We start from the raw sequence: 72,089 nt of genomic DNA, 5'->3' as shown, positions 1-72,089 counted from the left end.
AGGCATGTATTTAGGAAGATCTTACAGACTGATTTATTGCAGCCTGTATTTAGTCATTCTTAGGGAATTGCACTTTTTTTATTTTTACTGAGGGTCCCTCTACTGCTGCTGCCCTTTTATTTATTTTGAAGCTTTTAATTGAATGTTGTGTATTGTTTTTAATGGTTTGATGACCCATTCTGTATATTTAAAGTATGCTGTAATCTGCTCTGTGAAAAATGATCAGAAAAAATCTATTAAACAAACAAAGAAGCAAACAAACTTGGGTACAGAGGGCTCATGATGGGAGACAAGGCTGACATCTTGTTCTCTCTGGCAAAGGATGAGCTAGGAAACTGCCTTATACTGAGTCAGCCCAAGGGTCCATTACCTGCACTCTTCAGGGCACTCCAGGGCACATTCCCAGTCCTTCCTGGAAATGCCTAGGATTGAACCTGCGACTTTCTGCATGCAAAGCAGATGCTCTACCACTGAGCCTTCTCCAAGATGGCATCCTCTCCCCTTTCCACATAAAGAAGTCAGTGAGGTTGGAAACTGAATCATATGTCGGTAGTGGCAATGAAATGGCACCCTACATCACACCTGAACAATGAAGCTCCTTAAGGGGGCATCAAGAGCTATCTCCTCCAAGAGGAATGGCAGGGGGCGAGGGGGGGGAGCTGAAAAAGAACAGATACATATCTGCCTCCTCCCTCTTCCAAATGGTAGGGCCTGCCCTGCTGAAAGACCACATTTGCTTGATACCTTTGCTCCTCCAGCACCACCCTCACCCATCCAAAGGCTTCTTCAAGAAACACCACCTTGTATTGTCCTCCTTACAGTCACGTGTTTTCTTGCTGGGCAGGCAGTGGCATGTGTTGCTGCTGCTTCTCACCACCACTCCTGGGCCAGAGAGAGAAACGTGGGAGAACAAGGAAGCAGGTTGCAGTGGTAAAGAGAAACAGGTCCACCATGCTTATGTCAGTGGGTCCTTTGTTAAGGTGTGAGGCCCCACCTGCACTGTGTAATTTAAAGCACTAGGTTATGGGGAAGGGGCTTCCACTCATGTAGCTAACTCTCTGGATCCAACTTGAGGTTCCCTCTGAAAGTTATGGGCCCATGTCTAGTTTCTCCTCTTCTCCCCCATAAACATGTCACAATGAAGTGTGGGATATCAACTGCACTATTGTCACTGTGTGGAAACAGTAAGATGGAGAAGGAATGAAGAAATATATGCCATGATACATTTCATCTATACGTCTTATGAGAGAAAGAGAGAAAAGGAGGAGGAGGAGGAACCAGGAAGGTCTATCTTCTTAGGGTTCTTTACATTTATGTTGGACTGGAAAGTGTTTCAAACAGGACTTACCTGAATATAGAGGAATACCCTCTGTAAAGTAGGACACATGGCCACCAAAGGCAAGGATCCCTCCTCCTCCTCTTTAAGCTGCTTCCAGATGGAACAGAATCACCTTCATTGGAGGTTTTAAAATCCATTAGGGATTATTTAGCTGTGATTCCAGCACTTCAGGGGGTTGGACTAGATGACCCTTGGGGGATACCTTCCAACCCAGCCATTCTGTGATGCCCCTTCCTTCAGAAGCAAGATCCTGTCAGCCGAAAAACCACCACCCTTTTCTGGCTTTGAGCCATTAAAGATTAGAAGTGTTCCCCGCATCTTCCCGAAGCTAGAATGCAGAGCCCTTGGACCAAATGCTAACTTTACATTGACAAACATATTCAAAAGCTATACTGAGCTATATTTCTCTGAGCGACTTTTGTTTGATTTGTTTGGAAACCATAAGATTCAGGAGCTGTCTGGTTATTCAGCTATAAATTAACAAAGAGTACATGGCAGGAATGTTAAGGTTCCATTCTTCAATGATTTTAAGTAGAACTGGGGGTCTATCAACGCTACAGCAATACAAATTAATCACTTTTTTTTTAAGGCAAGCAATTAAACCAAAGTAGGGAGACTGATAAATGTACAGGTGGAGAAAACTTCAAGCAATGCATATTCAGTAGCAAGGGCCTGATTAAGTAGATATAATGGAAGGAAGATTGTCAATGCATTTATTCCAGCAATTCTGTAGAGCGACTGCTTTTTCTGTTCTTTTTTTTTAATAAAAAGAAAGAAAGTACCCAAAGAGTAAATATTTTTGATGCTTTGAAGGGCAGTCTTTAACTGTCTAAGATTTCACAAATGTAATTTCTATGTTATGCATTGTCCTCATGAAAAAAATTCTTGCTCAGGGAAAAACTAATTTAGCTGAAATCTATCAAGCTGGGGAGATGAAATGAAGGATAGTTTAAATAGCAATGGATGGAATGTTTCACTTGGACACTTGATAGCCCATATGGTGAGGCAGTTAGAATGTTGGGCTTGGAGTGCAGAGATCTGGGTTCGGATCCCCAGTAAACCATCAATTGGAATGGGAGAAAAATCCGATTCATGTTGCATTCAAAAGTCAGTTTGCCTGATCTGTACTTTCCAAAGCAATCTGAGCAGGCCTCCTCCTCCTCTTCTTCTTCTTCTTCTTCCTTTTCTTCCTCTTCTTCCTCTTTCTCCTCTTCCTTCAAGTGTATTTAAATTGTTCTCTCAAAATACCTATTTCAATATGCATTTTGATATGTTTTCATTGTTCAGGACTGCATCACAACAGTTGGAGAAGTGCAAAATCTCACTCTGTATCTGTATATCATTTTCGGGCAGAGATTCACAAAATTTTGAATTCCTGAAGCAACCCTACGTAGAAGCCCCTTCTCCCCTCTTTTTTTTCCAGATGAGGAGGATGGAAATGCACTTCATAAGAGGGAACACCGACCACCAACAACACACTTGGCTATCACACACAGTATATCTTTAATGCCACTTTGCTTGCCGGGTTGGTAAACAAAGAATATTCATTAGTCAAGTGGCCTCTTTGACAAGGCCTTTGTTTTTACACTGATTGCTAAATTATGTATTCTGCTGATTTATTTATAGCTCTTGAGTCAGATGCTTAAACTGCAGCATACAGGAGAGGTCTCCAAAGATGCCAGCGAGAAAGCCAGCAGGCTGAGAAGGTCTTAAAGTCAACACTGTTTTTCCTGCCCCATTTCCCCCTCTCTTTTTGCTTCATCCTGCATTTATCACACAGAAAAGGCATCAGAGAATAGGTGCAGATGATATCTCACATTTCTGAAGACTGTTCCTAATGAGTTGTGAACGCGATGCAAAGTTTTGAAAGTTTGTTTTCGAAAGGATCAAGTTCTCATTCAAGTTCAACGGGCCTCAAAAGGAACGAATCCAATTTCACATTTGTCCCTTTGCAAAATGGACTGGTTCTGTTCACTGGTCAGCTCACAGTTGAGTTAAAATTCATCCAACTGATCCTCGACAATCCTGCCCCACTCCAGTGTTCAGAATGTTACAATCTACTCTGCTGAAGTATAACATATAGTTAAGAAGACTAAGAAAACATCAAGACACTCACATGGTGGAATGTGCATGGTTCAGTTTATTTCCCCCAACAATTGTGATATTTAAGCTTAAAGGCCCAAAGATTCTAAAGTATGGTTACCAGATTTTTTTCAATGAATCTGGGGACACTTAAAAATTTTTTTTTTTGTTTTGAAGCTGAGTAGCAACAGGGAGTCAGTAGTGGTGATGGTGAGGCAAAAGACCCTGGGCCGAAGCATACATGCATATTATATAAAGGTGCAAAGCCCTTCTTTCGCACCCTGTGAAACATAAATGCACAGAGTTTTTAAAAAACTGGGCAATGGCCGCCTGCCCGCAACTCCTGAGCCTCCCCCGATCAGTCAAAACAAAGGGAAAAGGGAGAAGGGGGCAACAAATCGCACAAGACACATCATATGGGGACTTCTGGCGAGGAAATATGGCAAGTGCCATGGCAGCAAGCAGCTCCTAAAGCCAGCCAGAGCCAACTGCACTACCAGGCTGGCTCTGGGCTGCTGAGGCTGCTATTGCCACATTTCCCGAGAACAGATTTGCAAATCTGAGGACATTCTGGGGACGGAATTTGTCCGGGAACAGATTTGCGAATCCGGGGACATCTGGTAACCCTATTCTAAAGTGTAAAAAGCACATAGAATCATAGAACTGTAGGGGTGGAAGAAACCTCAAGGATCATCTAGTCCAACCCTCTGCAGTGCAGCAATCACAGCTAAATAATCCCTGACCAATGGCCATCTAACCTCTGTTTAAAAACCTCCAACACCACCACCTTCCAAGACAGTCCATTCCACTGCTGAACAGCTCATACCATCTGAAAGTTATTCCTAATGTTTAGTCAGAATCTCCTTCCTTGCCATTTGAATCCATTGGTTCAGGTCCTATCCTCGTCTAGGGCAGAGGGACAGAGACCAGTGTTGCCTGTGGCACTGCGGAGCATCATTCAAGGCACCCCAGGGTGCCACGGCACACTGACTGAAAACCACTGCTCTAGAGCATCATAAAACAAGCTTGGTCCATTTCCCATGTGACAGCCCTTCAGGGATTTTGAAGATGGCTACCACATGCAAGAGAATGAACTTGAACTAAGAATCATTCCAAGTTGTTCTCCAAAATGTTTTTAATTCTTGTTAGCTCTGGATTCCTAGCCTTGGATTTGACAGGTACTTCACTAACGACTTGCTGTTCATCAATATGCACAAGACAGAGCTTTGCAAATTTAAGGAACCTCGGTTTATTTATTTAGTTAGTTTGGTTTTCAGATCTTGTAACTGGAATTGCTTCAGAGAAGCCTTCTCAATCTGGGGAGTTCTCCAGATATTGAGAGGCTGTGTGGTGCAGTAGTTCAGAGTCGGACTAGGACCTGAATAGACCAGGGTTCAAATCCCCACTAAGCCATCAAGCTTGCTGGGTGTCCATAATAATAATAATAATAATAATAATAATAATAATAATAATAATTTATTATTTGTACCCCGCCCATCTGGCTGGGTTTCCCCAGCCACTCTGGGCGGCTTCCATAAAAACCAGAAATACATTAAAATATCACAGATTAAAAACTTCCCTGAACAGGGCTGCCTTAAGATGTCTTCTGAATGTCAGGTAGTTATTTATCGCTTTGACATCTGATGGGAGGGCGTTCCACAAGGCGGGTGCCACTACCGAGAAGGCCCTCTGCCTGGTTCCCTGTAGCTTTGCTTCTCGTAATGAGGGAACCGCCAGAAGGCCCTCGGCGCTGGACCTCAGCGTCCGGGCAGAACGATGGGGGTGGAGACGCTCCTTCAGGTATACTGGGCCGAGGCCGTTTAGGGCTTTAAAGGTCAACACCAGCACTTTGAATTGTGCTCGGAAACGTACACCACCCATGGGGGTGGTGGTCAATGCTCTCAGCCTAACCCACCTCACAGGGTTGTTGTGGTGATTAAACAAGGAGGGGGGAAACCATATACACTCCTTGGAGAAGAAAGTGAGGCTATAAATGCAGTAATAATAAATAAATAATATTAATTAACCACAGCTTCTGTCACCCCTGACCATTGTCCATGCTGGTTGGAGCAGATTGGAATTGGAGTTCCATGAATGCCCTTTAGTAATTCTCAGAGACTTAGACACAGTCTTAGCCCATTCCTGCCCATCAGCAGCAGGAGGCTTTTAAGTTAAATGTAATTAACTCAAGGCAGCCCAAATAAATCATTTTTAAAGTACCATTGATTTCAGGAGCATACAAAGTCGTCTTATACCAAGACAGACCACTGGTCCATCTACCTCAGCATTGCCTGCACTGACAGGCAGCAGCTCTCCAGGGTTTCAGGCAAGGGGTTTTTCCCCCAGCTCCGTCTGGGGATTGAACCCTGGGCCTTGGGCATGCAGAGCATATGCTCTACTACTGAGCTACAGCCCCTTCCCTGAGAGGTTGAGATTGAGATAAATGTCTGTCTCCTGCAGGACCAGACCTGCTAGCCTTTGATTGGATGGCACCCCTTAGATGAGGAATGCCATGTTATGCAAAATGCACATGGCGAGTTAAGTCTATGCCTTCCCTTCCCCCTAGCCACTTTGTCGACTCCAGAGTATGCTGATAAAACCAGAGTGTGTACTCTTCCTCATCTCTCTTGAAGGAGTGAAATGCTTATTAAGTGGTGGTGTATATGATGATCCCCTCCCCACCCCAAATCTTCCCTTTTGCATGCCTATTTTAAGCAATTGATTATTGCCTGGCTAATAATAGGTGCTCCTTTTGTCAAAGAGCTGAATGAAGAAGAGAGCAGATATTGTGGTATATAATTGTTCCGTTGACTGCCATTGAATATTTCCCAGCTCCTACTGTATGAGAAAAATCTTCCGCCCATGTTACTAGCTAATTTATCATGCAACGGTAATTAGGACTCTGGGCGTCCGGAAGACCCACCTGGGGTGCAGCTCTCCTGGCACCCTTGTCTTTTCCCCGCAGATCACATTCTCTGTCCCCGCTGCAAGAAATTAAAGAGGGTGTCAAGGAATGGAAGACAGAAGGCAACAAAAAATAAAATTTGAAATAAAAAGAATGGCATCATTTTCAAGCCAAACAAATATCATTCCGGAGATTATTTTTGAGGCAGGTCAGAATCTTGTTTTATTTTTTAATAGAAAGTCATTCACCTCCTCCCTTTGCACATACCTGCCCAATATGTACTTGTTTATATAGGATTGTAGCCAGTTGTTGTCTTACCCAGAGTAGACCCATTGAACATTAATGGAAATGATTAACCTAGGTTTATTAATTTAAGCGGGTTTACTCTGAATATAAGTGCCTAGGGTGCACTTTCTAAACCATCATCCTGCAAGGAAACATCAAGGGGGTATAAAGTGTACATCTGTATACTTTAAACATCAACATGTGCAATCCAAAGAAGAAAATATAAAATTAAAAAATAAATAAAAGTGAATCCGTTTAAAACAGGGGTGTCGCTCCAGATGTTAGTCTACAACGCCCATCAGTCCCAAACATCATAGCAAGTGGACAGGGATGATGGCAGCTGTAATCCAGGTATGATTCCACACTCCTGATTTAAACCAGTCCAGACAATTGGAGAAACCACAGCAATAATCCTAAATCACAAGAAGCCTTTATTGGGGTCCAAGGATTACACACACATGAAAGTGGTGGATGGTTGGTGGAAGAACCCTGTGTGAGAGGCAGGGAAGGGAAGATCTCCCAGGGTAAGAGACTGAGAGAAGAAGAAAAAAACCATCCCAGGTAAAAACTAGGAGAGTCCACCACTTTCTCTGGGTTCCAAGGTTTCCAAGAGCCAGTGTGGTGTAGTGGTTAAGAGCGGTGGACTCGTAATCTGGGGGACCAGGTTCGTGTCTCCGCTCCTCCACATGCAGCTGCTGGGTGACCTTGGGCTAGTCACACTTGTCTGAAGTCTCTTAGCCACACTCACCTCACAGAGTGTTTGTTGTGGGGGAGGAAGGGAAAGGAGATTGTTAGCTGCTTTGAGACTCCTTAGGGTAGTGATAAAGCGGGATATCAAATCCAAACTCTTCTTCTTCTTTGAGAGAGGAATCTGCATCTTCTTTTATCTTTCTTTCTCTGCTTTTGTTTTTCTTTAGTTTCTTTTATCTTATTGTTTATTATAAAAAAGCTTTAATAAAATCTTATGAAAAACAATATAGGAGAAACAAATATGGCAGTCCATCCGATACCCTGGCTCCAATCTGAACCTGCCATTTTATAATCATTAGTGCAATTCAAGAATAGAAAAATCATAATTAAGTAAAATCACTAAATCTGTTGATAATAAATGTGGGTGAAATTGTGGCTGAGTGGGAACTGAGTTCCATGTATGATGGTCATGTCCTAAAGTTCATTCTTTTTGGATAAAGCTTTTCATAGAAATTGGTCAAATAACAATCAAGAGGTTACCCTTGATCCTAAATTCATGATTCAACCTGGACACTAATACACAGGAATTTCATTTCATGTTTACTAGCAGGCACAAAATTGAGTCTTGCAAAAAGTTGTCGATCCTTGGAACTGAACTTGATGAAAGGCTGATATGAACTCATGTGGCACTTGCTGTTATGGAGAAATTGATTAAGAGACAGAAATTCTCAACACACACTTGCTTTATTTCCATGCATTATGGAACTACTCTTAAACAGAAATTTCACCTTCCTTTGAGCCACATTCATCTCTGAAATGACTCTTTGGTAGCTCAGAACGTATACCCAGAAGAACCCAAATCTCACTGCCCTCAACTGCTGTTTTATATTGTTGTTTTATTGCTTTTGTTAAATAATAATAATAATAATAATAATAATAATAATAATAATAATAATTTTTTATTTATACCCCGCCCTCCCCAGCCAAGGCCGGGCTCAGAAATTAAAATTAAAATTAAAAATTAAAAAAAAAAATTAAGAAATTAAAAATAAATTATTTTCTAAAAACAGGAATGAAAGTTCATGCCCCTCAAAAACCCTTTAGCATTCTGTATTCAGAATGAAATATCTTTGTATCTTCCTTCTCCAGGATATTCGGGGTGGGGGGATCTTTGTGAAAGTTGGTCAAACCTTTGTCACCATTTGGACCTGTGTTGAACTGTTCATACAATCAGTTTGATAACTTCATTAACGTCCACCGAAGAAGGCAACTTTCTTTGACCTCTCCCAACCCAGAGAAAAACACACTTGAAATGGTTGTGTGAATTCTGCCTAAAAGCATGGGAGACCAATAGGTCTCTTGATTTCTCCCCCCCCCCGACCCTTTTTAAGGGGGCATTCAACTTGAACCACTTCCACAGGCTCCATGCTGTTTGCACAACTGTTTCAACAAATGCCCTGATTTATTTTTTAAAAACACAGATTCCTGCAGTGCTTCTTTCAATTATCAGTGTCTTCTGCTGTCTTCTTTGTCTTTTTATTCTTTTCTCAGTCAATTGTTCACCAAGTTATCCAAGCCGGGAGCTGCAGAGTTGCTTGGGTGGTGGTGATGGATGAATGGAGAAGAGTCTCCCAATGCTTTCACAACAGAATCTCCCCTAAATGAGACTGAAAGGCAAAGCTTTTCATTCTTAAATAATAATGCTAAAAAGAAGAAGACAGACAAACACCCTCCACAGTAGAGATGGGGGGAAAATATTGTAAGCGGAATCCTGGGAAGGATTTGGGTGAAAGGAAATTCTTTCGCAGGACAGCCCAGTCCAAACAGAAAAGAAAAGAAAATATTGTCCATGAGTTGGTGCATCCAAAGATCATGTTTGTGGGGTTTTTGTTTGTTTGTTTAAAAAAATTACCTTTCTTTTCAGAAGTTACAGTGTCATGAGGTTTAGGAAATGGATGCCTACTTTTTTGGCGAGGATGGATCTTGGATAAATAGATAAATAGATAGCTGAGCTCTGTTCACGCTTTGCATGGGGAAGATCCCAGGTACAATCCCTGTCATCTTCAGGTAGGGGTGGGAATGGAACGCTTGTCTGAAACCTCAGAGAACCACTGTTGGTCAGGGGTAGACAATGTGGCGCCACCCAGATGTTGTGGGCTACAGTTCCCATCAGCCCTAGCTAGCATAGCCAATGGTCAGGGGTCTTTGGAGTTGTAGTCCTCAAGATCAAGAGAGCATCACACTGGCTTCTCTGGTGTCAATAATACTGAACTGCACGAAGTGATAATCTGACTCATCGTGTTCCTATAGAGGGTTCTGTATTCTGTGGACTGATGCAGCATCCTCCTCCTCATGTTGAGCTCTTAGCTTCTCAGCCTTCCACTTGGAACACTCAGTAGTACCATTAGCAGTTTGAGTGCAGGCAAACCATGCCAACCTCTAATGCCATATAAAACGACATTTTGAACCATCTTTATTGAAAGTGCCATGAATGTTTGGATAGCTGCTGTCCACCTCCTTCAATCGGGCTCTGCTCTGCCCCATCAATCACCTTTACTTTTCCAAGGGGAGACTTCATAAAGCTTTTGATAACATCACGTGCTCAGTCGGGAGAGCATATATTTCAAAACATGAGGAAGGTCTTTAAGTCTCTGAAACATTAAAATTTTGCTCTTTTACATGGAGTCCTGAAACAACACTGCCCCTGCCTTCCACATCTCTTAATTCTGCCAAAACCGATATCCCTTGTTTGGAAATAGTAAACCATTTTTGACAGTTTTAAAGCCCAGAGATGAACTTTGCAAAAATGAGAAGTGGAGTAGAGTGTGGGGAGGAGGTAAGGAAGGGGAAAGGAAAACCCCAGACTATTTACTTTCAAGTAAAAACACAATCTCAAGAAACATTTATTTTATTTTATGTTTTTACATCTTAAATTTTTAAGAGATTTATAGCTTGCTGTTTGACATGTTTTAAAAAAGAGAGCCTTGAGATGACTTACAAATAGGGTCAAACATGAATTATATTGCACTGTTTAGAACATATTTTGTGTATTATTATTATTATTATTATTATTATTATTATTATTATTATACATAAAGGTAAAGGTAAAGGGACCTCTGACCATTAGGTCTAGTTGTGACCGACTCTGGGGTTGTGCACTCATCTCACTCTATAGGCCAAGGGAGCTGGCGTTTGTCCGCAGACAGCTTCCTGGTCATGTGGCCAGCATGACTAAGCAGCTTCTGGCAAACCAGAGCAGCACACGGAAACGGCGTTTACCTTCCCACCAGAGCAGTACCTATTTATCTACTTGCACATGACGTGCTTTCAAACTGCTAGGTTGGCAGGAGCAGGGACTGAGCAATGGGAGCTCACCCCGTCATGGGGATTCGAACCACTGACCTTCTGATCTGCAAGTCCTAGGCTCTGTAGTTTAACCCACAGCGCCACCCGCGTCCCACATTATTATACATAATGGCATGCAATATATATGGTTAATGATCAGGGATGATGGGAGCTGGAGTCCAACATCTTCTGGAGGACCTCAGGTCCTCCATCCCTAGTGTCTGGGCACATGTGGAGAGTGCTCGTCCTGAGAAGATGGTCAGCTTTTGATCAGAAGATCATCTTAAACATAGAGTCAAGGCAAATCCTTTTATGCCATTGCTAGAACTATGGGAATGTCATTCATTTGGCTTGGAGCAGTCTGAGAATCTGGTGGGCCAGGGCAAAGGGGAGATAGGAAGCTTCCTTATACTGAGCCAGACCATAGGTCCAGGTAGCTCAGTATCACCTAACAGAGGGACAATAAGCAGAGGTTGGATGGCCACCTGTCAGGGATTCTTTAGTTGTGATTCCTGCATTGCAAGGGGCTTGAATAGAGGACTCTCTGGGCCTCTTCCAACTGTTCACTTCTATGATTATGTCCACAGACTACCAGCAGCTCAAGATTTCAAACAGGACTCTTTCTCAGCTCTACTTGGAGATGCCAGAGATTGAACTTTGGACCATCTGCATTCAAAGCTGATGCTCTTCCACTGAGCTACTGCAATTTCTACACTCTCCTGAAAAGGTTTTGCTTCTCACTTCCTTCCTCCCTCCCTCTCTCCCCTCTCACACACAGAGAGTGCCATGTTGAAGACGCAACATGTAGAAAAGCCAGACTATTTCTCTCCCCTCCCTGCCCCCCAGAAATGTCTAGTTCAACCCTATGATTTGCTGTGGCAGCACATTAAGTGCTCAGGACAAGGAGTGCCGAAAGTCATGCCAGCACGATGCCACAAAATCACCACGGCTCCATTCCGTCCCAGGCCACATGGATTGTGGAAGTTGACAGGTTGGAAATGGTTTCAGCTGAGGGCCAGGAGGAGCATGACATACCCTTCAACATTTCTCCGATGAAAATAGGAACATCCCATTCCATAATTATAATTTTACTGTTTATACCCCACACATCATACTGGGTTGCTCCAGCCACTCTGGGCAGCTTCCAAAATATATAAAAATATAATGAAACATGAAACATTAAAAAGCCCTTCCTTATACAGGATTGCCTTCAGGTGGCTCAGGGGTTGGATAACTCCATACCCTCCAACATTTATCCAGTGAATATAGGGACATCCTAAGGAAAAGTGGGACACTCTGGGAGCAAATCAGAAACTGGGATGGCTTCTCTAAATCAGGGATGTCCTTGGAAAATAGGGACACTTGGATGGTCTGGCGTGACACCGGGGTCTAAAAAAATGCAGTTATTGAGGAAATGCTGGCAAATCTGGGGATGTTGAGCTTAGAGGGATGGCATAAAAATGAACTAAGGAATAGGTACCTACCAAATTTGCACTTTCTGAAATATGACCCATCTAGTCTCACCACAGAGTTGTCAACCACAGTGTTTGCTCTAGGTTTTGAAGGGTCTTTGGGTGAGACACTCTCCTCACCTCACCTCACATACTGCCTTAACTCTGCCTTGCCACAGTTTGTGTGGTGAACTTGTCTGACCTTGCCTTGCTGCACTGCAGAGTATAATGCCAGTGTTTTAACCACTACACCACATTGCCATTGCTTTCTCTTTGAGGTGGCAGCAAACATAATTGCTGTGCACTTAACGGACGTAAGCTAGAGGGGAAGGAAAACCACCTTCCAAATCTCCCAATATGTCCTTGTCTAGAAACCTGGGCAGCAACACTTTAGCGCAACCATAAATAACATGCCCACCACTAATTTGGCCTCCAATAACAGCTGACCAGCCTTGATTTATCCACTGACAAAAACAGGCCTCTCTAATTTGCTAACCAATCGCTACCATCCTCTCCTTCCCACCCAATAATTCTGCCATCTCTAATTTTCCAATAAATAATTCTGTGCTCTCAAATTTACCAACCGATAATGTGACCGATCTGCTGACCAGTGATCGTGTCAACTGGCGAGAGAGCCCCTAGGCAAGCAGTAACTTGCTAAGCAGCATTTGGACTTTTAGCAATAAAGAGCTGCATTGGTCTTCGATTCTGTATCAGTTGTGTGATTGCTGAGATGCCACTCGAGGCTTCGCTTATTCTGGGAATCTGAAGGGTCCCCATGCATGCCTTGTAAAAAATAAAGAGCACACGATACGTCTCTCTTTTGGAATATCAGCGGGGAGCTAACACTTCCTCTCTTCATTGCTGCTCCTCCACTGTGTTCCTGCCACCAACCTGGGGTTTGGCAGGGCCTTTGCTTGAGTCTGGACTGTCTGTGTCAGTGACAGAATGATATGTTTTGCCACATCTCTTACCCCACTGACCCCGCCACCCAGGCTGCTCCTGCTGCGGCGAGAGGTTTGGCTCCTGCAGAAAGCAAAAAAAAAAAAAGGGGGGGGGGATTCATTTTGGCAAGTCTCATTTCATTTGCGCTTGGAACTGGAGAGAATCAGACCATGACATGTTTTCCTAAAAGAAAAGAACCCCCCTAAGAGGCACTCATCAGGTAATCAGAGCGATGAATCAATAAATTCATTCATAGCCAATTAAAAATGTGGTGATTCATGATTAGTCAGAGGTTGTGGAAAACAAGTTCTACAAGGCCAGGGGGTGTTTGCAGAGGAGCAGGGAGGAAGTCCCATGAACAGTTGAAGGAAGTGGGCATCATTATCTCACAGAAAAGAATAGAATTATTCATCATCATACATTTAATTTAATTTAATAATAAAAAAATTATACTACTTGACTGGAAAAAAACCCCTCAGAGTGGTTTACAAAGAGATTAAAGCAATAAAATTATTAGTAGAAACAACTCTTTAAAACATTCAAAAGATAAAATCAGCAATGTCCACAAACAGATCAAAACATACAACAGCGTTCTACATGTCTGAGTTGGCTTGTATTAACAAAAATGTTTTTAGCAGGTGACAAAAAGAACACAATGGAGGTGCCTGCCTGTCTCAACAGCTAATAACAAGGAATGTAGGACTGATAATGCCAAGGTTGCAGGTTTGATCCCAGTAAGGGACAGCTGCATGTTCCTGCATTGCAGAGGGGTTAGACTAAAATATCCTGGGGTCCCTTTCCAACTCTATGATTCTATGGTCTGTGCTGGTCAGGGGTACTTCCACCTAATGCTGCAAAAAAAAAAAAAAAGCCATCCAGATATAGGAAATGGGTCATAGGCAATGGTCTTCTCTTCTCTTCTCTTCTCTTCTCTTCTCTTCTCTTCTCTTCTCTTCTCTTCTCTTCTCTTCTCTTCTCTTCTCTTCTTACTGGAGTTCTGCCATTAAGCCAAACTGGACTCCCTTTGGGGAGGAAAGACTGGAAAGTTAACATGAATTAAATGGGACTTACTTCTCATGCCCTCCAACATTTTTCTGATGAAATTCTATTTAATAATAATAATAATAATAATAATAATAATAATAATAATAATACCCCGCCCATCTGACTTGGGTTGCCCCAGCCACTCTAAGTGGTTTCCAACATACATAAAAACATAATAAAACATTAAACATTTCTAAAAACCTATTTCCTTGGCTTGGGTGTCGCATAACTCAGTTCCTTCCAATAGTTCTACAATAAAAATAGGGGAATCCTAAAGAAACCGGGTTGACCTCTGTAAAATTGGGACTGTCTCTGGAAGACAGGGACACTTGGAGGGTCTGACTTCTTGGTAGGTCTGGATAGGATTGCAGCCTTTGTGGCTTCTGTAGCCTGGTCTGTTGCTGAAACCGTATATATGTAAATCAGAAGATGACAAGCAAAATAGCAGTTTATTGAAGGCTCCTTAAGGAAGCCAGACCATGTGCAAAAGTTGTGTAGAACTCCACATGGCTCAGGCAACAGGGACTGTGAAAAAAATAAAAATAATGGATGCATGGACAGTGAGACAGGGAAAGCTGACACACATGTAACCTCCCCCCCTTTTCTTTGCTGTGGCATCAGAGTACTATTGATTTTCCTAAACAAATAGGATACTGCCCACATCCCACTGTGCAGCCCTTGCACAGGTTAATTCTTTTATCCATTCCAAACACAGCCAGTCGATAGCAGTGATCAGGTAAGGTTGTGAAATTGCCAGGAAAACACATCCACAAAGTAAACCCAATACCGCGCCTTGTCTGTGTGACTTAAAGCTTAGCGCAGCATTGAAAATCACTAATGGAACATACAGAGTGCCGCGTCCATGCTGGGAGCAGTCGAGGATCATGCATAATGGAGGAACACATCTGCTAACAGCCGCTCACACAAGCTAATTTAATCTTACTTTAAAAGGAGACGCAAGGAATTAATCTTTGGAGATGTCCCTCTTTGGCCCTCGCCGGCGTCGAGGCAGCCATCCATTTGCACCCACCCTTTCGCCGGGGAGGGCATTATCCCGAGGAGAAGCTCTCACTTAAACAGTCATCTGCTTATGTGGCTCTGGCCATGTTTAAGCTGAAAAATGAATGGGGTCGTACATCATCGAGGGGTCAGAAAAGGCTCCCGCTGCTGAGTCCAATGAAGGAGACGTGTGCTTCACCCGACCATGCAGAAGCATGGAATTGAAAAGGGGGGTTGTCTTGGATGGTCATTCTGCGCACAGATCCATGACGTAGGCTTAGCTACGGTGGTGTAGCAATTATCGTGGTTATGTATTTAGGTAAAGGTAAAGGGAACCCTGACCATTAGGTCCAGTTGTGGCCGACTCTGGGGTTGTGGCACTCATTTCGCTTTACTGGCTGAGGGAGCTGGCGTACAGCTTCCGGGTCATGTGGCCAGCATGACTAAGCCACTTCTGGTGAACCAGAGCAGCGCACGGAAATGCCGTTTACCTTCCCGCCGGAGCGGTACCTATTTATCTACTTGCACTTGACGTGCTTTCAAACTGCTAGGTTGGCAGGAGCAGGGACCGAGCAATGGGAGCTCACCCTGTTGTAGGGATTCGAACCTCCAACCTTCTGATCGGCAAGTCCTAGGCTCTGTGGTTTAACCCACAGCACCACCCGCTCCCCGGTTATGTATTTAGGTTGGTGCTTAAGATGCTTTCCTGGCCCACAGAGCTCCAAAGGGGCACCTTAAGTTAAAAACAAGTAAATATGCAGCCATGAAACAAGGAAATAGAAGAACAAGGCAAAAGGAAACCAGGGGTTGCTCCTTGCTGACCCAACCCAAGGAGATGCCAAGATGGAGCGACTCTGGATCCTCTTGTGTGTCGGAGAATGAAAGGATGGCAAAGGGAGGGGGAACGTGAGCTCTCAAGGTCAAGGGCCTGACCGTGGCCACTGTGTGGTGGGGTGTGCGTGATTGACCCTTTCCCACCAGAAAGGTGGTGGAGTTGTTTAATTTTCACATCATTGGGTCTGAATTCCCTGAAAATGACCATCTTATTGGTAGTCAAGAAAGAAAATGTAGGGTGTTCAGAAGAGGGAAGGGGGGGGGACAGCTCTGCATAAAATTCACATCTGTTAATTTATGTGCATAGCTGCCAATTTAGAAATCATGGCTGGTGTCCAACTAAGTTCTGCTTCAAGCCCATCAAAATTAATGGTCCTGTCTATCAAAATTAAGTTAGTCCTGTGTATCAGTTTCAGCAGCTCTACTCTAGGACTGACACTGGATGCAACCCAATGGCTATAATTTAAGCAGACATTTGCTGCATCTCACCCTCTGGTTGAAGACTTTGGTCAGGTGACCTGGGTGTGCCTGCTCAGTCTGTAGTCCAGGAGCTCACTGCTGATGGGCAGCTTCAATGTCCCTCCTTCTTTATCTTCCAGTTGGACTTGGACCTGAAAGAGCTGCCCTGTGTACAGCAGGACCGTCATGGCCACCCTAGAGGGATGCCTTTTTGCTGCTGAGGGACCCCAAGGGAAGAGGAACTGCAGAATGAGTTGCATGTGTGCAGGAGAAACAGAAGGGCCAAAGGAATAAAGGGTTTTTTGTTCCTCCCTACTTCTCCATTGGAGGCTGGTACTGGTGGGACTTGTAGGGCAGAAGGCAGGGAACCTAAATGAAGGCAGAGCTGGAGCCAGTGATAACCAGAGCTAACCAATTCTGGTTTTGCCCCCATCCTTCTCTCTGCTGAACTCTACAAAGTCAGCACTGAGACTCCCTTAATGCTAGAGCACCAGTGGCTGCTGCAGGCAGTTGGAGGCTTCTATTCACATTGCAGGTGGTGGTGGGGACCGAGTCACCAGGTCCTTTTGAACAAGTCATATCTGCAACAGAATGTTGTGGTTCAGCATGCTGCTCAGCGTTCCATGCACTCCAATCTTTCCCGTCTACTACTAATAATGATAACAGGCACAAGAAATCACCTTTTTGTGGCTTCTGAGCATGCTCAACCCTCTTTGGGACACCCTGCCCTTGTCAGTCCTTTCTCAGTCCTTTTTGTATCTCAAACCTTGTGACTCCCCCAAACCCGCTGACACCTCCTTCTTTGTTTGTCTCTCTGTGTGGTGCTGTTTTGACTACATTAGCAATAGCATAACTACTTCCCCACTGCATCCCACAGTTTAACTTGGAGTATAACAAAGTGTAATCCTCAGGATGTCACTGAACCTTGCTCTTCTCAGACACCCAGGAATCCTTGGCCTTCCCCAAGGTCTACGACATCCCTCCTGCGCAGGCCTGCCCTGTTACATCTCACACAGAAGAGGAGAGAGGCTTTCTGTAAGCAAGGCACAGCAAATAAATGAATGAATGAATAGAAAAGGGAGGAACGGGAAAGAAAGAAAAATTTCCCCATGCCAAGTGAAGTCAAAATGCATTATTAAGGGTGTCCAGGAAATTATCGTCCATGTCCATTAGCCCTTTCAGGGTTAATATTGATGCAGATATTATATCCATCCATGGTGCCATTTATTTGAAATATTATGACGGGGAGTAGCTGCAGCAGTGAATCACATCAATTGATAGAGCAGTTAGCCCCGCAGACAAGCCTGCCTTTACGCCACGCAATGGGCATGAAATATTATGGAGATTGTTCTTTAAAGGGATCACTTTATCATCATTTGTATGCTGGCCTGGTTATTCCTCGCCGGCTGGCTTCCCTGTTGGGTTAGGGCTGTCATAACTCAATCAGCCGTATAATGCTGCTCATAGCACCTCCTTACCAGGTACTGCAGCCCGTCAAGGGCCGCGGAGGGAATTGCCCTTATCCCTTTTGACAGCTCGCAACGCCACTCCGATATTGATGTCAGTTTATATATGTATGATATGTATTTCTTAAATGTAATTAGAAGCCTGTTTGGGCACGTGATATATCTGGATGGCCCAGAGCTGCTCATGCTGAAGGCATCGATTGCTAACCTTGTGCCTTCCCCAGGAAGGGAATATGACAAGCTTCATCACTCGAGGGCAGCGGGGGGAAAGAAACCCTTCTGTCTGGATGCATCATATGAAATTGTCACTTTTGCTTATCCGTCTGGGCAAGTTGACTGAAAAGCAACTCCCGGCATTGGCTAACCAGCTGCAGGAGGGACCGAACATGAGTTCAGGTGCTGTGGAGCACCAAAACTTTGCAAACAGTGAAGCAGGAACCTCAGGGAGTGCAACTTGTGTACTTTCTTCACAGCAGGAGCAAGGACATCATCTTCTGGAGCGGTATTTACCAGTGCTTGGAGGGACAGTTAGGAGGACAGGTCTGGTCTGGTGCATGATCCCTTAGTTTAGCTCAGACAGTGGCAGAAGAGAAGCGCCGTGGCTTAGTGGAAGAGTACCTGCTGTGCATGCCATAGGTCCCAAGTTCACTCCCCAGCATCTCCAGATTGGGATGGGAGAGACTTCTTGTCTGAAACCCTGGAAAGATGCTGCCAGTCAATGTAGACAATACTGAGCTAGATGGACCGAGTATAAGGCAACTTCTTGTGTTGCAGCCTGGCCCAAAGTCTTCCTAAGGATGGGAAGCCTGGTCTCCCCATAACTCCCCAACATGCTAACCACTACTGTATCAGGAGTGGGGGGTGGGGAAATATGGTCCATCAAACCTTCCTGTGTGGCCCTTGGCCACCCTCTCCTCACCCACACCAGCTATCTCTGGGCCACCCTTTCTTTACACCATTCCTTTAATGTTTTAGTCTGGCGGGAATGTGTCCTTGATAATACCTGGTTGACCACTATAAAAACAGGAAGCAGGTCTAGATGGGCCATTGGCCTGATCAAGCAGGCTCTTCTTGCATGTCTGGATGGTGATGAGAGGATGATCAGAGCGTGTTTCTGTAGAAACAATTTGCATTCATTGTTCTCAACCGCTGCTCTTTCAGGCATAAGGGGGTCAACACATCTGGGGGTCAAGAGATCATCATGATAGCCTCCAACACATCTTTCATTGAGATGTGTGACTATGGAGTCTCTTTGAGAGTGTGGCTTTGGAGGCCATCATGATGATCTCTTAGATTTCAAAACTTACCACTACACCAGCAGTGGCAGCAGAGACTCTCAAGCTAAGTGGACCCACTGTCTGACATATGATGAATATGGGGCCCCCTAGATGTTGATGAATTCCAACTCCCATTAGCCTCAGATAGCATGGCCAGTAGTCAAGGAGTCCAACCACAGAATCTGGAGGCCACAATACTGAGTAGAAGCCCCATACATGTATGTCAGATTCTGCCCAAAGGTCACCTTGTCTCATGGGAAATGGTGGATAAACCAGTGGCAACCATGGGCAGAGCAACACAGATGTGACTCTTGGGCTGTATATGAGACTACATCTCACCCAGACAAAAATCTACACCCCACAAACATCTCCGTATTGTTCAGGTAAGCAAGAGGCCTGATAAGGGCATAGCACAGCAAGAGACAAGCATTGGAGGAGGAGGAGGAGGAGGCAAAACAATGCCTTCAAGAGAAACATAGAATTGTAGAGTTGGAAGGGACCCTGAGGATCATCTTGTCCAACCCCCTGCAATGCAGGAATATGCAGCTCTCCCATACAGGGATTGAACTTGCCACCTTGCCATTCTCAGCACCATGCTCTAACCAACTGAGGTGTCCAGGCTGTGGGATGAGGGCTGGACAGAAGGGCCTAAGGAGCCACATTTGACTCTAGGCCTCCATTGCTTTTTAGTTTGCTATTACTGCTAATATTAACTTTTTAGTTAATATTAAGAAGTGAAAAGGATAGTGCACATTCTGCTGAAGTTTTTCTCTCTCCTTTTTTCTTTTTTTAACAGTCTTGTCATCATATGAATTCTGATAACAACTTCTGTCCCCAGTGGATGCCAAGCCTCAAGGGCCTGTTTTTCTGCTGCTTATATTAAACAGAGACTCACTGTTGGTATGACTGTCTTGGCACTTTACATTAAAATCAAAATGTACGAAGAAATTCAGCAGCAGCGGGAGACAGCTGTCAAAACGAGAGAGCTGGTGTGTTCCAGAGCAAAGCCTTACCTGCAGCATCAAACCTTGGCTAACAAAGCAAAAGAAGAAGAAAGGGATTTGCTGTGGTCTCTCCAGTTCAGGATATATTGGACAATTACATGCCATACCTTTGCTACTCATTTCCCATGGTTCTTCATGATGCAGGGAGCCTATGTTTGTAGGAGCAGGCTTTCTGCTGCAGTCAGTCACCCTCCAGCTTAGGGAGGATGGCCCAGAGGCCAGATTTCCCTTCTTCAAAGGAATGAGGTTGGGAATCCAGAGTAGGAGAGGGAATTGCCCCAGAAACATCAAGGAAATTGGAAGTCCTTCTGCTAAAAGAGCATATAGTAGCAGTGTCCCTCTGGCCCAATGGCATCATGCTGCCCTCCTCTGACTTGAAGGGCTCCATTCTGGAGCCCTAGTACAGGAGTGGGGAACCTTTTGGGTTCCGTGGATGCTATCCTTCTCAGGATCAGCTTTATGGATCAAATTGGACACTTGGGCAGCCCACCTGTCAATCAGCTTACATCACAGAGCCACCAGGTGCAAGGTGCTGTCAAGTCCCAAAGTCAAGACCTCAAAGCACTTTGCAAAGTGCTGCTAGAGCAACGATTCCCCCCTTTCATTTAGCAGGTGATTCCAGTGCAGGCCTCATCCTGAATCAGAGTCTTCATTTTACCAGTGGTTTCCATTCAAAGCCCTTTCAGAATCTTACTGAGCTGAGTGGGATTTAACCCCTGCTCGTCAGCTGATGAGCAGGGTTGGGAGTGGGCTTAAATTCCACTGCTTTGGCAGTTGCCTAGTGGGCATGCATAGCCGATGCAGGATGTAACCAGACTCTCTGGTCGGTCCATCGGATGATGTCACAACTGTCATCAGATGATGAGAAGATGGGCATGGTTTGGGAAAGGCGGCCCTGTGACCCAACTTGGACACCCGGGCAGGTCAAGATTATCTCATGAGCCAAGGGTTCCCCACCCCTGTCTTAGGGCAGCCGAAGTCTTCCCTGCTCTATTAGAGTTCATGGTTGCTAATGCATGCTGGGTCCCTTTAAATGATGAGGCTCCTCCCAACAAAGGCGGAGCTAGCTACTAAGCCAGAGCTAAAGTTTCTACTTAAGGCTCAGTCTGAGAATGATAGTGGTTCCCATGAAGTCTTTAGTCTGAACCTCATCCACTCACAGTAGACCAGAGATGGCAACAAGGGTGGAGTTGGTGTGCACATCAGTGCTCTTTGCTCTTGTGTGCAAAGAAAATGAGTTATTCAACTCAGAATATGAATAACTGAAAATGGCTGTAGGGAAGCTTAATGGCAGGGCTAGTTCCAAATGTGAGGGGGACCTTGACCATTGTTTAACTTTCCACCATTTTGATTTCTCCTGAAGCATTCTTGGAAATTAAAATGCTGGCTCTCAATACACCACTGGAGCCAACCATTAAAATTTCCCATAATTCTCTGGAGCAATGCTATTTTAATTTATAGAGGTGTCTCCCTAACTAAGCATGCAACTGAGCCTTGGTTAAAGGGGTTTCCCCATCAGCTGTGGGCCCTGCCAGTGTTAGGTCACTGATGGCTGCTGAAGGGTGTTGTGTGTCTGGTGATGTTGGAACTGACTGATAGGATCAAGAATCATTGTGAAAATATGTGTACATTTTTACTGTACTGGAATAAAAAGTAATGGAAGTTTCCTTTGAGAGACAGGCAGCTAATTTTGAGATCAGAAATATCTTTAGGTGATTCAAACCAAAATACACTTGCTGTTAGGAATCTTTATACACTGAATTAAGATTATGGCCATGATTGTTTGTCCACTTTAATTATTTTCTTTTTTCAGCTGGAAAAAAAAATGAGGGCCACAAAGAACAAGCTGTGTCGATATTGCAAATTCTACAATAAAAAAGTTGAAGAAGAAGAGAAGCTCTTCCTTTTCCAAAAGGGCTTTCCCCCAGCAAAATAAATAAACAATTGTGCTTCCCTTGCATTTTCTACAGGATTCATGCCTGAATTTGGTCTGCCAGCCGCTCTGCTGATTCCTCTGAGCCTCTCTTTGCCTCCCACTGTGCTTGAGATCAGCAGAGCCAGGCTGGAGGAGAGATCAATTGAACAGCTGAAGCAGCCAGCTGGTAGAGGAAGGAGTGGGTGGGGGGGCATAAGGAAAGAAGGGGAAAGGAGGGGAAGGGGGGAATTAACAAAGAGCAACAAAGTGGGACTTGCAAAAAAAACGCTTGCAGCACAGAGTGCTTCTGCTCTGTCATGTTCCATTCCATTCTACTTCATCCCTTGTGTTGAACCCCTATGAAGAAAGGCTGCACCATTTGAGACTTTTTAGTTTACGGAAAAGGAAAGGTAAGAGCTGGCAGGACAGAAGTTTATAAAATCATGCATGTCCTGGATAAAGTAGACAGAGACAAGTTCTCTTCCCTTCTCTCATATCATTGGAACTTGTAGACATGCTGAATGTTCGAAGATTCAGGACACATCAAAGAAAGGACTTCTTCAAGCTGCTGGTAGGTAAACTATGGAACTCGCTGCCACGGTGATGGCCACCAACTCAGCTGGCTTTAAAAGAGGCTTGGACAAATTCATGGAGGAGATAGCTACCGATGACTACTAGCCATTATGTTGCTAGTATACCTCCATACTACAGTTGGAGGTAGTAGTGATTGTGAACAGCAGTTGCTGGAAAGCTCAGGAGGGGAGAGGGCTCTTGTGCTTGGTTCCTGCTTGAGGGTTCACCCAGTTCTGTGCTCTGTAGCTTCAAGGAAGCTAGAGCACAACTAAGAAGATGGCCAAGCTGCTTATATAGGCATAACATTACTTCCCGCAGGGGTAGCCAATAGCATAGTTGTGCATCATCTTATACACCTCCGTCTTGTCCCCCTCCTGCCTCACTCGCCATTTTTCTAACTTAAAAAGTCTCAAATGTTGAAACTTTCCTCATCAGGTAGTTGTTCCAGCCCCTTTATCATTTTGGCATTCTCAAGTCTTTTGTATCAAAAAAGTACTAACAAAATAACCCCACCTTGTGGTTCACCCCTTGCTCCGTCCAAAACGTACTTCCTCTGCACAAAGCCCTGATTAGCATCAGGGGCTACAGGAGCTGTACGTTCCCACCCTCTGATTTTATGACAATGCAAAATAGTAATTTTTTTATGAGCTGTGGAGCAGAAGAGGAATGTAGCACCACAAACCACAGAGGAACCTCCTGGGGTTTATTTTATCTGTCTGGCTATATAAGTGGCAGTGTGTGACAATTTTGAAATATTCTTTTCTGTGTTCAACAACCCACAAACCTTTGCTGTGGTTTCTCTCCCCATCCACCCCCAAATCTGCACATTACATATGTTATAGATTCTTGTCCTCTCACATGTCGTGCTGAGACTGGGCTAGCTGTATTTGAGTTCTGAGTGGAGTGCCCCTTTTTATATCTGTCTGTGGGGGAAATGGCCCTTTTGATTGTTATGCCTGACAGGAATACAGCCTTCTGTTAAGTGTGTTTGAAAAACGATAGCTCAGCATTCACAGACATCATGTACATGTGTAATCCACATATGGCAGCAGCAGAGAGGTGAGACAGTGTGGTCCTCAGCATCGCCTCAGGTGAGACCTCTCCTCCTGGAACTGCTTCCATCAGTGGCCACTGGGCTGCAGCAGAGGGAGAGGTGAGGCAGAAAGGCCCCTTGTGTCAGCTCAGCTGGAAACAGCTGCCGTTTGGCTCCTTCCCTTGCAGAACTGGCTCCAGCAATGGTCATTCCACAGTACTGCAGCAGAGGGAGAGAGAAGGCAATGAAGGCCCTTCCACAAGCTCAATAGGAGCTGCCAGAAACAAGTGGAGGGACGTTTCTGCTCAATTCAAGCAGGCCCCTCCTGCCTGGTGTAAGGGAGGTGGGTTGGCTTTCAACATTGTTGACATCCATAGAATCATGGGCTTGTAGAACTGCAGGAATCTTAACATGCAGTCACTCATCCAACTGTATTTTTTTTTAATTGTATTTTGCCACACACTGCCCTGAGATGCTCACAGAGCAGGCAATGTACAAATATGTTAAGAATGGGTGGGTGAAATGGCGCTGGTGAAAAGCAAGAATGACTAAACGTTACTTTCATTGACTAAACGTTCTGAGATTCTGGAACCTAGGAATAGAGGAAAGCTGCCATATACAGAGTCAGACCATTGCTCCATCCAGCTCAGTATTATCTCCACTGACTGGCAGCAGCTGTTTGGGGTTTCAGACATGGGGACATTCCCAGCCCTCCCTGCCGATGCTGAGGGTTGAGCCTCGGACCTTCAATCAGATGCCCTGCCGCTGAGTTATGGCCCCTTCCCCCTTCTGCCATCCCTTTGTTTCCATCCCACCTGAACTGTACTCAGTGCAGTGCATAGGGCTGCCAAGCCATTTCCCATCTGCGCAGTGACCAGTCCCAGATGTACCTCACCTCAGCAAGATGTGACTTTGTGACACCATGTACTGCTAAGGTCATATATGGAGAGTCAGGGTTTAGCCACACTTTCCTTTTGCCCTGCAGGTCCGTGCTTAAAAGCTCTGTGTCCAAGTGTGTGTGTCTTTGTTTGTTTTACCCCAGAGCTTTCCCTGCAAAAACCCACTCTTTAGCACTCAATAAGAGCAAACGTCTGCCAACAAAGGTCCGTATAGTTAAAGCTATGGTTTTCCCAGTAGTGATGTATGGAAGTGAGAGCTGGACCATAAAGAAAGCTGATCGCTGAAGAATTGATGCTTTTGAATTATGGTGCTGGAGGAGACTCTTGAGAGTCCCATGGACTGCAAGAAGATCAAACCTCTCCATTCTTAAGGAAATCAGCCCTGAGTGCTCACTGGAAGGACAGATTCTGAAGCTGAGGCTCCAATACTTTGGCCACCTCATGAGAAGAGAAGACTCCCTGGAAAAGACCCTGATGTTGGGAAAGATGGAGGGCACAAGGAGAAGGGGACAACAAAGGACGAGATGGTTGGACAGTGTTCTCGAAGCTACCAGCATGAGTTTGACCAAACTGTGGGAGGCAGTGGAAGACAGGAGTGCCTGGCATGCTCTGGTCCATGGGGTCACGAAGAGTCAGACACGACTAAACAACAACAAGAGCAAATGTCAATTCAGGTTTCTGCAAATTGCTGTGAGCTTTAGAGAGCGAGTTTTGGAACAACGAAAAGGGAGAGGGTGCTCACACCTGGAGATTTAAATTGAGGACCATGCCTGGAAAGAGCAGAGGAAAGGTAAGTGTGAATAAGCCCTCAGTGTAGTACTGTATTTACAGGCTAAGACTGGGAAGACTCCTGTGTTCAAATGCCCATTCTCTGGACTGAGAAACAGGGACTAGCCTACCTGCCAGGGTTCTCATGTGGATCAAACAGGCTGTGCGTGAAGCACTATGCATTAAGCTCTTTGAAGGAAAGGGAGGATATAAATCCAATAATAAATGATAACATGAGAATGATGCCGTTAGGTAACTCTAGACTTTGGACTGAACGGTCTCAGCAGGAATCTGCAACTGCATCCTTAATGGCTTGGACTAGATGGTATTTGGGGCCCCTTCCCATTTGATGATTCTGTATTAAAATGTGGGATGCTACATCCCTAAGGTTGCCGTGTGTCCCACTTTACAGCAGTTTTCTATTTGAGGGGCTCTGCGATGCAAGTTTAGCTTAAAGATAAAGGACCCTAAGAGAGAAGCCTTGAAGTTGCCCATCAGTAGCTTGCACCAGAACAGCAGATTGTGCAGGGACACAGTTTTTAGCAATGCACAGGTGGACACCCTGGTCCATCTTGCTGCATTTAGAGACCCTCTGGTTCTTTCTGCAGGGCTCCAGACATCTGCCCCAGTCATAGAAACATCAGAAGCTGACCCTGATGGTGCCACAGATTCCCAAGTCTTGGACAATTCTTATTTAAAAGGCAACATCTCCTTTGGGATTTGTTCTTGCAACCCACTGAAGAAAAGAAAAGGGGGGGTGCATGCCCAAACACCTCTTAAAAAGAACAACTCGTCTCCTTCCTGCAAAATGTATTTAGACAGAGATTATTGTTGTTGTTGTTGTTGTAAAATAATGGTTGAAGGATGCTCATCTTTACTTATAGCACCTCTTTTATTAATTTAAGACTTGTGTGCAGGAAGGCCTAATCATAGGCTGCTAAGGGAGATTTATAGATCATTGTAGGGAGGGGTAATCTACGCGAAAAGCCTCGTAAAAACTTAACGGTGAGGCAGGAATAATCGGTGGGCTCACAGAGGCCATGTCAAGGCTAATTGAAATGTTTAAGAGCAACCCACCCACTTTTCCCGACTCCCTGGGATACATACTAAAAACGCATCTTGAGACCATCCCTTTGTCTCAAGCCGGACATATATTATCTCTCTATATCATAGTTCTGCCACCCCAGACTCCTAATTGCAAAAAACCTTTCGACACAGGGCAGGTAATAATTGCAGCGCCATGCCCTAGCTAATAATAAAAATAATTTACTGTTCAAAAGTGAGGGGTAATTTGTAACATAAATGGCTTTTTAAAAGAAAAGAAAAAGAAAAGAAAAAGGCCCATTTATCCACGCAATAGTCTCTGTCTGTAATTTATTTATTTAGTTATTGCATTTGTATCTACTTTTTGCTTCAAGGAGCTCAAGTTGGTGTACATGGTTCTCCTCATTTAAATCTTCACAACAATCCTGTGAGGTAGGTTAGGCTGAGAAACAGTGACTGACCCAAGGTAACCCAGTGAGCATCGTGGCCAAGCGGGGATTCAAACCCTGGTCTCCCAGGTTCTAATCCAACACTCTAACCACTAAACTACTGTGTATGTTGATTTCTCTCCGCTCCCCCCAACCCCACCCAGCCATCACTCAAAACAAACATGGCTGAGGACATGATTTCTGCAGCTGTTTTGAAAGTTGACGGCCTGAGGAGAGGGATCAAGACACAGAAAAACAACACAGGCATGTCTCCTGTTAATTTCTCCTCAGAGTAGACCTACTGAAATTAATCTGTTGGCAGTCAAAACCTCTTTCCAGTGTATTGCAAATCACTCCAAGGTCTGCACACAATAGGCGACAGATTTACACAGTGCATAGAAACTATGGAACTCATTTCCACAGGAGCCACCAACGTGGATGGCCTGAAAGAGGATTGGACAATTTCACAGAGGATAGCAGCTGTGATGGCTACTCTCTACCATCGCTGTTAGAGGCATCCTAATCTGAGTTTCCAGCTCTGCAGAGAAATGAACAATCCATGACATTTGTTGGTCTGATTTAAACCTTAGATTTAAATCAACGGTCACTCTCTGGATGCTGTGGGACTCTCAACTCTCCTCACCACATGTCATACTGGACGGGTCTGATGGGAGCTGGAGTTCCACAACATCTGGAGGGCCACAGTGCCCAACAGTCCCCGGCCAGCATGCCCAATGGTCAGGGGTGGTGGGCTTTGGAGTCTAGGAACAGGTGGTGGGTGGAAGGATCACCACTCTGCATTTTAAGCGATAAAAGCAATTTGTGAAAATTATTGAGAATCTAACATGGGGGGATTTTTCTTCCTGCTTGCAAAGCAGCTGACCTCACTCGCTGGATCTTGTTACAGTTACCCCCCCTCCCGACATCCCTAAGCAACTTTGCAGAGTGTTCTGAAGAGCCTTCTGAGCCTGTGCTATGCCAACAATTCTCATTTCAGCACTAAGCCTCTATTACACAACCACCTCCCTCTCCCATTTTTCTGTGCTTTTGACTCACCACCCACATAGAAAGGACCAAAACCTCAGCTACTGTACATTCTTCAGCTGCTTCTGATGGTTTTGGAGGGTAGCCTTGAGCTATCCCATTTCGAGATCTGGGTGAGTATTAACTGCCAAGCAGCCAACAGAGCAATCCTATGCATTGCTAAACCAGAAGTAAGCTCCATTGAGTTCAGTGGAGCTTACTCCCAGGTAAGCTGGTTTTGGATTGCAGCCTAAGATATGAAGCAGGAAATCTCATCTTATCTCTGCCATACGTTCTTTGGATGTCATTGGGCAAGTCTCTCTCTCAGCCTCAGTCCTCCCATTGGCAATATGGGGACAATGATGCTGACCTACCTTACAGGGCTATTGTGAGGCTTAAATTAAGAGAAGGCATTTATGAAGCACTCAGTCAGAACATTCCTGGTGGAAAGGTAAGCATTGTTTATTGTATTTATGAGTTGCTCCCCAAAAATATTTTCTGAGAGATGAACAAGTAAAATGGTCTACAATTAAACAGTTTTAATCACAAGGCATCTTATATCCGGCATCAGTACCAAGAAGAAGCTTGGACAAGGCTTGGAGTAAAACTGCTAGACTAAAAGTGAGAAAAGACTAATAAAGTCCTTTGTAGACGGGGCTGCTGAGCCAGGGTGGATGGAGACAGCTGGCAACTAGCGAAGGCCAAAAGTCCTGGATTTCTTTTCCCCAAATGCAGAACATCTTGAAAGTGTGAAGAAGCAGAAATCTGGGCTTGTAAAGTCAACCCACAAAAATTTAAATACTTTGTTTTCTAATTAGGCCAAATTGCTTTAAGCTTGACTTGCTTTCTCCACTGATTCTTGAAGACCTGTATGTTCCCCATTCTCAATGGGTTATTTTATTTGTAAATGTCCCCGGATTGCCACGCCAGCTGGGTTCCCCCTCTCCAATTCTGTTGTGAATGGGCGCTCTTCCAGACTCTATTTTTGTACCGGTGTCATTGATGCAATAAAAGTGTGTTATTGGTGGTTGTATACCGTACACAATGTATAAATAAAACATTCAAATGAATGTACTGGACCTGTCCCTGCATCATTCTGTTTGTTTGTTTGTTTGTTTGTTTGTTTGTTTGTTTGTTTGCTTGCCTGCTTGCTTGGTTAGTGATGGATGGATCAATCAATCAATCATTCTGTATACATTCCATTTGGCTTATGCATTTCTAAGTTGGCCTTAGCTGCCTCCTGTGGGAGAGAGTTCCACAGTTTAACTATGCACTATGTGGAGAAGAATTTTCTTTCTTCTGAAGCCTCCAACATGCAGCTTCAAGGCATGTCCAGTAGTTCATTATGAGAGGAAAAAAACTTCTCTCTCCCTCTCCTTTCTCCATGCCATGCCTAATATTATAAACTTCTATCAAATCACCTCTTACTTGCCTTTTCTCCAAACTAAAAAGTCCCTACCAGTCTCAATGGGCAGCACCCACCACTGCACTAGAGATCTCAAAGAAGAGGCTGGATGGCATCTAGCATCTATTGCAGAAGTGGACTTCATGCTTAGTGGGGCTCAATGGCCATAAAATTCAAAAAAGCCACCTGTGTAAAACTTAGGTTTAGCGAAGTGGCTATTCACAACAGTGGCTGCTGTTGTGATGATGCCAGTTCTGCAGATCGAAGCAGTCAAGTGGGCAAACTTGCAATGCCCCATTTGCTCTGATAGGACAGCCTCCACTGCTTCTGATAATACTTCAAACAGAGGGAAGCCTTCAGCAAAGTACAGGACTTCACCGCCGTGCACAGCAAGCTTAACACTGAGCAATTGCTTCATGGTGAGTGAGTAAGATGTGAGTCCTATTCCATAGAGTTTGATCCCAGTTTCACTTTACAGTTTTTGGATGGGGTTGAAGCAGAGGAGAACTACTGCAAGGAGTAACCAGGGGCAGAAGCTCAGCTCAAGCAGCTGCTTTTTGTTTACACTGTGGGGCTTGACTGTTTTTCAAGCTCAACCAAACCGGCAAACCAAATGCATTCGACTCCTTGCCAAGAGTCTCCCACAAATGGCTATATTTAGAACCTGGTCATTTGCCTTTTCTTTTTTATGCAAACTGAGGTATCGCACGTTGTGCAGATGCTTCAGTCACCCTGTTGTTTGTTTCATTTCATTGCATTTTTAAACTTTATTTCATTTAAGATCTGAATTATTTCTACCCCTCGAATTTGAAGGATCCAGCGGAACTCATTAAAGAAATCTGGGATCTTTGTTCAGTCTGGTACAATTTATAGGCTTTTCATCTTAAGAAGAGAAGACAAGATTGGGAGGAAATGTTTCGAGGGCTGAGCCAAGATGGAGGTGTGCGTTTTAGGAAAACTGCCCGCCCCTGAATAGATGGAACTATTTGTGATGTAGTGAGTGTTGCAGGGAGAGGAGGTGTAGGTGAAGCAATAATACCAAGATTCCTTTGCAGTTTAAGGTGGGGCAGTTTAAGGTGGCCACTAAGAATGAGGGAGAAATTTGATTCAGATCACATTTAAAGGTGAAGCTACCAGATTTACTCTTTCCAAAAAAACAATGCATGAATGGAAATTTACAGTGCAGTTCTCTAGCTAAGGCTAGAGAATGCGCATACTAGGGTAAAATGTGCATACAGCCACATGAAGAGCATGAGAAGACATGTTATATTAGGGAAAATTTCTTGGCAATGGTGTGTCTATTAGGCACAACTGCATATTTTAAAAAGGTGCCTATTAACAGAAATGTGCTTTAAGACGCGGATGAATTTTCAGGAAAGACTTTAAAAACAGGCTTTGCAAACTGATTTTTATTTATTTCTTAAAAGCTTATTGGCATAAACACATACAGAATACAATAAAATGATGGACACGGCGAATAAAGATAAATGTAAAAGTAGAAAAATAAAACATGGGAGGGGTTAAAAAAATCCCAAGAAACTTACTGAAAATACAGCAGCAAACTGATGTGGAAATGTAAAGAACTGTATTTAAGATTGGAAGAATGAGAAACAGACAAACTGAAATTGACATATCTGCCGATCCATCGTGGTCACTTATGTATTGCCCAAGAAAAGGAACTAAAAAGAACGTCCAGATTTTTTTTAAAAAAAATCCATAAAATGTGTTTGTGCGAATTTAAATGTATAGATGCCCACATAATGCCAGCCTCACCTCACCCCTCTGTATCCCAGTGAGCACCACTGGCACCCTACTGGAACATTATTATTACAGCTTTGCCCCTGTAGACAATCTGCTCCTGCTACACACATGCCTTTTGATTCAAAACTAGAAAGGTGCCTATTAAACCAGAAAATTCTCCAAAAGTGGGGAAAACAGGACATGTTCCAGCCTGTAAATGTAAAATTTTCCCCTCTCCAGCTTTCTGAATTTGGAGTTCCAGATTTCCGCCTCCAATTTAGCAACGCTTGGGAGCAATGTCATTGGGAGCAAATTTCTGAAGCTCCATGTGCTGGTGGTGCTTCAGGCGACTGTTGGAGCACATATGAGGCTCTGGATCAGAGTTCATGAGGGGAAGAAACCCTAGATCCTTCCCCCATACCAGCCCCAACCCCCCTCCCTTTACTTTTGAACAAATCCCCCTCCCTTTACACTTACCACTACCTCAGCAATCTCCTCATAGTTTGCTCTCCCGTTCTTTCCCCACAGTTTCCCCAAAGTCCCTCTCCCAGTTTTTCTGAATCCAAGCCCCTTCCCCTCAGAACTTGCCCCAACCTCTTTTAAAGGAGAGAGTAAATGTTTCAGGGAGTGGTTTGGCATTCAGGGAGTGGTTTGGCTTCTTTATGAAGCACCTCCCAACTAAACAGATTGCCTGGGCTACCAACCACCCTGTCCACATTCTGGGGTTGCCCGGGCCACCTATTGGGAGCAGTGTGAACGACAGCATGACAACAGCCTTGCATTTTTCCTTATACAGGAAGAGATACATGCACACACCATTTTATCTTCAGGATTTCTCTTTTGCCACTAAAACCTCGGTTTTGCTTGGTTCAAGTCCATTCATTCAACACTGAAGCTTTATGGGGCTGTGTTCTTTGCAAGAAAACGATGCCAAACCCTGAGAAACTTGTTCCAATAGGGATTCAGCCCAGAGCACACTTTCTATCCCAATGCCAGGCAGAGGCTGACAGCTGTAACAGAGATTAGTGCAAAAACATCTGGAGGCAGGGAGCCAAACATTTTACGCAAGTAGTTTCAGGCTACTAGGCTACAGTTTGTTTTTACATCTGCCTGGTCTTGGAGAAGGGGGAAAAATATATGAGACTCCAGCTGCCATAATGGGCTGATAGCAACTAACTACTTTTTAAGCGCTGCAATTTAGTGCTATTATTTGAGAATAAACAATCTGTTCTGTCAATTAAACATTATTTAGGTTTTGTTTATTTTCTGGCTATATCAAGCAACCATTGAGAAAACTGGCATGCTTAAGGGATGTTGCACGGCTGCCTCTGACAATATCCTGGAGCCAGAGCTGCTGGAGGACTGGAATTTACCAGGTGACGAGAAGGAACACAGGACTAAGAGCAGAGCCTCCTTTGCACGTGCCTATGCATGGAGGTCTCCCTTTGCAAATGTCCACACAGGCCATGCCCAATGCATGGGCATCTGGGTGGGAGGATGGCACTGTGTGAGCTCAGGGGATTGGCTAGAGGCAAGACCTCTAGGGTGGCCACTTACGATTCTCCAGTTTCTCCATCACAACTGTATGTCTCAATGCAAGATGAGAGTTCCAAGGTGAATTTTCCCTTCTGGGAAAGGGGACCAAGGGTTTGTTAGCATCAGTTAGGGCAGGGATGAGGAACTTGTGGCTCTCCAGATGTTGTCAGACTACAGCTTTATTATCTTTGAACCACTGGTCACATTGGCTGGGGTTGATGGGAACTGGAGTCCAACAACATTTGGCAGGCCACAAACTCTCCATCATTGAGTTGGTCCTTGAACCAGGAAACTCTTAATCTGTGTGGTGCATCCCCCTTATGGTGAGCTGCTGTGGGCTGCAGAGAGAAAAGAACAAATAATACATTCAAACATATGGAGTGGGGGGGTAGGCATGTGGTCCTGTCTGCTCTTGCTTCCTATAAGCAGCTTAAAGTCATAGAATCATAGAAGAATCATAGAATCATAGAATTGGAAGAGACCACAAGGGCCATCGAGTCCAACCCCCTGCCAAGCAGGAAACACCATCAGAACACTCCTGACATATGGTTGTCAAGCCTCTGCTTAAAGACCTCCAAAGAAGGAGACTCCACCACACTCCTTGGCAGCAAATTCCACTGTCGAACAGCTCTTACTGTCAGGAAGTTCTTCCTAATGTTTAGGTGGAATCTTCTTTCTTGTAGTTTGGAACCATTGCTCTGTGTCCACTTCTCTGGAGCAGCAGAAAACAACCTTTCTCCCTCCTCTATGTGACATCCTTTTATATATTTGAACATGGCTATCATATCACCCCTTAACCTCCTCTTCTCCAGGCTAAACATGCCCAGCTCCCTTAGCCGTTCCTCATAAGGCATCGTTTCCAGGCCTTTGACCATTTTGGTTGCCCTCCTCTGGACACGTTCCAGTTTGTCAGTGTCCTTCTTGAACTGTGGTGCCCAGAACTGGACACAGTACTCCAGGTGAGGTCTGACCAGAGCAGAATATAGTGGCACTATTACTTCCCTTGATCTAGATGCTATACTCCTATTGATGCAGCCCAGAATTGCATTGGCTTTTTAGCTGCTGAGTCACACTGTTGGCTCATGTCAAGTTTGTGGTCAACCAAGACTCCTAGATCCTTTTCACATGTACTGCTCTCAAGCCAGGTGTGACCCATCTTGTATTTGTGCCTCTCATTTTTTTTGCCCAAGTGCAATACTTTACATTTCTCCCTGTTAAAATTCATCTTGTTTGTTTGTTTTGGCCCAGTTCTCTAATCTGTCAAGGTCGTTTTGAAGTGTGATCCTGTCCTCTGGGGTGTTAGCCACCCCTCCCAGTTTGGTGTCATCTGCAAATTTGATCAGGATGCCCTTGAGTCCATCATCCAAGTCGTTGATAAAGATGTTGAATAAGACCGGGCCCAAGACAGAACCCTGTGGCACCCCACTAGTCACTCTTCTCCAGGATGAAGAGGAACCATTGATGAGCACCCTTTGGGTTCGGTCAGTCAGCCAGTTACAAATCATAAAAACACATACAAGACAGATTCAACCATTCGGGACATTGTCTTACTCATTCTCCCGTGAGTTTTTACTGGTTGTTTTAAATGTTATTTAATATATATATATATATATATTTAAGCCAAAACGTTAAAGCTTTTTATCTGATGTTTTGGATTTAACAAGAATGTTTGAAACAACCAGTAAAAACTCACAGGAGGCAACAAGAGAAACAATGAGCAGGACTATACCACTTGTTCTGAATGGGTGAATCTGCTCCCTATGTTTCTGTGTATGTGCTTTTATCACATGGTTTGAGAAAGGCACCAGGTCTGGTCAGGAAGCAGGGCAGAAGTATAAACGAAAACAGGACTGTTGCATTCAGGACATAGCATGTGTGGATTGCATTGCTTCGCATGAAAGAGAGTACTCAGAAAGAAAGCTAAGGTTGGGCTTTCCTTCACGGCATGCTAGCTTTCTGAATGTAAGAATCTGCAATGTGGATCAGGACTTCTAGCATGGCCTTCTCCCTGATGTGCTAGCCTTCCACCTGCAGGGTGGTTTTGATGTCTGGGGATATTCAAATAAGCAACCTGATGTCGCTTGATATATTCTGAATGGCACGATCCTGAGAGGGCTGTGCCATACACCCGCATCTTCTCTTGCGTGCACACACACACACAAGTGCAAATTAGCTCTGTTAAGCTGGTGATTCAAAACTCCCTGATGCTACCAATTAAGCCAGCTTGCCCCCCACCCCCTCTTCCCTGCTTCCATTGATGGAATGAAGCTGGCATATGTGGGGTGTGGATCACACTGTTCAGCATGCTGCGCTTTTGAATCTCACCAATCCTTGGCAACGCGCCTCTGCGAAAGGCGGCAGGGTGCCAGGAGGCTGCCATAAGTCAGCTAGTAATTGCCCACACACAAATGGGTAAAGGAAGTTAGACCTAAATATTTGGGGATGAGTTCCCTCTGCTTTTAAAGTAATATGTGCCACACAAGGAGTGTGATTTCGTATTGAGACCATGATGCCAATTTTGTAAAGATGAAAGCATCACACACACATCATGGAAGTGGTTTTGCTGTAAGCCTTGGCACTTCTGATAGTCTTCCTTCATGCAAGGAATCCTTCCAGATTCTTGATGGTGTGTGTGTGTGTGTGTGTGTGTGTGTGTGTGTGTGTGTGAGAGAGAGAGAGAGAGAGAGAGAGAGAGAGAGAGAGAGAGTGTTTGCCTGCCTGCCTGCCTGCCTGCTGGCCTGCCTTTAAGATTCGAGTATTAAGATTTGGAGAAGTGATGCAGACCATCTGCCTTGCATGCACAAAGTCCCAGACTCAATTCCAGCCATCTCCAGGTAGGACTGGGAGAGACATCCTTCCTGTAATCCTGGAGAACTGCTGCCAGTCAGTGTAGACAGTACTGAGCTATTTATTAATTTACTTACTGCATTTATTTCCCACCTTTCCTCCAAGAAGCACAAGGTGGCCCACATAGTTCTCCTCCTCCCGGCAACCCTGTGAGGTAAGCTAGCTAGGCTGAGAGTAAGGGGCTGGCCCAAGGTCACCCGGTGAGCTTCAAGACTGAGTGGGGATTTGAACAATGGTCTCCCAGTTCCCCGCTGTAACCACTACACCACACGGGCTCTAGATGGACCAATGGTCTGATTTGGTATAAGGCAGCTTCCTATGAGCCTATGGAACTTAAAACCAGATTAAGTGGCAGATAGGGGCATTCTTAGGGGTGACCCTGACCCCTGGGCTTTTTACACCAGGCTGCCCCTTCTCTCTCTTTTTACACTTTTTTTTACAATATTACTTAAGGGATGCTTTCCCTGTAGAGATCAGAGGAAATGTGCAAGCGTAGGTAAATTTTATGCAAATTTGCACTGTTTTCCTGTGCCCTGAATCTTTTTAAAGGACCTAGTAATGCCTCCTGGTGGCAGAAGGGAGTAATGATGGAGGTGGTTAGTGATGGATGGATCAGCCTGTATCCATTCCATTTGATTTACCCTAGGTTGGTGGCCATCACTGCCTCCTGTGGGAGCAAGTTCCACAGTTTAAGTATACACTGTGAGCTGAAGTATTTTCTTTTATCTGTTCTGAATCTTCCAACATTCAGCTTCATTCAGTGTCTGTGAGAGGAGGAAAACATTTCTCTACCTGCTTTCTCCATGCCATGCATAATTTTATAAACTGTTATCATATCACCCTCTTACTTGCCTTTTCTCTAAACTATGGCTTAACTATGCGCTGAGTGAAGAAGTACTTTCTTTTATCTGTCCTGAATCTTCACAAAGAAACCTGGGAATTGTAGCTCTGTGAGGGGGGATAGGTGGTCTCCTAGCAACTCTCCACACCCTTAGCAAACTACAGCTTCCATTTGGGGGAAACCATGACTCTATACAATGGTACCATAATGCTTTCAGTGTATGGTCTGAACATGGCCTGTGTTCTGATCCACACATATGTTTGTTTAGGAAGCATGGATCAGGCTGGATTGCATTGGAAGATTCAATTCCTCAAGCACTCCTGGTGTTTGTGGCTTCTCCAAATTGACTTCCAATCTGGTCCTTGGCTTGGGCCATTGTTGATATTGTTGGACAGAGGCAAGGAGCAGCATTTCCCCTGTATTCCTCTCTGGCTCTATCTCCTTTCTAACTTCCTGCTTCACACTGGAGTGCAACAAAGGATTTAAGGGAAAGCAGCTATTCCACATGAGAAATAAAAAGAGTCAAAGGAAAAAGGAAGCACCTATATCCACCCCTCTCCCTGGTGCCCCCTCCTCTAATATTTCTATTGGTGAGTCACTCACTCTAGAAGACTTCTTATCAGAAACTGATAAGATGCAGAACCAGAAGACTTCCCTCCAAAAAAAACAAAACAAAAAACCAGTTCAGTTGTCGGGAAGCCTTCTGTTGCTCAGTGCACATCTGAACTGCCCTCAAACCAATTCTCCTGAGCAGATGTTTATTAGTGAGCTCAGATGTATGAGTAACAATTGACAGTGTTGTGTAGTGATTAGAGCAGGGATGGGAACCTCAGGCCCAGTGGCCAGATATGACCCTCCAGGCTTCTTTATCCAGCCCTTGGGACTCTTCCCCCAGGCCACACCTCTCACCGCTCCTGCATCCTATCTTTTTTACCCTATATTTAGTAAATATATGCCAGAAGAAAATGACAGGCAGTCAATGTGTGGTGTGCATGTTCCAGAGACACAAAGTCGGTTGCCAGAGCGGAAAGCATAATGCCGGAAGTTGTGTCTTGCAGCAGAGCCAAGCTCTCATCCCAGAGAGCCACCAGAAGGAAGTCAGGTTCCATAAGGGTTAAATGCCTGTTCTATTTCCCAGGACAGAGGAGGAAATGGCTGACAGGAGAGATATGTGTAGGTACCGTGGGAAGTGGGAGACCCAATCAATAGCTGGTGCTCATTTTGCTAGAGACTATCAGGATGGAGAGAAATGGAACACAAGGCTGAGCCGGCTGCAAGTAGATCAGACATGTGAGCCAGGTCATTGGCTTGTAAACTCCAGTCTTGGCAGCAGCCCCCCCAAGGACACAAGCCAAGAGAGGGCTAACCACTTATGCACAGTGGTGTCCTTGCAGAAGTACAGTGCTGTCCTTGCAGAACTGTGAAAATATTTAGAGGCGCACCACTCAAATAATGTGCAAACTGAGATGTGAAGCCCAGGAGATGCATGTAGGAACCCCTCTTAGCATTGTCCCATCAAGCTCAGTATTGCCTATACCAGGTGATTGGACTACAGCTCCCATCATGCTGTTGGCTGCAGTTCGTGGGAATTTTAGTCAAAAAATATCTGGAAGGCGCCAGGTTGGGGAATGCTAGTCTACCCTGAGTCTCAATGTTTTTCCAGGATTACTAACAGGACTTGGAGGTGGTAGAGACTGAGTTCAAGATCTTTTGCTCCACCATAGAGGCTGCTGTGGGCTCTGCCAATTGGATGTCCACACTAAGTTCAGCATCAACACCATATGCATTATGATATCACTTTAAACAGCTATGGATCCCCCCCCCAAAAAATCTGGTAGGTTCTAGGAGACCCTATATCACCTCACAGAGCTACAGTTCTCAATTCTTCAATGTGAACTCTTGGAATTGTTGCCCTGTGAGGGGAATAGGAGTTCTCCTAACAACTCTCAGCCCCTTTAATGAACTTCAGTTCTCAGAATTCCCTGGGGGAGGCTGTGACAATTGAAAATGGTATCATAGTGTTTTAAATGTATGGTATGAACATGGCTAAGGTGCAAAGGAAGACAAGGCTCCTTGTTGTTTCAGTAGTTATACAGAAGAAGGGTTATCAGTGAGTGCAGCTTCTCCAGTCATGCAGTAGATGTTCTGCTCATGATTTCACTCACATAACCTGGACTGTTCAGTTGACATGTGGTGAACCAGCCACTGGGAGCTGTGTGTGCATCCACCATTTGTGTGTGCAACTCAGTAATGTTATTTGGAAAGGTCTTAGCAGGTCTCTGTTTTTATTGTTTTATTTTTGCTTTTTGGATGGAGAAAGGTTCTGCTGATGATAAGCAATGCCTCCTCTTGCTAAATAAATGGGACAAGCATCCAGCTGTTCCTTGCCGAGTGTTTTGTTTTGAGATAATTGTCTGCTCTTGTCTTCTGTGTCAAAACCTCGCAGGCTGGGAAGCTTTCTGGGGGACTGTTTTCATTTGATGACATGGGGTCCCTGGGTAGTTGTACAATCAGTAACACTTCAGAGAGCCTTCAGTCCTAACGAATAATTAGCCAAAATTGAACCAGAGGTTCCGTACATGCGTGTCATAGATTTGATATGAATAATGAGGCAAGGGGTTAACCGAGGGTCAGAGACAGTTCCCTATCTTCCAGCTTATTTATTCAGCGAAATGAGAAATTGATCACATTATTTCGTATAGAAGAACCTAATTTATTACAATCAGTTCAGAATTGGCAGTTTGGGCTTCAGGCAATTTCAGAACATTACTTATGCCTAAGCAGCCATCGGTAAGGTCATTTTACAACTTGTTATCACCTTTTTGACCCCTTCGATGATCAGTGCCGTCCCTCCCCCAACTCCCAAATTAAAAGCACATATTAAAAAAATAACAATCAAACATCTAGAATCCTGTATCTGAGCTCTTTTGCCGGGCATTGGAGCCAGTTTTAGAGCTGCAAAGCACTCTTTTTCAAACTGAAATTGAGAACAGTTCAGTCTCCTTCCTTCTTGTCTGAAATTCTAGTTCTCTAATGAACAAAATTGGCCCCTTGAAAGCCAGCTGGTTACAACCTGTTGTATTGGGTTGGTTGAACAACTGAGGTATCTAAAGGAAGAATACAACATTCCTCCCGATTTTCGTATGTAAAGCTAAGGCAGTGGTTAGACTATGTCTGGTCTTTATTGAACATTTGGGCAGATCTGTTTACAGGGAGGTTATATGGCAGCATTCATCCTGATCTACTTGTGAGGTGTCCATCCAAAATTTTTTGATGCATCCCCTCTTCACTTTCCAAAATGCCCCCCCAAAAAATAAAAATCTTTTTTTTTTTTAGTGAATTTGTTTTACTAACAGAGCACTTAAATCCACTTTAAATGTACCAGCTGTAAATTCTGGCACACTTAAAACCTTCCTAAAAATAGTGGTGGTCTGGAGGCACCCAAGGTATATGTCAACAATTAAAATTTGAGCTATATGGGGAAGCAACAGTTAGGGATGGAGGAGAAAGTCAATTCAGTACTTACTAAAAGCTGAAACGATCAGATTTAGACTTCCGTTTTTTTAAAAAAGGCAATCTGAAACACAACTGAAATTTGCACTTAGCCTCAGTTTGCAATGCAGTTCTACAACCAAACAATGTTTACAAAAATGCATTTACTGGGGAACAGTGTGTGTGAAAATGAAGATATTAGTGAAAATAACATACAAAATGCACTCTGTTGGGGTGATGACTTGCAAAAATGTATGTATTAGTGAAAACTGCATATAAAAATGTATTCATTATGAGAAATTTGCACTAAAATTATGAAGATTTTTAAATATATATATATATATATATATATATGAAAGTTGCTTTCAAAATGTGGAGAACTAAATTTAAGATTGGAAAACATGAGAAACTCACAGACTTCCTGACAATTAAGAGCGGTTTGACTGTGAAATGGAGTACCTCAGAAGGTTGTGGACTCTGCTTCATTGGAGGTTTATAAATCGAGGTTGGCTGGCCATCTGTCGGGGATTCTTTAGCTGTGATTCCTGCATTTGGGGTGTGTGGACTAAATGACCTTTTGTGGTTCCTTCCAACAAGTCCTATAATTCTATGACTCTAAGGTAAAAAAGAAAAAAGAAATGTGTGCGCTAAGATAAAACATGTATTTAAATACACATTTTGTGATTTTACACACACACACACAATATAATATTTGTAAGGATTAAAAAACCAGCAACAACAACCCAGAAGTTAATACAGAAAGAGGATAGAAAGGGCTTACAAATGAACTTGTGCAAAATGAATGCAAACCATAATTCGACTGAGTCGCCCATCTACAGCAAGAGAGCAAAGTTGTGGCTTTAAGCTTTATAACTGCATGAGGATGCTGGTTTGCAATGGGCCATTTTGGGCAATTCTGGGGAGAGGCTGCATTGCAAAGACACCCCTTGCCAGGCTCATGGGGGCAATGGGGCATGTTTCAGTCTGTGCGACTTTGAAGTACGTCTTCCCAGGAGGCATAACAATGTCAAGCTTCATAACCCAGGAGTTCGTTCACTTGCTTCCTCTTCTAAATGGATCATAATCTGAAACATGCAAGCATTTCCACTTTTATCAAGCGAGGCCACTAAACAAGATTATGGCTGCAACCTGCAAGCTTTACGGCCTCTGTATATTCAGAGAGACAAGCTTTATTAACATCGACTGTAAACAGGCCTGACTCATTATGGAATCGTTGAGCCTCTTAAAAAAATGAAAGATCTTAATTTGCGTACCAGGCCTTGGGAGCCCTTTGGGGAAGGAAGATGAAACAAAACTGCCTCGAGAGAGTCTGCACGCCATCCTTTTCCCAACCTGGTGCCCTCCAGCAATTTTGGTCTACAACTTCCAGCATCATGCAGGACCCTGAGCCATCGCTGCCTCCTGTGGGAGCAAATTCCATAGCTTAAGTGTGCATTGTGTGAAGAAGTACTTTATTCACTCCTTCTTCATAGAAGGGACAGGGGGAGTATCAACTGGGAACCTTCAGGATGCTGGGCCCTGAAGCCTACCCAAGGATGTTGTGTGCTACTGTCTAATTCACATACCTAGAGAAGTGTAGCATCCAGATCCAGGGAAGTAAGATCACAGCTCCACTCTGCCTGGATCCCACCTGGAGTCTTGTGTCCAGTTCTGGGCACCACAGTTCAAGAAAGATATGGACAAGCTGGGAGGTGTGCAGGGGAGGGAGACCCAGATGGTAAAGGGTCTGGAAACCAAACCTTATGAGAAATGGTTGATGGAGTTGGGTGTGTTTAGCCTGGTGAAGAGAAGATTGAGAGGTGATATGATAGCTATCTTGAAATATCTGAAGGGCTGTCACATGTATGAAGAAGAAGAAGAAGAAGAAGAAGAAGAAGAAGAAGAGGAGGAGGAGGAGGAGGAGGAGAAGGAGGAGGAGAAGGAGGAGTTTGGATTTGATATCTCGCTTTATCACTACCATAAGGAGTCTCAAAGCAGCTAACATTCTCCTTTCCCTTCCTCCCCCACAATAAACACTCTGTGAGGTGAGTGGGGCTGAGAGACTTCAGAGAAGTGTGACTAGCCCAAGGTCACCCAGCAGCTGCATGTGGAGGAGCGGGGAAGCGAACCCGAGTCCACAGCTCTGAACCATTACACCACACTGGCTCTCAATGATGGAGCAAGCTTGTGTTCTGGTATTCCAGAGGGTAGGACTCAAACCAAGGGATTAAAATTTCAGGAAAGGAGATTCCGGCTAAACATTAGGAAGAACTTTCTGACAGTAGGAGCTATTTGACAATAGAACGGACTCCCTTGGGAAGGTGGTGGGCTGTTTTTCACTGAGGATTTTAAAGCAAAGGTTGGATGGCCATCTGCCAATAATTATTTAGCTGTGATTCCTGCACTTCGGGGAGTTGGACTAGATGACCCTTGCGGATCCCTTCCAACTCTACAATTTTATGGTTCTAGAATTTTAAGTTTCCTTAAAATTGTACATGCAGAGCTCTGGATCAGTACACAAATATGAAGTGTTCAGAAAACCTCGAACTCCTAACATCAGGGACTTGCTATAGAGCCCGATTCTGAGGGACTGGAGTCCATGCTGGATCAGCAAATCAGGGCTCTTGGGTTGAAAAGATATAACCAGAGAGATCCACTATTTTGCAACACTATTTTGTCCTAATTTGTCCCCTCCCCCTCCCCAAATCAAATATTTTATGTTAGGTGCTGTGCTATTCTTGCCTAGTCAGAATCTGATTGCTTTGTCAGAAAAAAAAAATGCTTTTCGTCTATCTTTTAGAAGGGTGTGTGTGGTTGTTGTTCTGGCTTGAATAACCATCATTCCTGACAATGTGTGCATGTTTCATGAAATACCCAAAGCTCTCTTTTCATTATGAAAGATCAGTACAGTGGTGCTTATGATGTATTTAGGTCGTCTGTTACTGAATATTTCTACTGTCAGTACAACAAAAAGTGTGATGATCACAGTTAAAGCTTAACAAAGAAAATGCTGTCAGGCAATTAGTCAGCTGAAGTCAGCAGTACAAAAGTGGAAATATATCATGTTTGGGGTAGCACATTAGTTTGCTTGTGATAAAAATGTTGAAACGGGACCCTGTACACAAACAATATCTTCCCCTTTCTGCCTCACCAGAGATGTAGAACTTTTGCAGCTGCTGAAGAAGGGAGACATATTCAAAAATAGCCTTTGAATTCTTTACTATTCTTTCTAAATGGCCTTGGTCCCCCTCAACCACCTGAGCATCCAAGATGGTTTTACATGAATTAATTGCAACACAATTGGCTTTTTGTTGGGGGAAAGGTAACATCATCCTGGCAGGAATGAACCTTGCATGGCAAAGAGCTACCTTTCTTGTGGGTGAAAGGCTGGAGGAGAGGGCGTACCGTGAATGGAAGAGAGGAGAGAAAATGTCTGGATACAGGCAAATGGATTTGCTTCCAGCAGTTCTGATCTAGAGCAACAATAAATCCCAGTCTGACTATTTGTCCCCCCTATTAACATGTTTCATCCCCTTCCTCTTTCTTTGGTCAGAAAAGTAGCAGCTGTTTCCAAGCCAGTCAACTGTTCTCTTTTAACTACTGAAAGAGAGTGGGGGAAGGTAAGAGGGGGGGGGGGTACTAAGAATAAAATTAATCCCTCAAATTGTGTATGAGTGTTCCACTGCATGAAACTCCTTTGCCTAAAAAGTTCATTCGTTCCCTACCTGTTAGAGATGGACTCAGCCCACCCTATATTTCCTCTTCACATAGTGCATAGTCAAAATACACAACTTGTTTCCACAAGAGGCAGTGATGGCTGACAACTTGGAAGGCTTTAAAAGAGAACTGGACAAGTTCACAGAGGAGAAGGCTGTCAGGGGCTACTGGGCACCACGGTCGAAGGCAGAAATGCTTCTGAATATCTGTTGGGGGAAGCCATGTGATGAAAAGGTGCTTGTGTCCTCAAGTTCTTTGGGTTCCCCATGCAGTTTCCCATGAGCAGCTCGTTGGCCACTCTGAGAACATGATGCTGGACTAGATGGGCCATTGGTCTGACCCAGCAGCCTCTTCCTATGTTTTCTACATTGTGAATGCAGCCTTACTTGCTGAACAAACATGCGGAGGGTCACATTTCCAAAGGTGTGTTCATGGTTAGACTTTGTTGGGAGACGAGTGCTTGCTGTGAGAGGGGGGAGAGTGTTGTACTTCAGAGGGAGAGCACCTGCTTTGCACTCAGAAGGTCCCAAGTTCAATCCCCGGTATCTCCAGATTGGGCGGGAGAGATGCTTTGACTGAAACGTTGGAGAGCTGCCGCCACTCAGTGTCGACCAGGGTTTCCCAAACTTGGGCCTCCAACTGTTTTTAGACTACAACTCCCCTCATCCCTGCTAGCTAGGAATGATGGAAGTTGTAGTCCAAACACAGCCGGAGGCCCAAGTTTAGGAAACTCTGGTGTAGACAATGCTGTGCTAGATAGGGCTATGTTCCGACTGGGTATAAGTCAGGTTCCTATGTGTGTGTGGGGGGGGGGCTGCCTTTAGGCATAAAGCACAAAGTAATTTAGTCACCGCTACCCAAAGAGCATTTAGCTCCTTCTCGCAGGACCTACTCCATTAATGCGTCCCATAAGGACAAATGCTTTCTTCCACTTGGCATGCGCCACAGATACTTGAGCACTGACCGACCTGCACACAGCTGCACACCGCCTGCTCCGCAGCTTGGGAAAAAGCTGTGATATCCACGTTAGCTAGCCAGCAGCCAGATGTCAAGGGAAGCCCCCCTCCCCACCCTGCTTTCCAACATTGTTCTTTTCACAGAAGGAGAAAGAATGGTCTCCTGGCCAGCCGGTCACCAAGCCTTGGCCAACCCATATTCACAATAAGGGGTTGGGGGAGAAATTCAGTTCAGTTCGTCTTCAAAGGCTAATTCAATATGGGAACCGAATCTTAGCCGTCCTTTAAAATCCATGCTTCTCTGCTTTATGCCATGTAGTTCTCCAGACAAGTAATGAGATTTTTTAAAAGATTGCATACGCTAAGGTACAACATGTGCAAACAAATGCATTGTGTTAAAGAAAATATAAATATTAGAGGTTTGGGGGGGATGTGTATATTAGGTGAATTTGCACCTAAAATGTGTATATAAGGCATTCACACTAAAATGCTGGTGAATTTTCGTGATTTTCTTCTTTTTTTAATGTGGAGATTGGGGAGTTGTGATTGGGGGGAAACAGGAACTGAGAGAAATTGAAACTGATAGGTTTGCCTATCGCTTCCTTGAAAGCCTTGGAGAACCCTTAGCCCCGCCCCCTGCTTTGTGGATTCCCCCTGGGTGGCAAAATGGAAAATTGGTCCAATCACAGGGTGTGTAGACTGGAGTCAGAGGGCAGATCAGGGGTCCATGAACAGCCTCAGTAGTTATATGGGATCTGGTCTTCTGATGGTGCCCCAGTCTTTTAGTGTGGCAGCACCTGCACTTTGGAACTCCCTGCCTATTGATATCAAGCAGGCACCACCTCTGTATTTTTTTTGGCACCTGCTAAAAACAATTTTGGATAGACAAGCCTACCCAGAGCTGATGTGAGCCTTGATTTGGTTTTAGTTTGTTGTTATCTTAACTTCTCATACATGAAAAAATTGTTAAGTTTTCATAGTGATAATATTATTGCTTTATCCAGTGCTCTTTTTTTCTAAAAAAAAATGTTTAGGGGTACTCTCATTTTCCTACTCATATTGAAATACTGCCTCTCAGTGAGGCCAAACTTAGATTCACAAAATGTTTAGGGGTATGCATACCCCTGCGTCCCCCCAGAAAACACACACACTGGCTTTACCTTTTTTGTAAGCCGCTTTCAGGTGTGCGTGTGTTTTCTTATATAATCAAGTGGTGTATAAATTTTATAAAAATTTATAAAAGAAACAAAAGGGGCCATTTAAAAAAAAATATATATTTTTATTTTTGCTTTCCTCCCTGACTAGTTAGCAATTTTGCATTGGGTGCAAAATTACTATTATCCAAAGATGACTTGATATTTTGTCCACCCTAGTATAGAGAGAGAGGTGGAAAAAATCTGATCCTTCTTTTCTGTACAAGGTATTTCTTTCTCAGACAAGGAGGATGGAGATCAATTTGTATACTTAGTGAGGCTGCCTGCAGTGAAAGTAATTCTCTTCCCAATAAATCTCAACACTGGACAGAAATTCCAATAGAGAACCAATATGGTTTCTATCTTTGCTCCTCCTGTATTTAATATGTAGCTCTGCAGTTTGTGCAGCTTGGGAGACTGAACTGGGACAGAAGAACAATTTGTGTCTAATTCTCTGAGACTATCCTATAGCAAGAGAGCATCCTTCCTTCTCTATGAGGATGGGCTACAGCTCAGTAGAAGAGAACTCCTTTTGCATGAAGGTATCCCGAATTCAATCCCTGTCTTGTACAGGTCAGAATTCTGAAACCCTGGAAAGCCACTACCAGTCAAATATTGACAACAGAGAGCTAAGTGAATCAATGGTTGGAGTTGGTGTGATGAAGTTTTCTGTGTTTTTGAGAGGTGATGAAGCACAACTGAACTAAGAGAGATTTACTTCTGAGAAAATGCATTTAGGATTGGCCACATGTCCATTAGGCTCCTCCTATAACATTGGTTATTCCACAGTGAACTCCACAAGTTCAATGGGACCTACTCCCCAATAAATGCACTTAGGATCACTGCCTGAACATTTCCTTCCTCCCGCAGCAAGTTGGCCAGCAACTCTGTGCTTATCGATTCATGTAAAATGTGTGATCTTTAAGCATTTGTGCATACTCTCAAGCCACCCACTTGGGTGTAGCAAAAAGAGAAAGAGGGAGACAGACAGTGACAACTTCCACATTAAGGTCAGAGGTCACGGTTATCGACACATGACTTTAATCCCTTTGACACTTCAAAGGCTGAGAATTGGGAGAGGCCCGCTGAGCTGAAACCCCGGAGATTAGTATTTGTCAGAAAAAGTTGATATTATTGACATTGTTGGAAGTACAAAAGGCTTATTTCATTTTATTTTACCTAATAAACGGCAAGCCCTGTTTTGTGAATACATTTGTGTGTTTTGGCTAGTCCCTGGCAGATTTAATACGTGCCAAGATTAAGTTCAGATCACACTTGTAAAGATTTCACTGGTTCTGTTTCTTTGTAGGAGCAGATAGGTGCGTAGTGCAACCCTCACCAGTTTTACTTCAAAATAAGGATGGGGCGAGAAATGTGATTTAGTTCGCATTGAAAGGCAAACCTATCTAATTCACACTTTCTGAAACAATACATGAAGCGAAAGATAGCCAACATTTGAAATTTGCTCTCTTCTGAATTTTGCAGTGCAGATCTCCAGCTATAGAACGTGTTTAAAAATGCATATACTAAGGTAAAGTGTGCACAGAAACAATGTATATATTTGTGAAAACAACATTAAAAAATGCATTCTACTTGGGGAAATTTATTTGCAAAAATGGGCATCTTAGGCATAAGCCCATGCAATATTAGGATAAATTTACTCTGAAATGTAGATGATTTTTTCTTGAGAACTTAAAAAAAAACCTGATATGGAATTGTTGAGAACGGAAGTTAAGATTAGAAAAATGAGGAGTTGAGAAAAACCAAAAATGGACGGATGTGCACAATCCCGGGAGCCTTCATCATCAGAGAAGAGTACTGCTGAAAGGGCCTCTGCCATGATGGAGACCCCAGCTTATCCCTAGAACGTGGAAAGCTGCCACTGGAAGTTTCCCACCAATGGAAGGTTGCATCAGAATGAGGAACTGAGGGGTTGGGCATGGCACCAGAGGCTTGCGGTCCTTGGATCCTCAACCTGCCTGAGTTTCAGGGCTTCAGATGAGGTGGTAGAGCCACTCCACAGCTCCCTGGCCTCTCTGTTGTTGTTGTTGTTGTTTGATTGATTAGTCCCATTTTGCACAAAAGGGGACCTGAAGCGACTGGGGGGGAAATGATGCAAACATTAAAGTCAAGCATAACAAGCATAACAAGCATAACAAGCAAGCAAGCAAACAAACAAACAAACAAACTGGAGTTAAAATGAGGAACTGAGCAAACTTGAAAAGGACTGATTTGCCCATCTCTTCTCGGAAGTAAACCCCACCAAGTTCAATGGAACTTGCCCCCTAGCAAGTGTGTTTAGGATTGCAGCCACAGCGTTTCTTTATTTCTTTCCTTCTACCCACCCAAGTTTTCCATCTTAAGAGTCTTTGTTTCTTTTGGGATTTGTAATAAACAACATAATTACATGCCTTTTTCTTCCTTGATTGAGCACATGTCTTACAAATGATGATTTACCACTTGCGTGTCGCAAAATAGACTGAATAGTCATAATTATTATGTTGGAGAGCTGAACTTCCAAATTCAGAAATGTTGTTTTAAGGAGAAGCAGCTCAAAAAGTTTGAGCACTCAGGTTGTGTTGGTTCGATCGATCTGGGTGTATAACAATTGATGTGCATGCTGTCACCCAGAGTCCTCTGTGTACCCCCCACCCAATTGCTCAATGGAAGGTGTGCGTCAAGTTGATGCCTCCAGCGAAGTTCTTGCCAACAGTGTGCCTCCAAGACTCCCTACCTATAGAAAGACCCAGGAAAGGGGGGCACCAAAAGTTATGCATTAGGAGTATTGGAAAGGGCCTAATACAGTATCAGAAATATGGTATTAGTGGCCCATATCAACTGGCACAGGCTGGTGGTCAGCAGCCATTTCTGATGAATTGTGATGAATTTGTTTTGAACAGCATTTCCTTCCATATTGAACAGTTTGCTTTTGCTTTATTCATACGGTGTTGTATTTCATCATATATCTCTGTGTTGACAGAAACATAGTTTGCTAATTTTAAGTGCTTCATTATTTTGAGCTGCCTTTTTTGTCATTGGCAAAATAGCATGCAAATATTTCATCAAATCAGCTCATCCAAATGATCTTGAAGAGCTCTAAGGGGGTCCTTTTTCAAGCATCCTGGTCCTAAGTTGCTTAGTGCTTTGTAGGTCAAAACCCAAACGCAGCCTGGGCGCTTATTGGTAGCCAGTGAAACCAATGCTATATGTGCATGATAAGAGGCACTGCATGCTAGCTGCAGCTTCCAGAACAGCTTTGAGGGCAGCCCTACAAAGAGTACGGTAAAGTGGTCTAATATTGAAGTTACCAGTGTGTAAGTGATGGGTGAATGGAGAGGTGATGAAAAACCTGGGTTTCTTAAAGTCAAACCTCTGAACTGAAATTCAAGATTACTTTAACAAGTCATTGACCATACGAAAGAAAAGAGTCAGATTACAGTGGTACCTCGAGTTACAGACGCTTCAGGTTACAAACTCCGTTAACCCAGAAGTAGTACCTCAGGTTAAGAACTTTGCTTCAGGATGAGAACAGAAATCGTGCAGCAGCGGCGCGGCGGCAATGGGAGGCTCCATTAGCTAAAGTGGTACCTCAGGTTAAGAACAGTTTCAGGTTAAGAACGGACCTCCAGAACGAATTAAGTTCTTAACTCAAGGTACCACTGTACTTTGCTTTTTTCTTAGCTCATTCAGAAGACTTCACATGCACAATCCCAGTATCCCTGCAAGAGGGCTGGAGAGGGGTGTGGCTGAGGAGGGGGTATGGCCTGGGGAGATCCCCAAGTGCTAGATGGAGAGGCCAGAATGGCCCCATTTGGTCCTGGGTCTGAGATGCAGCAGTACAGTGGTACCTCAGGTTACATACGCTTCAGGTTACACACTCTGCTAACCCAGAAATAGTGCTTCAGGTTAAGAACTTTGCTTCAGGATAAGAACAGAAATTGGGCTCCAGTGGTGCAGCAGCAGCAAGAGGCCCCATTAGCTAAAGTGCTGCTTCAGGTTAAGAACAGTTTCAGGTTAAGAACAGACCTCCGGAACGAATTAAATACTTAACCTGAGGTACCACTGTACTTCCAAATTGGTCAAAAGGTAAAGAACCCCTGGACAGTTAAATCCAGTCAGAGGCAACCATGAGGTGTGGTGTTCATCTTGCTTCAGGCCGAGGGAGCCGGTGTTTGTCTACAGACAGCTTTCTGGGTCATGTGGTCAGCATGTCTAAAACGCTTTCCCCCCTATTTCCACTGGTGTGCTTTCAAACTGCTAGGTTGGCAGAAGAGGGGCAGAGCAACAGAAGCTCACCACCATCGTGCGGATTCGAACCACCGACCTTCCGATCAGCAAGCCCAAGAGGCTCAGTGGTTTAGATCACATTGCCACCCACTGAATACCAGTTGCTGGAAGCCATAGGAGGCTCTTGTGCTCGGGTCCCACTTGCAGGTTTCCTACAGGCATCTGGTTGGCCACAGTGAGAGCAGGATGCTGGACTAGATGGACCACTGGCCTGATCCAGCAGGTTCTTCTTACATTCTTATGAAAAACAGTCCAGTAATCATCATCATCATCCATTAAAATATTGCTTTCTTTAATAAATACTGATTAAATATCAATTAAATGTTCATAAATAACTAAAAAAAAACACCTTTATATTACCCCTACTATGTGTTCCAGCCATTCTGATCTGCTGCCTTCTTTATGTCCTCTCACCAGGGGCTTTCATAGCTCACACCACCCACTTGTGGAACCTGCTGCTGGATTTCCACTTCAGAAATGATTTTAAAAAAAATAAAAAAATTAAACATGGACTATTGCTCTCACAGGTACAATTTCATGCTTCTGTTATGAGAATTGCCTGCATTTCCATGAAAAACAACAACAACAACAACTCACAGAGTCGTGGGAAAGAAAGTTTCGCTCGTTTCGAGTTGGACCTGTTTCCAAGTAAGTATATTTTAGGTTAGAGCCTGCCTGAGCCACATATTTGGCTTTGCGGACTCAATAATATAAAACATATCTCCATTAAGCCCTGATTTAATTGGAACTACATTTTCTTTAATCCCTGCCAGGAATATATATATATATATATATATATATATATATATATATATGAGATATAAAGGCTTGTTATAGACTACACGGGCATCTTTTTTTATCTGCTTGACCTGCTTGAAGAGCTAAGCCAAGTTTCATTAAAAATTATAGGCCTCATAACTTTTCGGGGGTTGCTTTTTGTTTTAAAGCAGTCCCATATGGAGGCAACAGTATGCCGAATTCATACCAGTCTGGAGATCTCCATATTTTGCTCTATATACCATAAAGAGTGATTGTCATTCCTCATCCGAACCCCACATCCAAAAAAGAAAGAGAGAAAGATCACTGCAAGAAAACTGAAGAAACAAAGCCCATGAAAATCTTTACGATGAGGACAAGGTGGATGAAATTCAAGAAAGTATCACTCTTATATCATCACGTATGCCACCCAACAGCGTTGCACATTGCAGCGAAGTGAAGCATCTATCCGAGGGTGGTAGGAACTGCATTAAGCTTCTACTGCTGCCTTCTCCATTTCTTCCGAGGTGCTAACGCATACAAGTTGCATTAAGGAATTCTTCTTCGTTTTTTGTTTTGTTTTTGTTTTTTGCTGTGGCATCTGCTAAAAATGTCAGATGTGATCACAGTCTTTGCAAAACAAGTATTTTAACAACCCAAACCTTATGATAGGGTTATATTTCAGTGACTTGGAAACAACACTGCATTATCTGAACGAAACAGCACAGATGTTGCTTAATAAACTGTTTGGTTTATGCATTGCATTAACCTCATGAAACATTTATGCAAATCTCACATTAACAGAAGGTAGAGAGAGAGAGAGAGAGAGAGAGAGAGAGAGAGAGAGATTTGGGGGGTAGGTTATGCAGAAAACAACCTTTGTATTGGGATGTTTTTCTTCCCGGTATTTTATAGGGGTGTATTTTAACTCTTTGGGTTTCTGTTTCAAAAGACACAAGGAGCATTACCGATTATTCCCCCCCTCCTGCTTCTGCTTTCCGCTCTGCTATCATTCCTTCCAGCTGATTTCACATTTTATAATGCTAATAGTGGGTGTACGGTTTGGAGTTTCTCTACTGTCAGCTGGTCAGTAGGTCTGGAGGATATATTTAATGGAATCTGACAGCTGATGGGATGGTTCCCATTGAAAGGGGGATTTGATATGTGGGATGAATATCTTGACCCTCAATTCGCCATATTAATGACCATTATTATTCAAACTCGCACCGCCGATATAACTCTTTTTTTCCTGGACACACCAGTACATGTGTATAAAAGAAATGACTTATGGATGAGTTAGTTCGTATACTTGTTGGAGTGCCTTTTTAGATAGCATGTCAAAACAGATTAGCTGTTGTGCCATGCCATAAAATTAAAAGCCGAGCTTTTGTGCAACATACACTTGTAAACAAAGCGATCATAAAAGTGCAGGGGCTCTCTCTGTTGTGTCAGACACCAAGCAAATGCATTCCCTTTTAATAGCAAAGACAAAAAGTGGTGAGGATAAAGGAGGAGGGGGCGAGAGAGATGCTTTTGGGCCAACGAGCAACGGGAAGTTTATATGCAAGAGTCAACCAGCTAAACTCAACTGGAACCTAGCCAGCCCATCTGCCTCCCTCACTTTGGTTGCTGGGAAAAGAAATTTAGTTTTCACACAACCCAGTTTCAGGAATCAGGAAACGCAACCCTTTCATCCCAATGAATTCAAAGCTAAGTAAAGACAGTGGTGCGATAGCAGAACATGCAACTTCCACATCACGTATTGATCTCATTCGAAACCTTTTTTAAAAGCCTCCCTTTTCACTGATTACTGATGGACAGAACCAGTCGTCCTGGGTTAAGATGGCATTTGAAACATGGGAAATTAGACTGTGTCAATGTTAAGGCTTGAACACATGTGCCTGATTTTATGAGCGGCAGCATCTTCTAGTTGCCTCTTAAGGATATGTACGGAAAACTTCAACAGCTAAACGTCAACAGCTAAGGTGTGCAAGGATTCGTCTGGTTTTTAAATATATGGCTCCTTTAAAAATGGAGGGGGAGGGGAGACAAAGGCATAAAAATCCTGTATTGATCCTCAGCATCGTGTCCCGGTTTGAATGCCTTTTAAAACCTGAGCCACTCGAATGCCTCAATCAATAACCCTTTTTCACTCCCCCTCTCCCCGTTTCAAATATGCAATTTTGTTTTCACTCCTTAAAAGCATGTAATATCCATTGTCTTTGATTTTCTTAACAAATGAGCAGGGAGGTAATGTTGCAAAAAACGTTCAGTCCTTCTGACTGCCGTGTGTACAACATGCCCATTAAACCCTTTCCATGACAGCATTATGGACCATTCTGGTGACGTATAAATAATGCAAGCATAATGCATCCCCCTCGTTATCTTAACAAGTTTCTTTCCTTTCCCTTTCCTTTTTTTAGTTGAAAGAAATCCAAGTATTTGAAACTATCCAAGTTCAGCTGTGTGTGTGTGTGTGTGTGTGTGTGTGTGTGTGTGTGTGTGTGTGAAAGAACAAACCACCATCTGCCTAATGACATGACTCCAATATGCACCCAGAAGTTTGTTGGCATACGAGGAGCATGCCAATAACTCTTAAAGTAACCGTTGGACCAAGGAGATGCAATTAGGCCCCAGTAATGGGATTCACATTTGGTTTCCATATTTTGGAGGATGAAGCTGACATGATAATATCTCAATTACTGTAAGATTGAAAAGCCTATGATGATGTGCAGCTTCACATTCTTTTAACCAGACAGATGAAAGCTTTCCAGAAGTTTGGACGCTCAATTGGGTATGAGTCATCATTCATCTCTCTCACACACCCCAACACACACACACACACACACACACACACACACACACAGACACAGCTTAATCCTTAATCATCCTATGGATTACTGCAGTGGTTTACTGAGGTGAAGCTGTTTAATCTCCCCTTCGATCATGGCCAATGAAGGCTGTTCCCACCCATGCATTAGACTTTGTAGACTATTAGCCCAGGCAGCTCATACCAACCAACCAATTAAGGCAAAAACTCCAAGCAAATAGTATAGTGGTCCATTGGGATAGAGGGGTTCCATTTCTGCAACTTTGAGTTAGGGGGATTTTTACACCCAGACCATTGAATAACCAAGGGGAAGCTCCTCAGTCCAGTTTGAGATGCCCTCTTTGTCTTTCTCCATTGGAGTGATCAAAGCAGAACTCCACAGGCAACTCGCCTACTGAACCCCACCCCCACTATCACAACTTTCCTGCAGAATAGGAGAATTCTTGGAGCATTCTTCCCATTTGCTTTCCAGATTTTTGAAATTTAAATCTGTCTGGACCTGTTTCTGAAGTGGAATGGATGCCATATAAATTCTCCATTGTCCCACTCTCTGCTTTCATATAAATTTATTACCCCAAGGATAATAGGTGGTGGGTGGGCTTCTGCCTCTCCCTCCTCCTCTGGATTTTTGTAGCTGATGCCTCTTCCCCTAGGAGATCTCTCTCTCTCTCTCTCTCTCTCTCTCTCTCTCTCTCTCTCTCTCTCTCTTAACTTGCTCAGGGGAAGGAGGCATTGGAAAAATCTCAAGGAAAGACTGGTCTGGGGAAAATATCACCCTTAACCTCAAGCGTCATTGGTGATGATTGTAGCGTTTCTTTCAAACACATATTTTTGAGGATACAGTCTCCCTCCCTGAGAGAGATATCTTTGTTGCCTTGCATACAGGAAAGGGCAGGAGACAATGAGTTGGGGAAGAAGTAGCAAGGACTCTGTTACCCCCAAGTGTCACTGCTGGGGGTAGCCTTCTGCCCCAACAAAGGTTTTTAGGGATACAATGGAGATCTGCCCATTGACTTGCATAGGAGAAGTTTTGGATCAAACAAGCCCAGTTTGTAATCCATCCCAGTCGTTACAGCACCCTGGGAAAACAAATCACTATGATTGAATATTAAACCTGCCCATCGAAATGAAAAATCCACCCTCTCCCTTTTAAGCTCTGGGCATTTGGGCTCTTAGTTTGGGAATCACTGTTGGTGCATCTGTGATGTTATATTAGTACAGTGGTACCTCAGGTTAAGTACTTAATTCGTTCTGGAGGTCCATACTTAACCTGAAACTGTTCTTAACCTGAAGCACCACTTTAGCTACGGGGCCTCCTGCTGCCAAAGCGCCGCCAGAGCACGATTTCTGTTCTCATCCTGAAGCAAAGTTCTTAACCTGAGGTAATATTTCTGGGTTAGCAGAGTCTGTAACCTGAAGCGTTTGTAACCTGAAGCGTATGTAACCCGAGGTACCACTGTGTGTGTGTGTGTGTGTGTGTGTGTGTGTGTGTATAGTATATCATAGAATCATAGAATCATAGAGTTGGAAGAGACCACAAGCGCCATCGAGTCCAACCCCCTGCCAAGCAGGAAACACCATCAGAGCACTCCTGACATATGGTTGTCAAGCCTCTGCTTAAAGACCTCCAAAGAAGGAGACTCCACCACACTCCTTGGCAGCAAATTCCACTGTCGAACAGCTCTTACTGTCAGGAAGTTCTTCCTAATGTTTAGGTGGAATCTTCTTTCTTGTAGTTTGGAACCATTGCTCCGTGTCCACTTCTCTGGAGCAGCAGAAAACAACCTTTCTCCCTCCTCTATGTGACATCCTTTTATATATTTAAACATGGCTATCATATCACCCCTTAACCTCCTCTTCTCCAGGCTAAACATGCCCAGCTCCCTTAGCCATTCCTCATAAGGCATCGTTTCCAGGCCTTTGACCATTTTGGTTGCCCTCCTCTGGACACGTTCCAGTTTGTCAGTGTCCTTCTTGAACTGTGGTGCCCAGAACTGGACACAGTACTCCAGGTGAGGTCTGACCAGAGCAGAATACAGTGGCACTATTACTTCCCTTGATCTAGATGCTATACTCCTATTGATGCAGCCCAGAATTGCATTGGCTTTTTTAGCTGCCGTGTCACACTGTTGGCTCATGTCAAGTTTGTGGTCAACCAAGACTCCTAGATCCTTTTCACATGTACTGCTCTCAAGCCAGATGTCACCCATCTTGTATTTGTGCCTCTCATTTTTTTTGCCCAAGTGCAATACTTTACATTTCTCCCTGTTAAAATTCATCTTGTTTGTTTTGGGCCAGTTCTCTAATCTGTCAAGGTCGTTTTGAAGTGTGATCCTGTCCTCTGGGGTGTTAGCCACCCCTCCCAGTTTGGTGTCATCTGCAAATTTGATCAGGATGCCCTTGAGTCCATCATCCAAGTCGTTGATAAAGATGTTGAATAAGACCGGGCCCAAGACAGAACCCTGTGGCATATATATATATATATATATATAGAGAGAGAGAGAGAGAGAGAGAGAGAGAGAGTATTATTATTTGTCATAACTAAAACCCTGCAGAAGGTGCCATATTCAATCCCTGACATCTCAAGCTTGGACTTGGAAAGACTCCTGACAAAATCTTGAGAAACTGCTGCCAGTCAGTGCTGCTGATGCTGAACTATATGGACCAATGATCTGACTCGATATAAGACAACTTCCAGCCTGTTTGCATTCTGTGGCAAGAGCACTGCCCTGTGTCTTCAGAGCAGAAATCGGGAGCTGTGCCTGCTTTGTGCCCCCACCCCATTGAAACTCTGCCATCATAACAAACTTGGGTTTTAATGGAATTGATTATTTTACTTTTAGATCTAACAGCTGGTTGGTATTTTATTTTGTGAGGGCTTTGGAGAGACGCTCATTGATTTTTGCCAGAGCTGTTTGCTGTTTTCTTCAGTCAATATTGTCACATAATGAAAAACTTGACTCAGCTGGTCAGATCTGGCAACATGCTTGATACAGAACAGAACTGTACAGTGTTAAGCCCCTTTTAGCAAAACACACTGCTTCCTTCCTATATGTGTCAAAAAGTGCTTTGGAACAGCAGCTCGGGACGTTTTTCATTTTTAACAAATCTGTGTGCTGCTGAACAAGCGGTGACCAGCTGCCCCTTGATTTACAGAAATAGTCTTTATATCACAATGCTGTGTTTTCATTTAAACCCTCTAGCCCAGTGGATTTCCTACTGCCTACATTGATCTGTTGATCTGTCTGGGAAAACTCCTGAGCATCAGGACATAGAATCATAGAATGCTGCAAATAACTTTGCTAGGGCACTCTCTCCAGTTTCTGTTGGTCTGGCCAGCTTTATTTTTATTTTATTTATTAATTTTATATGCCACCTTTTCCTCCAATGAGCACAAGGTGGTGTACAAGGTTCAGGGCAGAAGCCTAGAGCTCCACTCAGCAGAATGAGCAGGAGGAATCAGCCCTCCACCCCAATGCAACAAGACTGGCTTGCTACATTTTGAAGCACTGGAAGAGATCTGAAGCAGCCTGTCCAATATTGATGGCAATCTTCTCTTTGATTTCCTGGTAAGCTTCCAAGAAACCTCAGGGTTTCCTATGAACACAGTTTGAAAGCCGTTGATCTATGCGGCGAATCTTCCTAGCGATCCTCTGTCCCCCCCCCCCCCCGTCACTCCATCGTGAGTATGGATAAAGGGGAAATTTGATCAGTTTGCATTTAAATGTGAATACACCTCATTCCCACTTTCCAAACCAATGTGTGAACCAGGATGCAACTCTGCTTTGAATTTGCACTTCTCTGAATTTTGCAGTCCAGTTCTCTGGTCAAATATAATGAACTTTTTAAAAAGCATAGATTTGGGGCGGAATGCAGACAAAAATGTGTATGTTCGCAAAAACAGTGCGCACACAAATGCCTCGTAATCAGAGATAGCGCTTGCAAATAAATGTGTATATTTTTGTGCAGTGCTAAAAACACACACAAACTTACATGGAAAGGGAGTGAACCGAGAGCTGCTTTGAGATGTATCATGAAAAGTGGGGTGCAAGTTTATTAAATAAAGAAGTCTGAAAAACAGACATTAATAGATTCAGCCATCCCTAGTCACGAGCTACAGAGAGAGCTTTCCTGGCACTGACATGTGTAGTCTGAAAGCTACTTGGAGCAAGACTCTTTCCTCTTGTACTCCATAAAGCTGAAGGCACAGAGGACTCCATATCAATCAATCAATCAATCAATCAATCAATCAATACTTGGCAGCACTTAAGGATCAATGGTGGCTGGTGCCCATTGGCACTAGTAGGGCAGAAGACAGGGAGCCCAACAGTATGTGGAGCCAGAGCTGGTGATAGGCAGAACTAGAGCCAATGACAGGCAGAGCTGATGAATTCTAGTTTCCCCACCTCTTCCTCTCTGCTGAGTTCTACAAGGGCAACACTAGGGAGGATTGTTAAGTAGGATGGCAGGCGAGTGAGGGCAGACTGTGCCTGGTGGGTCAGTGCCCCATTTTCCTTAATTGACTAGCCCATACTACTAAGGACAGTTTTACAAATAACACTGCTGCTGTTTTAACCCGGTGTGCTGATTTGGAATGCCGAGCTCTTGTGGCTTCTTCCCCCAGCTATGCAAGATAAAGCGATTGCCAAATTAATGCTTATCAAATAATTTCACAGCACATTATCCCCAATGAAACGTAAATGAGTCGGCTTCTCCACAGTCGAGCAGCGAGACTGAGCAAGGCACTAAAAGTGCATTTCACCCAATCAAAAATAACTGGTATTATATCATCATAACCTCTTCCTTCAAGAAATAGGCTTCTGAAAGGCCATAAAGCAGGCATAATTATAGGCTGAAGTATGCTAAAAATATATCCCAAACCACACATAACATGAAGAGTAACTGTTTGACTTCATCGTAACCCTTCCATGTATTTCCCAGCCTGCAATCATATCTTATGCTTTGACTGCCCCCGCTTTTTTTTCTGGGGACAGTCCCTATTTTTGGAATACTTTCCTTATTAAATCATTTCCCTTATTTTCTTCCGACATTTTGCCTCTTTAGAGATGCTGCCTTAGCATTCTGTGAGAGTGAGCAGCCAGAGAAATATGCCTTATAGAAAGAAGAGCAGCTAAGTTATGACTATTAATTTTAAGTAGGTCTACTCTGAGTAAAAGTTAATGGACTATCATGTTTTGTCTCTATTCAGTTCACAAGTGAAAGCACTGAACTTCATGCAGGGGGTTGGACTAGATGATCCTATGGATCTCTTCCAATTCTACAATTCTATGATTCTTGATGAGTTGCCATTCAACCATTGCGCATTAGAGTATAGAAATAAATTCCTAAATGCATTTTTAACCAAAGCACATAGTATAAAATAGATTTGGATATATTTTTGGAACTGATAAATGTGCTGGGCTATCCAAGGTTTGAGAACTTGAAAATAATTAATTTTGAACAACATGGTAGCCAGATGGGTTGCAGACCTGGTTTGTTTTGAACAGACCTTTCCAAGTTTGGCTTGCTCAAACATCTTTAGGATGACTATTTGCTACTTCAGTTGGGCTTGGGCTGAAGACTGAGACATCGAGCCATGGTCAGATCATTGTCCTTCTAGATCAATCTACACCATTGGTTCGTTTAGCTTGATATCGTCTGCACATAGCCAGTGATGGCTGGTGCCAATTGGGACTTATAGGGCAGAAGGCAGGGAGGCCAACAGTAGGTGGAGCCAGAGAGCCAATGATAGGCAAAGCCAACTAATTCTGGTTTGGTCCCCATCCTCCTCCCTGCTGAGCTCTACAGGAGAAAGCTGACAGGCATCCCTGGACTGGCTATATGTAAGAAGGCAGGTGGGTGGAGATTGGTGAGGGCAGACCGAGGGTGGTGGAGCAGTGCCCCATTCACCCCATGTAATGGACCGGCCTCTGTTGCACACAATGAAGATAGCCAGTGGGCACAGAGATGAAAGGAAATGTCATCCAACAACCTCTGGTTGACTTGCAGAGGCTTTGAAGGGTTTCAGACAGGGCTCATTCTGAGTCCTACCTGGAGATGCTGGGAACAGAACCTGAATCAACAGGTCCCATCTCTCCCTTTATTAAAAATTTTTAAAAAAAACAATACCTGGATCTCTTGAGGGCTTTGGAACTGGCAATGCTCATCTTTTCTGACACAGGAAGCTGCCTTCTACTGAATAATCTCATTGGTCAATCTAGCTCACCATAGGCAACATTGACTGGCAATGGCTCTCCAACATCTCAGAGAAGGCTCCTTACCAGCCCTATGAGGAGATGCTGGGGTTTGAACCTGGAGCCTTCTGCATGAGGGGAGTAGGGGGTTTCCTCTAACAACTCTCAGCATCCTTAACAAACTACAACTCCCAGAATTCTTTAGGGGAAGCCATGGCTGCTTAAAGTGGTATCATAGTGGATTAAGTATATGGTGGGAATGTGGCCTGAGGCTGCTGTTTCCATCCCGAGTTCCTCCGGCCCACAACAGGAGGCCTTGCTCTCTTATCCGCTGCTTTGAGAAACCAGGCCTTATTTATGAAAGCTACTGAAGTTTAGCCTATCAGATAAGGCCGTGACGTGGTGGGCTGCTTGGATGCCAGAACACACTTCCAGCCTGCTTTCCCTTCCTGTGCCAATAATTCTCTAACACTTTGCTAAGAAAACATGCTCCTAACCATTCCTATCTGTTCGCACTCTCCAGAGATCTCCAGAGCTTATGCTTTGCCGGCTGCCAGGACGCCGTCCAGTTACTTTGCCAGTGTGTGAGCCCTGTATAAACTGTCTTTGGTGCTAACATGTAATTACACCCTCTGCAGAGCACTTCAAGACGCCCGATGACAAGGAAAGCGCTACAGAGACATGGGAGCTGCCATTGTTTGCAATTTTTTTCATGCATTGCTGCCAAGCACCTAAATAATGAACTGATGCCTGTCCGAAAACAAAACAAAACAAAGAAACCCCCTGAGCAAATAATCCAGAAGGTTTGCTTTATTTTAAGTTAAAGGAACACCCTTGCAGATCTTTAAGCAAAAGCCTTAAGTGGAAAACCAGACGTTTCTTCTGTACCGTTGCAGCAAAGATTTTACCTTCCTCTGCTGCCTGGTGCTTCCCCTTTAAAAAACTGGCCCATTGAACTCCAAAAGCTGTTTTTTCTCCAGCTGGCTGCTTCAGCTGAGAGAGTTCAAGGAGTGATGCCAGGTTTTAGAAGGCTAGGAAGGCTCGCAGCGAAAGCTTCGCACAAAACAAGGCAGGTCTGATGGGGAGAGAAAGAGAGAAGCCGAGCAAAGGCTGCTTTGTAGACAGAACCAGTAGGGTTCTTTAAATGCACACACCCCAATGCACCCTCACAAAGTTATGGAAGACCATTGTTGACTGCATGAGGCTGTTCATGCACAAAGCTCTGTGCTTTAAAGCACCAGAAGGCTCCTGTTTTAAAACGCTGATGCTGTCAGCAACTTTTGTTACTCTCTGGACAGAGTCACATCCGACACTTAAAGCACATCCAATGCACATTTCAAGCACATGACTTCCCCCAAAGAATCCTGGGAACTGCAGCTTTCCCCTCACAGAGCTGCAATTCCCAACACCCTTAACAAACTACAGTTCCCGGGATTTTTTGGGGGGCGGTTATGTGCTTTAAATGGCTGTTGGCCATCCTTAAAATGTGTGAAATAGGTTCAGCTATGGGTTGAAACTGTGATCACAGCGAAGGCTGTCCTGCTGTTAGTTTAATTCTTTGCTGCAAAGTAGCACCGGCAGGAGTCATTTTGCAATGGAGAAATAATTGTGGGGAGGACATTTGACACTTCCATTCCTCCCACCTTGAAATTCCAACTGTTGTCTGACATGTTTGTGTTCCAGACCGGTGTTTGCCGTGGGAATGTGGATCTGAAATCTTGTGGAAGGTGGGGAAGTTTTAGCCTGGAAGCAGAAGATGGGGCATAGGTTCAGCATCCCTCCTGGCTGCTTCTGCTGTTTTGATGGTCTCCTCCTCATGCTGCTTCTTCATCACCTCCAGGTGTGGATGTGGTTCTGGCTAGTCATGGCGCAGCCAGGCTGTGACATTGCTATCATTAAGTGCCCCTTGAGAATTGCATGACAATAGATTTAAAGCAGGGGTGCCAACTATTGGGGGGACCAGGTAAGCCTCACCCTGCGTAACTGATCACATGACACGTCACATACACACTATTTGAATGGCAATGCCCATCATTGGTTGGGGGGCAGTACCCTTAAATATTTTATTGGGGGGACCAAAGGGACGTTGGCTCCTATGATACGAAGGGTCTAGCACCTTTTGTTAGCTGCATAGCTGTGCTTTTAAGTCCAGGGCACTCCACACCATTCATTTAAAGTGTTCTTATAACAGCTATTGGTTATTGCTCCCCCTCAAAGAATTTTGGGAGCTGTAGATTGTGAGGAATGCATAAATCCCTCTTGCCAGGGAACTCTGGGAATTGTAGCTCTGGGAGGAGAATCTGGGTTTCCTAACAACTCTCAGCACCCCTAGCAAATTACAGCTCCAGTATTTTTGGGGGGAAGCCATGACTGTTTATAGTAGCATGATGCTGTTTTAAAAGTATTGTGTGAATGTAGCCTCAATATTCCAGTCTGGAAATAGTGTGACAAAATATTCTTTATGAATTGTTATATTTGTAAATCTTGCCCACAGCCAAGTACATGATTGCCAAGCTGGTCAGTATCATAGAATCCCATAATTGTAGGGTTGGAAGGGACCCTGAGGCTCAACTAATATATTAGATGATTCAAAATACTAAGCCCTTATTTCAACTTTAGGTGTGAAAGGATTTTTCTCCCCCCGACCCTTTTAAAAAATGATGGATGCATATGCATCTATACAACCAGTTATAGATTAACAATTCTGAATGCCACTGGGAAGAGAGAGAGAAAAGAAACTTAATTTTTTCATTTCATTCATCACAGCTTTTTAATAAGAATGTCATTACTTAATCCCCTTTGCTTTTTAGTTGTGAACAATGGGACCAAGCTCCTTGGTTTTCCAGAGTGACCCACAACTGAGAAATTGATGAATAGTTTCAGGGAAGGGGGGAGTAAATTACCCATTATTCATAATTGTCTAATGAAGCATTAACCCAAATCTTTAATGGCTGAGATCGGAGCCAAACAGTTTATGACTGATATCTAAATTCCAAAACCACTTTGATTTAACTCACTTGCTCTTTGCTGGGGGGTGGGGGGTGGGACACACACACACACACACACACACACACACACAAACTGGAATTGCTTTCTCAATTCATGCAATTACTCCAAAAATAACACCCTTATATAGATGAACCAAAGGGTTGGGAAAATATTATCATAAGGGTGTAATGTCTTCCAGAGGATTTACACAGCTGACAATGAAGGTATTTAGGGGGGTTTCTGTTAGCAGTGACACGCCATGATATACGGCTTTGCATTTTATTTTATACTTCCTACCCATCCACGAAGACACAGCTTTATTGCAGTTTTGTCTTTGAAAGAACTGTAAGCTCATTCAGAAAGGACTGTGGCCATGTTGTTGTTTCTAGAGTTCCTTAACTTTAATCACAAGAACCTTCTTCCAGATTTCCCCCCTTTTTTTCTTTTGAAAAATATAGATTGATCACACAGCTAACTTCTTAACTTTTCATGTATTCATATTAAATGGCCCTCACTTATCCTCATTCACCATTACTGGCCATTAGTTCAGTGATTCTCAAATGCTGGATCTGTGAAACTCCATCCCACAGATGGAGTTGTGTTCAAACTGAAGGAACACAAGACAAGCTGCTGGGTCAGGACAATGTCCCATCTAGTCCAGCATCCTGTTCTCACTGTGGTCTGCAAGCAGGACATGAGGACCTGCTCTCACTGTGGTCTGCAAGCAGGACATGAGGACAACAGTACTCTGCCCAGGTGTGATTCCCAGTGAGGGCCAGTGTGGTGTTGTAGTTAAGAGCAGTGGACTCATAATCTGGTGAACTGGGCTCGCATCTCCACTCTTCCACATGCAGCTGCTGGGTGACCTTGGGCCAGTCACACTTTTCTGAAGTCTCTCAGTCCCACTCACCCCACAGAGTGTTTGTTGTAGGGGAGGAAGGGAAAGGAGAACGTTAGCCGCTTTGAGACTCCTTCGGGTAGTGGTAAAGCGGGATATCAAATCCAAACTCTTCTTCTTCCCAGGAACTGATATTCAGAAGCACACAGTGGAGGTAGAGCACAGCCATTGTGTCTGGGACCTTAAGGTGAATTGGGATGATGATGATGATGATGATGATGATGATGATGATGATGATAATGATAATGATGATAGTAGCTGTTTATAGTCTTGTCTTCCATGGCCCAAAGAGTCTGAAGAGTAACCACCACAACAAAGCCACGTGTAAGTGAAGGAACTTGAAGATGAACAAGAAATTGTGCATACCGTATTTTTTGCTCTATAAGTCTCACTTTTTCCCTCCTAAAAAGTAAGGGGAAATGTGTATGCATCTTATGGAGTGAATGTAGGCTGCACAGCTATCCCACAAGCCAGAATAGCAAGAGGAATTGCTGCTTTCACTGCGCAGCAATCCCTCTTGCTGTTCTGGCTTCTGAGATTCAGAATATTTTTTTTCTTGTTTTCCTCCTCCAAAAACAAAAAAGTCTTGTGGTCTGGTGCGTCTTATAGAGTGAAAAATACAGTATTTCTACCCCAAAATAAGTTTTCGTTCATCCAACAACTATGGGAACTTTTTTCAGGTGTAGATCAGTGATGATGATTATTATTTTGTTACCTATAACAATACAAATGTTTGAGATGTACAGAAACAAACAATGGCTTGCCTGTTTGACATCATCTACCTGGTCCACAGCTTAAGAACGAAAACGATGCAGGGCAGAGAAATGGCTATTGCAGAGAGATCAAAACAATGTTGTGAATAATAAGATCCTGATTCCAGGGAAGCACAATGGAGCAGTCAGCAATAAGTCATGGGGTGCATTCAAAGCCAGATCAAACCACACCTTGCAGGAACTTGCCAACCATAAGTTTGGCTAGATCAGAGGTTTTTCAAACCCATTCAGTGAAAATCATTAAACACTACTAATTTGTTCCAAGCCCTGATCTAATACCCGTTACTACCCAGTGGAAAGAGGCTGGTGAGTGAGCCCACAGTTTTGGCTACTGCTCCTCTGAGATTCAGTTTCTTGAGCTACTTTCCCTCTGGGCCAGAAGGACACCACAGGTGACATGAGATCCATAAGCAAACGCCAGCAATTTCTGCTCTGGTTTCTGACATCCCTAGCCAGGAAAGAGCCCCCCACACACACACACCAGAAACCATGGAGAGCTGCTGCCAGTCAGTCCAGGCTATACTGAGATAGATGGACCAGTGGTCCATCAGTGTCCTGCATGGGACAATGACAATAAAGATATCGTATATTGTATATCGGTCTGAGACTTGGTAAAGGGCAGCTTCTAATGTAAGAAAACTGCTGCTGATCTCCTACTCTGGCTTCTTAAAAGTGTTTTGGGGGGTTGTTTCAGGGTTTTGTTGTCCACCCCCCCCAAGTCTCTAAATATAATGCTTTTCACAGAAATAATTCTTTTTAAAAAGCCATCCATTCATGTAACCTTATGAGCTCATAAGGATTGAAGGCCAGAAGGGAGCAGTTTGCAAAAGGTATGTTTTGAGGAGGAGGGGGCAGGAGTGAATCTCAAAGCATTCCATAGGCTATGCACTGCTGTTGTACATAATTGTTAAGCAGGAAAGATCACAGACGTCTCAAATTATGAATGGCCACTAGCAATTATTCTTTTCAATGGAGCAATTTGAATCATGGAAGGAAAATAAAGGGGAAATATTTCTTTCACTCTCTCGCACACATAACCTCCCCCTTTCCAGGTTAGAAACCATTTAGCTTCACCTATCGTGCATGAAACAAATAATTTTCTAGAAGATTCTGTGTTGTAGGTGTGGCAGAACATTTTGATTTTGAAGCAAGGCATGCACTCTTTGCATGTGTGAGAGAGGAAGAGACAGAGTGTGTCACTCTTCTTTTCTAGGGTAGAGTTAGGGTCCTGTTAGGAGACAATTGGAAATTGCAGAGTTTGGAGAAAATGAAGGATAAGGTGCGAGACTGGTTACATTATGCTCAGATTAAAGAAGTTTTTAAAAATGACAAAAAGTTAGGGTTCCAGGTGGAGAAATCGAAGTTAGAAACAGAATTGTTAGAACCAAAGACCAAGGTATTATCTAGAATGTATAACTTGCTGCTAAAGTGGAATACACAAGACGAAATGGTTAAATCGGCTATGATAAAATGGGCACAGGACATTGGGCATAACATTATGTTTGAGGACTGGGAAAGGTTGTGGACCACTGGGCTGAACTTCACCGCATGTAATGCTCTGAAGGAAAATGTTATGAAAATGATATATAGATGGTACATGACCCCAGTTAAACTTGCCAAAATATACCATTCGTCTGATAATAAATGTTGGAAATGTAAAGAAAATGAAGGAACATTCTTTCACCTCTGGTGGACATGCCCTAAGGTGAAGGTCTTCTGGGAAATGATATATAATGAGCTGAAAAAGGTATTTAAGTACACCTTCACAAAGAAACCAGAGGCCTTTCTTCTGGGCATTGTCGGCCAGAAGGTGTTAAAGAAGGATCGAACATTTTTCATGTATGCAACAATGGCAGCAAGGATTCTCATCGCAAAAAACTGGAAAACTCAAGATCTACCCACACTGGAAGAGTGGCAGATGCAGCTGATGGACTATATGCAACTGGCCGAGATGACCGGCAGAATCCGTGATCTGGGAGAAGAGAAGTTGGAGGAAGACTGGGAGAAATTCAAGATGTATTTACAAAAACATTGTAATTTGGTTGAATGTTAAGAAGGATGCTAGATTATAAAAAACTGGTCACCACTAAACTAGATTTAAATTTGATGATAAGTGAGACTAAAGAAAATATAAAACTTTTTGGAAGAAGCGCTAGATTATATGTGTGAGTGGACATGAGATTGTAAACAAGTTGATAATTTGTTTGGAAAAAATTTTTTAACGATGTAAATGGGAGCGGGAGACGTGAGGGAGCCCAAAGAAGTGATGAAATTGTTGTGAAAGAAGTAAGATTGTTTATTATGTGTGCATTTATATTTAAAAACCTTAATAAATATTTATTAAAAAAAAAAAGAGTTAGGGTCCTGTTGAATGACAGGAGCAATGGGTGCAAATTTTACCTTTGCACAATAAGCTGGTTTCTACACTCACACTCAACCTCTACCATCCATCCAAGCAAACAACAGGCATTATTAAGGGCACATTCCAGCTAGGCAAAAAACTCTCAAGGAGAGGGTGTGGCAAGGCTGGTGAGGGGTGCAGCCTGAGAAGAGGGTGTGTTGCTGGGGAAGAGGGTATGGGCCAGAATTCGGCCCCCAGGCCTGAGAGTTCCTACCGCTGTAGTAGGCAGCTTCAGTATAAGGCAGCTTCCTATCTAAGCTCTAAGTTGCAATCGTCTGCATTCAGATTTAAGTGGTTTGGTTTACTTCAGAGAATCAGAAATGATCTGGAGAAGATTAGTCTACAACTGCAGGATATATATATATATATATATATATATATATATATATATATATCCCACCCCAGTCTTGAACTCCCTTTGATTTACATTCATCAAATAATTCACACCTCACCTCCCAGAGCGAACTAAAATTAAATTAAGTGTCAACGTGTGAGAAAGTTACTCTCAAATTAACAACTGGCACACACTTCAGTTGTGGCTTTGGCACACAACATTTGCTGCATTTGCTTGGGAATATTTTGTGCTTATTATTCATAGCACAATCTCTGTGTGTGTTTTCACAAGCATATTCATAGTGCACGCTCTCTCTTTTGGCTCTCTATTTTTTTTGTGGGTGGGGGGGATTTAAGACCTCAGCTTTATTCTTGTCAGCCAATATTTTGCATTCTCACTCTCTGGCTCTGCAAAGAATTACATCATCGCAAACAGGGGGTGGGGAATCTTCTTGCATAAGCCAGCCTGCTTTCAGGACTTTGAGCTCTGTGCCCCTTGACCGCTATTGACTAAGGGCCAAAATAGATGATATGTTCAATGCAGGGAAGGGGCCATAGCTCAGTATCTGAGCACCTGTTTTGCATGCAGAAGGTCCCAGGTTCAGTCCCTGGCATTTGCAGGTAGGGCTGGGAGAGACACCCTGTCTGAAATCCTGGAAAGCTGCTGCCGATCAGTGTAGACAATACTAAGCTAGGTGGGCTCTCAGTGGTCTGACTCAGTATAAGGCAGCTTCCTATGTTTCTCTGTCCATAAGCATTTAATGTATCTGATGGATTTAAAAACAACAACAACCCTTAAATAACAACTCTGGCATTGGGGTGAGGAATGGGGCTGTGATGCACAGGTAGAGCAGGTTAACCCTTTCCCACAGCATCACAGTGCCAATGAAAGCCACCCTCTTCTTATTAACCCTAGTCTGTGTGGCAGTAAGTAATCCTTTGGGTACCTGAGTTTCAGGTCATATGGCTATTCAAGGAAAACACCATCTATTTAAGTTCATGTTTCCAATCTCAAAGATTCAGAACCCTGCAACTGGTGGTCTATAAGCTTATAAGCTTTTAAAGTGAAAGGAGTTCCTGCTTTCCCTCTCTCTGCTTAAAAATCTCTCACAGCTCATGAAGCAGATTGGGTTTTGATTGAAGAAACCTGCTGTGGTCTGAGTTTCAATCAGGAATGGGGAACATGTGGTCCTCCGGATGTTGCTGGACTCCAACTCCCATCAGCCCAGTGAGTGCAGTTAATGGTCTCAGAGATGATGGGTGTTGTAGTCTAATGACATCTGGATGGTTGCAGCTTTCCCATCCCTCGTTGAAATGAATGGTTGTTAGAGCATTTCCTAGCAAAGCTCACTCTCTCTCCCCCCCTCTCTTATCACCTAAGTTGTTGTGCAGACATTAGGGGTGCATAAATATCTTCAGTTCCATTTCTCTTCTTGTTGTATGGCATTGGTGACCCTCCAGATGTTGCAGGATTCAACTCCCATGATCCTTGACCATTGACCATGTTGCCTGGGGCTGATGGGCTTGGAGTCGACAACACCTAGAGGGCCACAGGTTGGTGAAGGATAGATAATAAATTTAGTAATGATGATTACAGCAACAGCAATGTGTGGTGAACACTAAAGGATCACAAAATGTCCATCGTGGTCTGACTCAGTATAAGACAGCTAGGCTAGCTTAGTCAGTAGTGCATGAGAATCTTAATATCAGAGTCATGGGCAAACTATCCCTGCATTCTCATAGAATCAGAATTGGAAGGGACCCTGACACACACACACACACACACACACACACACACACACACACACACAGTATAAAGTGCAATTTCCAGGCAGCCTTTTATTCAGTCATGAAACTGATTCCCTGCTAGTTGTGCACGACTCTCAAGTGCTTACTTAAACTTTTCTAGTCCAATCCCCTGCAATGCACGAACATGCAGCTGTCTCCTACAGGGATCAAACTTGCAACCTTGGCATCATCAACACCATGGTCTAACCAATTGAGTTATCCACCTCAAGGAGATGGACTAGGCAGCCCTTGCTGTCCCTTCCCACTCTACAATTCTACGATTCTATGATTCCAATGTTCCTGTAATACAAAATGCTTCAACAGTTTCTCAGGACAGAGGTTCACCATGAGAGGGGTCAGAAGACCTACATCTTTCTTTTTCCCCCTCAAGAGTTTTTGTTTGTTTGCCAATGCAAGTGGCAACAGCAGGATTTGTGTTGACAGCCTGGATGGCTCAGTCCTGGTATCGTTTCAAGCAGGGAATTTGTGTCCATTACAGGAGAAAATGAAGGCAAATATATAGACAAAATTCTGCAATGTGGCCTTTTTTTTTTTTTTTTTTTTTGGAGGGGTGATGGAAAGGAAATAAAGATCCCAGAAATTTTCCCAGGAAAATGTCTTCTGAGAAATGTTGGCACAGCTTGAGTGTACACACACACACACACGCACACACACACAGTATAAAGTGCAATTTCCAGGCAGCCTTTTATTCAGTCATGAAACTGATTCCCTGCTAGTTGTGCACAACTCTCAAGTGCTTACTTAAACTTTTCTCATTGTTTTAGAATGTTTAATAGGCATATAAAATTATTCAGCCTATTTCCGCATGAATGCACTTGTGTTCTTTACATTTTTAAATAATCCAAAGGAGAGAATGTGCTCCCTCCCCGTAAACACAATGCTTTCCTTCCCTGCTCATTGTAGAGGGATCTCATTTCCCCCCACTTCTGCTTTTCTTCTCCTTTCCCATGTTTGCTGAAAGTCCTTTCCCCCCGCCTCCCCCAGAACAAAAGAGCCGGGCCATGTGAAAACCGAGGCCACAAACCTTCAGCTTACATTGTACTGTACTGAAATACCTGCATAAGGGGATAGTCCTCAAGGTGTCAAGGCACCAGGTACAAAATGCCTAAGGGGCTAGGTTGCTTAGGGTCACCAGTCTGTGGGATGGGACCAGACTTCATATTATGATACTACCCATGTTCATATGTCTTAGACACTAGAATAATAGACATGGCTCCCACTTCATATCTACCTTGGTCCCCCCAGTGTAATTTTTGCCTTATCCATGAATTTGTCTGATCCTCTTTTAAAGCCATCCAAGTTGGTGGTCGTCACTGCCTCTTGTGGGAATGAGTTCCATACTTTAACTGCATGAATAAGTACTTCTTTTTATCTGTCCTGAATATTCCAACATTCAGCATCATTGCATGAAAAAAAAGGAGAGAAACTGAAAAGGAAACCAATACAGGCCAATCGTAGATGAATTATTTTCGTGAAGACAGAGGTGGCTGATGCTGGAATTGGGGGACAAATGGCATGTTGTGTGAAATGTGTATTTTCTGATTGTGTGGCTCCTTTTAAAATTTCAAATAGGAGCCATGTGGCTCACCTGATAAGAGTCAGGGCACCACAAGAAGTGGGGGAGATTATTTGGCACAGAAGGGCCACGGGTTGTAGCCAACTTAAATCAGATTAGAGTGAAATGAATGGGCCTTGGTATGTCTTGCCTATTCCATTCAATGGGCCTACTCTGGGTAGGACTAATGCTGGATACAACCCTGTGTATCTTCCTTTACTGAGCATGGTCCTCTATTTGAAAGTGTCCCCTCTTAGAAAGGATGTTTGGACCAAGTGCTGTTTTTAAAGGTAATGAATCATCGGGGGGGGGGGGATCAGAGGCTGTAAAGTTGCCCATCAACAGGTACACAGGTGTAGAGCTGAAAGGGGCCACATCTGGCCCTTGAACATGAGGTTCCCCGCTCCCGCGTGAAGGGTTGTTCTCCTGTCTGTGGTGCTGAAATGAAATTCAGCTGCCGTTCTGGCTGGCTTATGTTGATGGAAGGCCCTTTGTGGTGGAGTGGGGTGGATCCTGTCCTTCACTTTGGCAGCAAAATGTCCCAAGTTGCCCCTGTCGCCCACAGGAGTGGTAATCTGTGTGTCATAAGCCATTTCCTGACAACCCGCTTGTATACTTTTCAAAAATTGAACATAAGGAGCTGTTCATCACATGATTGGAAATTGGAAACATAAAAACAGACCACTTGCTTACCCTAGCTATAAATCCTTGTACAAATAGCTTCCATGGATGAAATTGCAGACCGATTGAAGGCAGTGGTTTTTCCACTGAAATCAACAGAGGAAAAATTTATGCCATGTGAAAGTACACATGTGTGCGTTATGAACAGAATTGAGCTCATAACGTTAGCTGGATTTATGATCCAGGGGAAGCGTGTATAACAACTTTTCCAATAAGGTTCCTTCTCTAAAGTGTGGGACATTACCCGCTCGCCAAGATGCCTTTTATGCCAAGAATACAGTTGTCATTCACTTCACTTAATGAGGTTATGGATGCTAAATTATCCCCTTACATAAAATGTGCTTTTATACTGCAGATTACAAAGGTTTTAAGAAGTTTAATATGCCACTTTTTAATTGATGATGGGTGCCCTAAAGGAGTCTCTCCCCCCCCCCTTCTGTTTACTGCAGTAGCATGCAGACATATCATTATATTACAGTAGATAATTGTTGCAAATGGGATTTGGGTCAGTGAAGGCAGCTATGATTTATCCTGAATAAAGAAGCACGGGGTGATATAAAATTGTAAATATAATCATCAAAGGCACACATTTTTCTTTTTTCTTTGCAATGAGATCGCTGAGTTTTAAATGTAATTTCTTCTAGCCTTACTCTGCCACTTAGCTTCAGACAAACATGCATTTTTATTGCATTCGTGTTGCATGCAATATCTACTTGCATCACTGACATGTTCTTTCAATTTCACTGTGATGGTTATTCACCCAAAATAGCTATCATTCATGGCTGTCAAACCTCCTCGCTTTATTTATGTATGGATTTAGCTGTACAACATCTAGACATTTGCTTGGCAGATTTAATGGTTCTTCCTTATTATTTTTCAAACTGTAAAATGGGGGTTCACATAGCATCAGGCTTGCTAAGAATTTGGCTTTGAACCCAGTATGTGTTGTATACTTTTTTTACTACTGGAAAGTCAAGAGTCGTTTTACTAGGGGTCCCGCAGGCACAATCAGAACTGCTTTTTGCAGGGTGGGATGCAGTGTACACAAA

The sequence above is a fragment of the Podarcis erhardii genome (assembly GCF_964252035.2).
Source record: "Podarcis erhardii genome assembly, chromosome: 7".
Classification (NCBI taxonomy): domain Eukaryota; kingdom Metazoa; phylum Chordata; class Lepidosauria; order Squamata; family Lacertidae; genus Podarcis; species Podarcis erhardii.
Note: the sequence above shows the minus strand (reverse complement) of the source record.